The sequence below is a fragment of the Micromys minutus genome, assembly GCF_963924665.1.
Source record: "Micromys minutus genome assembly, chromosome: 1".
Classification (NCBI taxonomy): domain Eukaryota; kingdom Metazoa; phylum Chordata; class Mammalia; order Rodentia; family Muridae; genus Micromys; species Micromys minutus.
In genome coordinates, this window is record NC_137969.1 from 141843611 (window position 1) to 141915699 (window position 72089).

General features: G+C 38.9%; 2 protein-coding genes and 1 pseudogene across 4 annotated transcripts; 2 read left to right on the plus strand and 1 right to left on the minus strand.

Annotated features, from left to right (window-relative positions):
- Positions 1-2684: 2684 nt before the first annotated feature.
- Positions 2685-3752, minus strand: LOC308425989 (farnesyl pyrophosphate synthase-like; annotated as a pseudogene). The gene has a single exon. The product of its transcript is annotated as a farnesyl pyrophosphate synthase-like (transcript).
- Positions 3753-9271: 5519 nt separating this feature from the next.
- Positions 9272-20973, plus strand: AMBN (ameloblastin; the record flags this gene model as incomplete). Of its 2 annotated transcripts, none has more annotated exons than XM_080918405.1 (11): positions 9272-9286; positions 10022-10090; positions 12423-12488; positions 13858-13905; positions 14598-14708; positions 16219-16458; positions 17396-17434; positions 17682-17741; positions 17842-17886; positions 18265-18309; positions 20437-20973. In XM_080918405.1, the coding sequence occupies 11 exons, from the start codon at positions 9272-9274 to the stop codon at positions 20971-20973; spliced, it is 1275 nt and encodes a 424-aa protein (XP_080774531.1). The 2 variants fall into 2 exon arrangements, with proteins under 2 accessions (XP_080774531.1, XP_080774532.1); XM_080918406.1 differs by having other exon boundaries at positions 16264-16458.
- A 19300-nt stretch (positions 20974-40273) lies between these two features.
- On the plus strand, positions 40274-56648 carry ENAM (enamelin; the record flags this gene model as incomplete). The annotated part of the gene is made up of 8 exons (XM_080937730.1): positions 40274-40327; positions 41362-41427; positions 41534-41584; positions 43381-43422; positions 44937-45209; positions 46285-46347; positions 50590-50640; positions 53460-56648. 8 exons carry the CDS (start codon positions 40274-40276, stop codon positions 56646-56648), a joined length of 3789 nt encoding a protein of 1262 aa, XP_080793856.1.
- Positions 56649-72089: the final 15441 nt, after the last annotated feature.

A 72089-nucleotide genomic window follows, 5' to 3' on the forward strand; every position in this document is an offset into this window, starting at 1 on the left:
GATTATTTCTTGCTGTCTACTACTGTTTGGGTATGTTTTGTCTTCATTTTAGTTAAGTTCTAAAAAGTATTTAATTTGTTTCTTTATTTCTTCCTTGACCAAATTATCATTGAATAGAATATTGTTCAGCTTCCACATGTATGTGGGTGTTTTCTTGTTTTTGTTATTATTGAAGACCTGTCTTAGTCCATGGTGATCTGATAGGATACATGGGAGTATTTAGATATTCTTTTATCTGTTGAGGCCTGTGTTGTGACTGACTATATGGTCAATTTTAAAGAAGGTATCGTGAGGTGCTTAGAAGAAGGTATATTCTTTTGTTATAAGATGTAATGTTCTGTGGATGTCTGTTAAATCTATTTGGTTCATAACTTCTGTTAGTTTCATTGTGTCTCTGTTCAGTTTCTGCTTCCATAATCTGTCCATTGATGAGAGTGGGGTGTTGAAGTCTCCCACTATTATTGTGTGTGGTACAATATAGCTTTGAGCTTTAGTAGAATTTCTTTTATGAATGTAGGTGCCTTGTATATTTGGAGCATAGATGTCCAGGAGTGAGAGCTCATCTTGATAGATTTTTCCTTTGATTAGTATAAAGTGTCCTTCCTTATTGTTTTTGTTAACTTTTGGTTGAAAATTTACATTTTTGATAATAGAATGGCATCTCCAGCTTGTTTCTTGGGACCATTTGCTTGTAAAGTTTTTTACTAGCCTTTACTTTGAGGTAGTGTCTTGTCTTTGTTGCTGAGGTGAGTTTCCTGTATGCAAAAAATTGCTGGATCCTGTTTAAGTATCCAGTCTAATAGTCTATGTCTTTTTATTGGGGAATTGAGTCCATTGATGTTAAGAAATATTAAGAAATGGTTGTTTCTTGTTTATTTTGTTATTAGAGGTAGAATTATGGTTGTGTGCTTTTCTTCCTTTAATTTTTTTTGCAAGAAGATTATTTTCTTGCTTTTCCTAGGGTGTAGTTTCCCTCCTTGTCTTGGAGTTTTTCATCTATTGTCCTTTGTAGGGATGGATTTGTGGACAAATATTGTATAAATTTGGTTTTGTCCTGGAATGTCTCGGTTTCTCCATCTATAGTAATTGAGAGTTTTGCTAGAGATAGTAACCTGGGCTGGCATTTGTGTTTTCTAAGGGTCTGTAAGATGTTTGTATATCCAGGATCTTTTAGCTTTCATAGACTCTGTTGAGAAGCCTCGTGTGATTCTGGTCAGTCTGCCTTTATATGTTACTTGTTCTTTTTCCCTTACTGCTGTCATTATTCTTTCTTTGTTTTGAACATTTGGTGTTGTGACTGTTATATGTCAGGAGGAATTTCTTTTCTTTCAATCTATTTGGAGTTCTATAGGATTCTTGTATATTCATGGTCATCTTTTTCTTTAGGTTAGGGAAGTTTTCTTCTATGATCTATACCTAACATCCTTAGGTTTGGTCTTCTCATTGTGACCTGGATTTTCTGGATGTTTTGGGTTAGGATTTTTTTTTTTTTTTTTGCATTGTCTCTGATGTTGTGTCAATGTTTTCTATGGTATCTTCTGTTCCTGAGATCCTCTCTTCCATCTCTTGTGTTCTGTTAGTGATGCTTGTGTCAGTGACTCAGTATCTCTTTCCTAGGTTCTCTATCTTCAGAGTTGTTTCCTTTTGTGATTTCTTTATTGTTTCTATTTCTGTTTTCAGAACATGGATGATTTAGATCAATCCCTTCACCTTTTTGGTTTGATTTCCTGTAGCTCTTTAAATGATTTTTGTGTTTCCCCTTTAAGTGTTTCTACTTGTTTACCTGTGTTCTCCTGTTTCTCCTGTACTTCTTTAAGGGAGTTATTCAAATGCTTCTTGGGGCCCTCTATCATCAACATGAGGTATGATTTTAAATTGAAATCTTGTTTTTCTGGTGTGTTGAGATATCCACTACTTGCTGTGGTGGTAGAACTTGGTTCTGATGTTGCCAAATTTTCTTGGATTCTTTTACTTAGGTTCTTGCTCTTGCCTCTTGCCAACTTGTTATCTGTGATGCTAGTTGATCTTGTTGTCTCTGACTGGAGCTTGTCTCTCCCGTGGGTCTGTGGGCTTGTTGGCCTGTGGGCTCAGTAGGGAGATTGTTCCTGGGTGTTCAGCTCTCTGCAGTCAAGCTGTGAGTTTTGATGCTGATGGCTACAATTCTAGCTCTAAGTACAGATGGAGGCCACAACAGTCTGTTCCCTGTCAACACGGTGATTCCTGTGCCTCCCCAATAGTCTGTGGAGATAAAGTTGGGACTTACCCTTGGGCTCAGGTGAGAGCCCTCCTGAGGCTCCTCTGGGTGCTCAGCTCTCTGAGGGCAGGCCGTGAGTCCTGATGGCAGTGGGCTGGCTCTGGCTCTGGGCTGCATTTGTGATCTTTTAGAGTCTGCAGGGCATCTGTCTAGTCCCTTCTAGCTTTTAGAGACTCCATTGAGAATTCAGGTGTAATTCTAATGGAGCTTTACATTACTTGAACTTTTTTCCTTCAGCTTTAAGCATTCACTATTTGTTCCATATAGTTAGTATTTTGATAATGTGTCAAGGGAATTTCTTTTCGAGTACAGTTTACTTGGTGTTCTGTATGCTGCTTGTACCTCATTAGGTACCTCCTTTTTTTTTTTCCTGTTGTTGTTGAACAATAATTTATTGAGATCCCTCCCTCCCAGCCTCTACAATTCGAAGTCACTTTCTCCGCTTGTAGATCTTATTTGCTAGTTCCAGGAAGATGGATGGAGGCAGGGGCACAGAGCATTGCTCTATGAGATTCTTGAGGCGGTTGTAAACTGTCTTCCTTGTACTTGAAGAACACAGTCTGCAGATCCAGCGCCTCATACAGTGCTTTCACCTGTGCCACTTTTTCTGAGTCCTTCTGCCATAATTCTCGTCTAAGATCTGGCGCTGTTGAGGAGTAGCTCGTGGCAGACACTGAACCACCAGCCAGCTGCATTTGTTGCCCTGGATGTCAGTGCCAACCCTCCTGGTCATACTGAAGAGATCAAGGTCATCATCCTGGACCTGAAAGAACTCTCCCATCTCCCGTAGGATCTTCAGGGCATCGGCATGTTCCTTCTCCCCATCACTTCCTGCCACGTACCTGGCAGCCGTGATAGGCAGGTAGGAAGAGTAGGAAGCTGTCTTGTACGTGACAATAGATTTGTACCTCTTTTCAGTGACTCTACCAAGATCCACCTGGCCCTGGGGTGCTGTGATGAGGTCGAGCGTCTGCCCGATCTCCGTCCGATAGGAACTCTGTAGAAAGAGCTCCAGCAGGTTCAGGTAGTAGGGCTGATCCCTGCAGTAGAGCTTCAGCAGGCGGTAGACGCAGGCTTCCAGAAGCAGAGCATTGTTGATGGCGTCCAAGCCTATGCCTGGCTTCTGATACCAGCAGATCTGCCCCCGGCAAGTGACGGAAGAGTCCATGATGTCAACTGACGTGAGGAAGAAAGCCTGGAGCAGCTCTACACACCAGCCCATAGTTAGGACCAACTGAAGACTCTCAGCATCCTGTTTCCTCGGCTCCATTAGCTCCTGAAAGGCTTGTACCACCGTCAAACCCCGATTCTACTTGACGCCTACAACATTGTACTCCAGGACCTCCTTTAGCCTGGTAATAGCATCCCCTGTCTCTGGGTGTCCCAGCTCATCCTCAGTCAGCACCTTGACGATCTGGGGGAAGTGCTGGATAAAATTCTTCTTTTCTTGGTTATAAACATCCAATTTCTGGTTCCCATTCATTTTGATAGAGGAGCTAAATGCTTTGTGCTTCAGTGCGGATTCTCCCGGCAGGTACCTCCCTTCTTTAGCTAGAGAAATTGTGTCTTCTTTTATGACCAAATAAAACCTCCAGTTCCAGGCATGGGTTACATCTAATCTAGTTCTTGACCAAAAGGGCTTATGGAATTCCCAAACATTGTCATAGCTATTGATTGTTCTCTATAAACTGATAGTAAGGGCCTATCACTGAAAACAATGCCTACCTAATTCATTACACTTAGAGAAATCAAGCTGGTGAAAACATAAAACATTCATACTCTTGACTAATGTTGATGGTACTGGAAGGTACACTGCACTCTACCAGAGGGGAAGGGTAAATCCTAATAGAGCTACAAATTCTCTGATCTACAATGGTGTTTTGCCTGCAAGATATGCTAGTGCAACAGTGGCACAAGTCTCATGGAGTTAATTAACCAATATCTGAATTTGATTGAAGGCCCAATCCATCAGAGAGAATTCATATCCAACACTGCTCAGGCAGCCAAAAACTTGATAATAGTCAGCCAGAGAACTAGGAGAAAAGCAACTACTACTGTTCTGCTAAAAGAACATTGTCAGGAGCCATAATGGGGCAAGGTGATCATCCTGAGATGGCCGCCTCAGATTATTATATAATCTGCACCAGGTTCACCCATGTTCAGCAAGACTGTAAGGGATTCATTTTAGGGAAGATTCCTGCTAATAATATGCTTTTCCTGCTATTATTAAGCATGTATAACAATCATTAAGTAATAGCACACTCCTTTGGAGCAGATCTCTGCAGAGCTACAAAGAGGTACGGTCTTGTAGTGATGCTATATAGGCAAATAGATGACTTCTTAAATCTTAATGGTGATCCTATAAAAATTCCTAAAATTATAGCTGATTATTAAGCTCTTTTACAGTGGGACTGCTATTAGGTCATTTCTGATAGTCAAAACTGCAATGACAACTCTGCCAGTCTCCCAAGTGTCACCAGCTAATTGCTCTTAGATAATAACCAGACTTTCTCCTACTCAGAGCACATTCCAAGAGGTTGTATAACAATTAACATAAAAGGGGAACTAACGATTTATTATAGGTGCTAGGACAGAGGACAAAATATTGACTGGGTTTATCTATACAAAACTTCACTAATAACTTAGTTATGGTTTTAAACCTTCAGTGAACCTGTGGAGCTGAGACAGTTGATGGATGTTTAGTCAAATAATTACTCCTATAGAGAGACTGGGGGAGAGGGAACTTTTTTCCCCCCGAGAACTTTTCCCTTAGAAAAAATTTTCCGTTGCTAGAACTTTTTTTTCCTTTCCCCACTTAGGGTCTTTCCACTTTTCCCTTAGATAGCTTTCATGGAAAAAATTTTTACAGCTTAGTAATAAACATTATAATCACTTTTCTAAGAGTCTCTTTTGCTTCTGTCCAACTAGCAGACTGAAAGTTGGAGCCCAGCAGTTTCAGCTGAGATAGTACAAAGGCTAGTACTTAATCCTCTGCTGTTTTAGGATGAGGTGCTAAGTGCCAGAGCCTGCAGTTTCTGGCCTCAGAGGATCACAGAAGGCAGGTCAGCTGCAGCTGCATAGTAACTTAGACTTAGATAGTAAACTTTTTATTATACAGCAACCATAAATATCTCAGAAGACAAAGCCTTACCACCAGTCTCATAAGACCAAATCTTACCCTCTGCTGATGCTCTTCCTCCTGGGCTGACTCAAAAAGAACCAACAAGAAAGAAGAACCCCCATGCCGGGCCTAGCAGAACATAGCAATAAAATGACTCCTAACAACATTCTGCTATACTTATAAACCAGTTTCTTCTTCAGCCATCATCAGACAGGCTTCTTCCTGCAGTAGATGGGAACAAACACTGGGAGCCACAACTGTGTAGCGTGCAGAGGCAAAGGCCTTAAAACACTAGGTTATAAATGGTACGTCTCCATTCAATCCTTCCCCTCAGGGCTCAGGGAACTCTACAGAAAGACTGTTAGAGCTGGTGGGGATGAACGATACTAAGGAAACAAGGCCTTTGAACACCTAGACTTAGGGACATATGAACTCGCAGAGACTGTGGCAGCATGCCTAGGGCCTGCACAGGGCTAGTCCTGCTGGGGTTCCAGCACCAAGAAGGAAAGTGGACAGAAACCTCCATTCCTTACACAGAAGTTATCTCCAACTGATAACTGCTAGTAAAGGACAAATTGGATTTCTCAAGTGGAGTCTCATGGGATTTACAAGTCACTTAAAAGTAGGCCCCATGCCCAGTAGTAGGTGGCCAACATAAAACAAACTCAGTAATATTTGGAGAGGTGGACTCACAATATTTTGGGGACTTTTTAAAACATTTTTTACTTATATATTATGGTTTGCAATTTTGCTCTTCTGGGATTTTTGTGTTTGTGCATGTTTGTGTCTCTATTTCTTGTGCCTTTTCTATGGTTCTGTTTGTTTGTTTTGTCCTGGTTTGTTTTTATTTTATCTTATTTTTTACATGCTTGTTTGTTTTATAATGAGAGGGGCATGAATTTTCATTGATCAGGAAGTGGTGGGAATCTGGAAGAAGTTGGAGAAAGGGAAACTGGGGTCAGAGTATATTGTATGAAGAATCTATTTCCAATTTTAAAAAAATAAATCAAAGTTTTCCTATAACTAAATGTAATAAAACAACAAACAACGCCTCTGGAACACATTAAAAGCAATCCAAAAAGGTAAATTTATAGCTCTAAGTACCTTCAAAAAAAACAATCAGAAACAGCATAAATAAATGACGTAATGATTCAACTCAAGAAATGTGGAAAAAGAACTAAATCCAAATCCACTATACAGAAAGAAATAATTTAAAAACATGGCATAAATTAATTAAATAGAAACAAAAATATACAAAGATTCAGTAAATCTAAGAGCTAAATATTTGAAAAAACATACAAGATTGACAAACTCTTGGCTGAATTAACTAAGAGAAATAAAAAGTGAACACAAGTTATAACAATTAGGTTAACAAGGAAATAGAAGAACAGGCACCAACAAAATTCAGAAAATTACAGAAGGATCTGTTTAAAAAGCAATTCTCTACTTGAAAACATACACACAAGTAACATGTGAACTGAGCAGGTTATAGTTAAGAATATATGTATATGCATAGTAAAGAATATGTATGTTTGTATGTGCATGAACATGTATGCCTGCAATAACAATGAATAATCAGGCCCCCAAAAATGAGTTATAGATCTGAACAAAGAATTCTGTTTTAAAAAAGGAGAGAAAAAAAGAAAGTGATCTTTTAAAGTATTCAAAGGATAAATGTCTTCAAGTCCACCCCCTCAAAATACATAGGCAGGTGGATCTCCGAGTTCCAGGTTAACCTCATCTCCATAGTAAGACCCCATCTCAAAAGAAAAATGTGTTTAGCATCCTTTACAATTGGGAAAATTAAAATTAAAACTACTTTGAGATCAAAGCAATAACTGACAGCAGGTCCAGGCAGGAAACAGTGAGAGGGAAGTCTTGGTCACAGTTGGTGAGAGTGAAAACTGGACAGCCACTGTAGAAATCAGTGTGGAGAATCCTCAAAATTTTAAAATAGATCATAAGACCAGCTATACCTTGCTCTGAAATACACTCAATGACTGGATATCCTACTAAGAGATCATGGGGTTTTGCCACTTTATTCACAGTAGCTAGGAAATGGAAACAGCCTAGATATCCATCAATTGGTGAGTGATTTGTAAAAATTATATATTTATATAATGGAGTTCTATCCAGCTGTGAAGAAAAATTAAACCATAAGATTCACAGGTAAGTGGATGGGTCTGTAAAACACTATATTGAGTAAAGTAGCCTAGACCAAGAAAGTTGGGAACGTAGAAGGAAACCACTGGACACAGGTGCTATGAAGTCACTAGTTTACAGACCTAGGCATGACCTTCGACTGACAAGGCATCAAATGCAATCACAATCCAGTTTGCTATCCCAGTGCAGTCATGGCACTATTGTACCAATGAGTGCGACTTGCCTGGCAAGTCAGCATTGTAACACGCTGGAGTCCAATGCTGGGTAAGATCATTAGTGGATTGGTGATGGTGGTGTTTGTTTGTTTGTTTGTTTTTTATTCAGAGTCTTTTTAGCACTACAAAAGTTCAACAATAGAGAGGAAAGATTCCTGGTGAGCTTGAAATTAACCTCTCTATGTTCTACAAGCAAAGTATGTGGTGGTGTCTTCAGCAATTCAGTCCTAGTATCTATGTAGGATAACTAAGAATAATTGCAATAGGCTAAGACACTCAGCTCTCTGGAGTCTCATTAGGAGGTTCCTATGCAGAGCACTCAGGATTTCCCCTAACAACCTATGTCTTCAGGAAGCAGTATTAGGCTTCTTCAATAACATTATTTAAAGCTATTAGGCGTACAGTTGGGTATGAAGATGTCTTTCTCCCAAAATGCCAGCTTCCTCGAAGTTCCCTATAATTGGTGCAATCTCTACTTTTCAGAAGAGTCTACTGAGTCATCCCTTCTTCTGAAACTGGTTGTAAATGGTTATCCGTGTACAAAATCATACCCTAGGATAGACACAGAGGGCAGCTGGTGCTCTGTCTGTATCCATACCATTCTTATCTGCTCATGGAGCAAAGCCCAGCCATGTTGATGTGTACTTTTTAAGTGACCCCAAGATACCTTATTAATCTGGCTTGATACCCGATGCCTGGTAACTAAGTGTCGAAAGGTACGAATACGGGTAGAGCTGTGACCTTAGATTAGTAGAGTATTCTAAATTATTTTCTCTCTCCACAAAGAACATGCACTAAAGATTTTCTGTCATTCTTACAGAGGAGCCAACTTAAATTTCTTTCTTTTCAAATTAATTACCTCTAGGCAATTATCCTTAGATGAAAATACCTAGGAAATTCAGAAAAGAAAAAAAGTCACTAAATCTTCAGCATGTGATCTACATTTTCATATTCCCTTTCCGGTCCTGGAGGTAATTTGCTGTTTCAGTCAAGGTGATATACGTGTTGGTAGGGTAGGGTGGGGTGGGGCTGAAAGATTTATTTTACTACAATAAACATGAGGGTCAAAATCTTGAGAATGCTGGCACTGGGTCACTAGCTTTATCTGCAGATAAACATTTTCACAAAACAAATAATGGCTTGTTTTCTACCTTTTACATATGTTTCCCGAAGTTCACCAAAATGATTGTCTTCAAAGCCCTTGTCCATTCTCCCCGTACGGTCTTCCCTGCAATCAGCTCTCTGAATAAATGCAGGGCTGGGTTACAATTTAAACTAATGAGAGCCTGCAGGCCCAATGTCCTCACATGCAACACAAGGGTGTGGACTAATTGCAGAAGCAGTTTTTTTCCTGCATTTGCTTCACTTTGATTGGTGGATTGGCGCTTTAAATAAAGGTTTCTGATCTTTCCAGAATGAGAGATACAGAGAGAGCCCCAGGAACAGTCCAGAAAAAAAATTAATCTTCTTTTCTTAGAACTGTTTTGATTGGCATCATCAGGCCTGGGAGCACAGTGAATGTCAGCATCTAAGGTAAAATGTGACTTTATCATTTCCATGTGTCTGCTGTAAATTCTCTTTTCCTATCTCCAGATAACCTTTACAAAGAAGATGCTGAATAGCAGCTTATTTAAACCATTAGAATGTTCCAGAAAATATAATACCATTCAGCTAAGGAAATAAACTTGTGTGCAACTTTTTAGAACTGTTTGTGACTATTAGTGACGGTGCCTGATTTAGAGACGTACAGAGGACAAGCACTCCTGCTGATGAAATGAGCTTTCCTGCCAGAGTGAACTTACAAAGTGCATCTCACGATTATTCATTTGTAGGAAGGAAAATCACTATCCAAGCAGAAAAATGGATTCAATTAGCTTGAAGGTTAGAAGTTTTGACATAATTCTGCATTATGATCAACATAGGTTATACTTCAAATTTTATCAGAGTTTAAACAAAGAATACAATTCTGTGAATGGTGGTTGCAGGACATATTTTCTGAAGTGAAGCATAGCATTTAAGAAATATTCATGGAGGTTGTTCTTAAAACATTCATTCAAATTGCGGCTTCATAAAAATAAGTAGGCAGATACACAGTTTAGCTGCTCACCGCACCATCCAGGGAGCCACTTGTTTAGCAGCATTTTGTTTTTGCATCTTTGAGTGTTTAACCTGACTGTCTTTGGAAGAACAGACACTCTTAGGAAAGTGTTTTGGCCATTATGAATGCAGTTTTGCCTGACATAATTTTCCAACCCAACTGTGTTTTAGATTCCACTTTTCAAAATGAAGGGCCTGATCCTGTTCCTGTCCCTAGTGAAAATGAGCCTCGCTGTGCCGGTAAGTCCATCCCAGGGGATCTCTGGGGCTCCTGCATCTGACTAAAACAACCCTGGGGACACTCTATCTGACAGATCAGACACAGGCTCACTCCATGTGTAGCTCCTGGTGAATCAAAGTGGCCACAAATCAGCCTTATCATCTAAATATAATTTTTCTACTCCAAACCATATTTTAAAATATTTCAAAGACAAATTTCATGTCTCGTGCCACTATTTTAGCAGCTGAAAGACTACAGCATCCTTGTTCTCATTATGTTTATTATCACTCTTTGCTAGCACTATGGAATGGAAATGAAAAGGGAAAATGTCTCCTTGGGGAGAAAATTATACATCTCTTTATATTAGCAACATTATCACATGGTTATAAAACTAAAACATGTACTTCCAGTTAAAGCTAGTAATTAAATGGCTCATTTGGCTGTTCTACCATCCAACAGGAATTTTTAAATGAAAGGAAAATGGAGATTGGTTCCCTAACTTGCCTGTTGGTGAGCCCTGCAGGTACACTGCAGCTATCAACATCAATCTGAACCACTGGCACTCTGAGTGTACAGTGACCCAGACAGTAGTGCTTTAGAGTCCCCCTGAGCAATGAGGAAATCACAGGTTTCCTATGTGACTACCCCAGATCAGGGATTTCTGCATTTAATTCCCATAGGGAATGAATGTATCCTCTGTCTATTCACATCCATGTAAATAATGTTTCTCTTTGACTGGTGGCTTGGAGCAGGTAGAAAGCAGACTACTTTGCCCTATAGTTAGAGCTCTCCAAAATGTGGGATTGGGGCACTTATCAACAAAAGTTAAGAAGTCTCTGCTCTCATAGTACCCCAAAAATCTGAACACCCTCCTGTGAGACACACTGGCATGCAGACACGCACATAGGCACACATAATCACTCTCCTTCTCTACACAGCTCATTTTTTTCGCTACCAGAAGTTTTTGCTACACATTTTCAGTGCATTTCCTTCAACACATATCCAAAATAATGTAGAAAATTTTGCACCATAATTCAGAAAGTGCAGTTGTATTGCATAAAAATGAGGGTAAAAAAAGTACATGGTGGAATTCCTTATCCTCTTACTCCTGAAGGATAATGGCCCCAGTGTTCCATACTTACAGACAGACAGGCACTTGTAGTATAAATGAAAGAAAAAATTGCAATACTTACACTACATAGATGAGCATATCCATGAAATTAGAGAATTCTCAAGATCCAATTTTCTAGTAGGTAGAGTAGCTCATAATTGTTCCAGCACTTGGGAAGCTGAAAATATTGTGAATTAGAAGCCAGCCTTGGCTACATAACAAGTTCAAAGCTAGCCTGAGCTAATTACCAAACCCTTATTTAAAATAAATAAGTAAATATTTTTAATTTTAAATTTAAAAATTTAATTTCTCTAATTCCAGTCTTCACCCACCCTCTGACACTGGTATTTGTGATTATTAACATATTTAAAATTAAAAGTGTTTACAAAGAGAAGTATTTTATATTTTTTAAAAGCTGTTTGTAAATAGGTTTATGCTTCACAATAGCATCCTACTTAGTACAAAAATATTTTATTTAAGGAAATAGCCATTGTATGATCTATACAATTTAAATATATAACTATGTTCATTTTATTTTTGCATGAGTATGTGTACCTCTGGGTATGTGCATATCAGTGCAGGTCCCTAAAGACGTCAGAGGCACCCATGTCAGCTGGCATTACAGATGGTTAGAGCCACCTGACATGGCTGTTAGAGACCAAACCAGGTCCTCCTGAAGCACAACAGGTGCTCTTACCAGTGTGCCGTTCCAGCCCAGGATCTAAACAATTAAACAGAAATCAATAAGCTCAAACTTAAAATAACAGCACACAGGACTTGTTAAAAAACCTTTTGAATGAGAAGCAAGATACATTCTGGATATGATTTTTTCTCAGTGAATAACCTCATACCATATCCCATTTCCAAAAGCACATTCATTTATAAAAAGCACAAGTAAATTTAAATCATACTTGTCTCATTTACTTTTACATGTGATCATATTTATGACTATAAAAATCTTGTGTTTTCTTTCCTTACTTTGTTTCTCATTGTGAATCAGTTTCCATTTAAAGCAACATAATGTTAAAATAAACATACATAAGAAAGTGGATGTGAAAGGAAAATTACTAAGTATAACAATTCCTCCAGATAACTTTAATTCTTTATTCTACCTGAAAAAACAAGTCATCTGAGTAATAAACCAATATGGCAACCTCTCCACTAGACATTTCATTCTGCAGTGACTTCCTACTACAAACATATTTTGAGAAGAACTCAAGATGATTCCTATTTTTATTTAGGCATTTCCTCAACAACCTGGGGCTCAAGGCATGGCACCTCCTGGCATGGCTAGTTTGAGCCTTGAGGTATGTATCATCAGATCCTGTGTGTGTGTGTGTGTGTGTGTGTGTGTGTGTGTGTGTGTGTGTAACTTCTATACTAGCATGTCCCTGGCTGCATGTAAGTATGATGCTTTGTTTCTTAGTCTTCCTATTCCATAAATCTTTGACTATCATCCTGAGAAATTCTAAATATGTTAATGACATTCACTACAACTTTATCTCATGATTCTACTTCATTTTTAAACTCAGATATTTTAAGTTTTAAGTCATCCATATGTTAGTCAAAGCAAGTGTGACAATTAATAATATATATGTGCATTAATGAACTATTTGTCTGTGTTGAAACCCATTATTCTGTGGTTGGAAACAGCTTATATGTATCTCTGTTGCTTGTATCTTAGATGGTAAAGTTCTCAGGACACACTCACACTTGGACAAACTCTAGCTGATTAAAACAAGAGTCTTATCAGTAGCATTAACATTATTTTATAATTGCTCCTGTGCACGCTGAATTTGTTTTACTTCAGATCCTATAAATAATGTATTTTTATTTAGAAAATCACAGTAAATAGGAAGATTTTATAATGAAGAAGCTAATGAAAACACAGATGAATATCACAGTTTTTCACAAGGTCAGGCAAGATTTTATCTGCAATTAGTACATATGTGGGCCAGACAGTTATTTCACATGAGAGCTAACTTAACTTAGGGGCTTTTTTTTTTTTTTTTTTTTTTTTTTTTTTTTTTTTGCTCTCAGCTTTTAGCTCAAATTCAATACAAGCAGCATTCTTTTCCCATCCCAGAAGGAAGAAAAGAACAGATGGAGGAAGGAAAGAAGGAAGGGAGAGAGGAAGAAAAAAGAAATTTACTTTCCATAGAAACAGTGGCTTCCTGGCAACCTACCTAAATACCACTTCTCACAGTTTTTAATACCTAACATATTGAGGTCCTTTTTGGCTGGAGAAAAAGAAATGAGGATTTATTCATATTGACTGTTTTTTTTTTTCTGAATTCTTTTTCAGTCTGACTTTGTAAAATAACTTTTAAATTTTATTATAAGAAAAAGGGGGCTGATAAAGCAATATTCTCACAACTGTCCGTGTGCTATATCTGAATGCGCTGTTTTCCTATGTCTCACCTTGACACCAGATTAACTGGTGTCCCCATTAAATCCGTGGCGAAAGCAAGCACACTGTTTTCAGTCTTGCCATGTCGATGGCAACACTACATTTTACATCTCTTTCTTTCCGAGATAATTTGTGTCTACTGTAGCTCTATTCAAGCTGACTTACCCCAAGATTTGTATTGATGATATTAAATGTCAGTGGAATTCAGTTGTGTCAAACATACATCTAACATATGTTAGAACATTAACTGACTTTTTTTTTAATAGACAATGAGACAGTTGGGAAGCTTGCAGGGACTCAACGCACTTTCTCAGGTAATTATAGGAAATGAATGAGAGCTTCATAAAAATGTTTAAAATATTTACTATGGCATTTATAGTTTGTGGTTGTGACAGCAACAGTACTGTAGTTTCCAGCATTTGCTTATTAATAGGTAAATACCTAGACACTGAGAGAAGAACTTAGTGACTAAGAAAACCTTAAAGTAAGATGTGATAGTGACAGCCAAGCATGAGCCCTGCTCCTTGGGACACTGAGGCAGGAAGAATGGTGTCAGTTTAGAGCCAGCCTGGGCTACAAAGTCAGCTTCAAAAGACACATTTTAGTAATATTAACATGTGGTGGCAGATGAAAGCAGAAACAATATATCCAGTACTCAGAAGTACTCAAAGAATGCAAATTCAAGGCCACGCTAGGAACATGTTGTAGTATAACCCTGTCTCAAAACACCAACAAAATAAGCCATCAAAATATGTGCATTTAGTTTCTTTAAGAAAAACAAAACCTTTTATTACACTAATAATTTTGTTAAATGGCTGTGAACACAGATTCCAGAGTGCTAAATCACAAACAAGTTTATGGTATATTGTGGCATGCTCATAACCTAATTTAATTTTGTTGGAAGAGAGGGTTGGCTTACCCATTCTACATAAACCAGCATCACTTTTGCTTTTGGTTGCTGTCTTATGATCCTAAAGTGTATGTATGATTTCTTTCTCTCTGCCAGTATTCTAGACTTGGCTTTGGAAAAGCACTTAATAGTTTATGGTTGCATGGACTCCTCCCACCGCACAATTCTTTCCCATGGATAGGACCAAGGGAACATGAGACCCAACAGGTAAGCTAATTGAATCCGTGCGTTCATACTCAAGGCTCAAGATCTTTTCCTATTTGTTCTTAAAACACCAGCAAATACAAATTACTAACTGACCAAAAATTCCCCTAATACCAAATAAATCAACTCCTGTAACTCATGTTATTTAGGGAATGTTTTATTTTAAATTTGCATATTAATTTCAAATAGACTTCAAAATAAGATACCTACAGTAAAGATATCAGGAATAACAATGAAAAACCTCAAAAATCAAAACAGACTATACACTGGATAACTTTCATTTTAATCAAAATTTCCTAAATAATTACCTAAAGACTAATTTCAAATAACAATAATCATCCTGATTGAAAACACCATGAGCCAAACAGGAACCAATAAATATATTAATCTGTCAACTATTATTAGTTTCATACTAAACATATTATCCAAACTGTGCTATGGGGTGAAAATAAGGACATGCTAGAATGGCTCAAAGGCTCATGACATTTCCAGTCTGGCAGACATACTTCACAGTGTTGACTGTGGGGTAAGAAGTAATGGGCACTATAGGAGCCGACACATGGCAATGGCTGAACATGAAAAGCAGAGCCAAGTTAAAGGGAGACTTCCATACCAGCTCCAGGAGTATGCAATTAACTTACAGATAGTATGCAGCCAATCACAAGTGATTTATTTAAAAAAAAACACAATAGTTTAGCAGTTATTCCTAATTCTACATAGAATTTCTAATTCTAATTACCTTCAAGGCCTCACTGACCATATGACTTATGTGATTAGTGGTTATTCCTTCACTTGATTGCCTCCAAAATAGAGTTATAATGAAACATTTAGGTATTCTAATTATCCTTTTACTAAATCACAAAATATAGTGAGTACCCATCATACACCAGGTGCTAGTTAGTAGCAATATTAATCAGTGAGATGCCAGGGTATAAAGATAAAAGAAAGACGGTTCTCTGTCAGTTGACTTAGGACATTTTTTGACAAATTTTTGCTTGTAATTTATTTTCTTATCCACATTACATCTCAGTTGCCATGCCCCCTCCTCCTCTGTTCCCAGTCCTGCCTTACAAGTCCCTCCCACCATTACCCCTCCCCTTCTCAGAAAAGGGGAAGCCCCTCTTAGATACCACCCCACCCTGGAACACCTAGTCCCAGCAAGACTAAGCACCTCCTCTCCAATTGACAAACTCTTACAATGCAGCAAGAGAGTGGTGAAATAGAGACACGTACAGCTAGTGGTGGAAATAAGTCACTCCACCAGTGCGGAGTGCGGGTGTGGACATTTCCACACCCCAAGAAACAATGGTCCCAACAAAGGTAGAGGGGTAAGTATGTTTAAAACCTTCTCAAGTACTTCCTCTGAAGTATCACCTCTGCCTCCTGTGTAAGCTCTGCTTCAAGACTACTCCTTTCCGAACAGCAAGCCTCCCAGTACTCTGCTGTAGAAATTCTAGGCACCATGGTTCGAGGAACCCTCTCTTTCTGACATTCTTTTCAAATTTCTCTACAGTATGAATATTCTTTGCCTGTGCATCCCCCACCTCTCCCATCACAGCCATCCTTGCAGCCTCACCAGCCAGGACTGAAACCCTTCCTCCAGCCCACTGATGCAACCGGTGTCCAGGTCACACCCCAGAAGCCAGGGCCTCATCCTCCCATGCACCCTGGACAGCTGCCCTTGCAGGAAGGAGAGCTGATAGCACCAGATGAGCCACAGGTGGCACCATCAGAGAACCCACCAACACCTGAGGTAATTTTTTAAAGTCAGTTCAGGATCACCCACTAACACAATGAAAGAAAAAACAACTGGCAGGGCATATTTAAATAACCCCATCCCTTAGGCATAGCATACTAAAAGACGGACACTTTAATAACATTCTTTCGTGAGACATAAATAGCCATTTCTAATTTTTGCCATCAGAGATGGCAGACTACAAAATATCTGTATTTCTAAACTTGGTTTAATGAGACCATTCCTTGGGACTAGGACAGCTCAGATAAGTCCAGGCTCACTACGTGGAGGTGTTGGTAGTAGTATAGGACAGTGATTGTGTCCTCTGCAGATAAAATAGAGCTATGCAAAATTACTTTGAAATATGGTAGGGAAAAGAGCAATGGACAGAAAAGTAAGGTGCTATGTAACTCTCAATGCTATGATGGCAGGACAGGCATTTAATACTCCCTCAGATCATCCTGACTATACCCTATAAAGAAAATGTTAGGAACCTTTTTAAACCCAAGATGATGCCACGCCTTTAATTCCAGAACTCCAGAGGCAATGACAAGAGAATCTTTGAGATCAAAGTTAACCTTGTCCACAGATTGAGTTCCAGGATATCCAGGACTCCACAGAGAAACCCTGACTAAATAAACCTAAGCTGTGAGAGGCTACAAAATTTTCCAAAACTAATACTAATGGCAGAGCCAAAATTGAAATCACTCAAGTACGTGGCGAGTCCAAACCTCATTATCATTCCACTGTAATGTACAGCAAAGCCATGGTAGATGTTTCTCCTCTTCCTGTCAGTTTGCCTGAGCCATGCCACTACCAGACAACTGTAGAAGCATAGATTATCCAAGGCTTAGTGAGACAGAGAGACATCTTAAGCTGCTCTATTATCACAAGCAAGAGGTATGCTTAGTTTGTCTGTTTTGAGTAACTGTTTTATTATTTCCTCATGGCACAGGTACCAATAATGGATTTTGCTGATCCACAATTTCCAACAGTAAGTACAGATTTCAATAAGGTTCATTCTTGGGGGGAAAAAAAGTATGTCTATATTTCAAAGAGTTGGAATGAATTTTCTTTTCTTATTTACCTATAGGTGTAGAGTATTTATGAGTTTGTTTTCTAATTATTAAGTACTAAGTTTTTACACTGGCCAATCAAAAAATGTGTTCCTGGAGCTCTTAAAAGCCGCTGGGCGGAGGCTTGCCTGTGTTGACTGCCCCCTCTGCTTCCACCCCATAAAGGTGTTCCAGATCGCCCGCTCAATATCTCGGGGACCAATGGCACACAACAAAGCATCTGCTGTAAGTGTCTGCTTTCAACCTCCACGTCTGTGTTTGAAACTTTCTTAAAAGGTTGGTCTTGGGGAGATTCACGTTTTTATAACTATTTTGTTCTGCTCAGTTTTACCCAGGAATGTTTTACATGTCTTATGGAGCAAACCAATTGGTAAGTCCATACTCTGTAAAAAGCAGCAGTTAGAAATTAATATCATATTGAGGGCTACAAACTATAGACTCCATATCTAACATAAGGCATTTCAAGTACATATTCCCTAAATACCTATGGTCGTGACTGAGCAGTAAAGTGGTGCAGTTTCTATTTGCATAATTTAGACAGACATACGCACAACTGCATTAAAGAAAAGGCTCATTTCAAATCTGTTAAATTGGCTCTCTTTGCTCAGTAGTCAGTCAGCTCTGTTCTCTGAACACAGCACTATTGAGCCTTAAGGGAATACTGAGAGACTTTGACGTTGTCTTGAGTAGATAAAAAGTCACAGATGGCTTCGAGTTCATACAGTGATGCACTGTTTCTTTTGAACAGAATGCTCCTGCCAGAATTGGCTTCATGAGTTCAGAAGAAATGCCTGTGAGTACTACCTGCGAACTCTTCTTAAAACAGAGCTAGGGAGAACAGCTACATACTCCTGTCTACAGGAGGCAATGGCTAGAAAAGAACCTAAAGGATTGTTAGACTTCAATTGCTCTATTCCAAAACTGACAGCTCAGTTCTGAAGCAGTATCAAAAGATTCAAACATTTCAGAGCTAAGAATGGTACTGACGCATAGAATTCCAATCCTCAGGTCATGGAGGCAGAAAGATTAAGAAAAGTTCAAGGCCAGCCTTGACTTCATGAAAACCTGACTCAAAAAAATTGCTTTTTCATCACATTTTCTAGTCATTTGTTCCTGAGTGGTGACCATTTTTGACCCATAATTTTTGTTCCACTCCTGGGATGTAAGCAGAAGAGTCACCTGTCCTCAAAGAGGGGTCAGCACAGTCAACTGCAAATCCTTCAAAGTAAAAACGATGTGTGGTTCCTACAGATATCTCATACCTCTTAGGACTATTTAGCTTTCCCCTCCAGAAAAAGCTCAAAAGAAATCCAAAGAAATTCAGCCCTTAAAATTAAAAGAACAAATGGGAAATTTTGAATTTAAATTTTAATTATTATGGAACATTTTAGGCCAATAAGAATATTTTATTTTTAAGTCAATGATAACCTACTGTTTTGTTATTGTTCATGCATATTAAAACTTTCCAAGATCAATAAGCTCACATAACTTGACCTTTTCTCCCAGAAATGTCTACTAGCTACATCTGTTAGGGTGTAAAATGTGATTAGAACTATATCAAGTCAACAACTCATTGCCAATGGCATAGCTGACTCAATTAATACATGTACACACATGCTATCACAAAAAGAAGAGTGGCATGCCATGGGCCTTAATGACCTACTAAGTTGGAAAATGGGTTCACTGTGAATAATGTCCCACTCATAGGATAAGAGTAATGAGCATGTTATTAGAAGGAAAGAAGAAGAAAAATAGGATAACCCAGTTCAGGAGTTCACAGAGCTACTTCTAAAAATGGCATCAAACCTGAGGCCTAGAAAAGAGCCCAGAAAAGTGGAAGAAAAGAGTATTTTATATGTATAATACCAACACAACTTGCTAAAATTAAATATTCATGATAAATGCTCATTACCATATTATTAGTTCATCTTAGTATATTTTTTTCTCAATAGATTTTGTGATTTTTATGAAAAACACAATAAATATAATCCAAACATTAAAAGTGAGATTTAAAATAAGTCAAAACAATGAAAAAAAATCACACAGCTTTGTTCAAGTAGAAGCAGTCCTAGATTCTGGCTCCCAAGGTCATGCACCACAAGAAACACGTTCGTTCCACATATACATGCTGAAGAGAGGAAGGAAGAGGGAAGGGAGGAACTGGAAAGAAGAAAGGGGAGGGAGGGAAGGAGAGAGAAGACAGAAAGGAGAAGAGGAGGGAGAGGGGAGGGAGGAAGTGGAAAGAGGAAAGGGGAGCAGGGAAGGAGAGAGAAGACAAAGGAAAATAGGAGAAAAGGAGGGAAGGAGAGGAAGAGAGAGCAGGGGGAGGGAAAAGACACAGGTGGGAGTAAAGAAGAGAGGAGAGGAAATGGATAAGGGAAGGAAAGAAAGGAAAAAGCAAAGAAAAAAATGGAAGGAAAGAAAGAAAAGGAGAAAAAGAAGGGTGTAAGGAGAAGAGAAGGGGAAGGGAAATGAGGAAGAGGAAGAGACAGAGAGGGAGGCAGAAAAAAAGAGATAGGTGGAAGGGAAGAGTTAAAAGTCATACATAGAGCTATATTTGAGGGATACTGAAAATGTCATGGCAAGGTCCTCTAGAACACTTCTCCTCAAGCCAGGCATAATGGATCTCTTGTTTTGTTTTGTGATGGTAGAGCCCTTTTCAACTGCTTACTGTTCTCTTAACTGTGGCAGAGTAGTAACAGAGACCTGCCTTTCCTGGAAGAGACCTTCCTTACCCAGATAAGTGGAGAATCCTCTCCCTATATTTCAGAGCTGGTTCTATAAGAAGTGTGCTGCACAAAGCAGTCAGCCGACTCACAGTTGTGTTAATATTTATAGCTTCTCAGTGAATAGAATTGTGTACAAATGTATGAAATGAATAACACACAGTAACTGTCACTGGTGGATGTTTCTTTTCCAGGGAGGAAGAGCCAGTCCCATGGCCTATGGAACTCTGTTCCCAGGATATGGAGGCTTCAGGCAAACCCTTAGGGGACTGAATCAAAATTCACCCAAGGGAGGAGACTTTACTGTGGAAGTAGATTCTCCAGTGTCTGTAACCAAAGGCCCGGAGAAAGGAGAGGGTCCAGAAGGCTCTCCACTGCAAGAGGCCAACCCAGGCAAACGGGAAAACCCAGCTCTCCTTTCACAAATGGCACCTGGGGCCCATGCAGGACTTCTTGCTTTCCCCAATGACCACATCCCCAGCATGGCAAGGGGTCCTGCAGGGCAAAGACAGGAACTCCTTGGAGTCACTCCTGCAGCTGCAGACCCACTGATCACCCCTGACTTAGCAGAAGATTATGAAACCTATGGTGCTGATGCTACCACACCCCTGGGTGATGGAGAAGCAACCATGGATACCACCATGTCCCCAGACACTCAGCAGCCACTGCTGCCTGGAAACAAAGTGCACCAGCCCCAGGTGCACAATGCATGGCGTTTCCAAGAGCCCTGACAACCTTGATATAGCAGCTACTTTGTGTATGCACAAGCTTTCCAGCTTTGTCCCCATAGCGTACCTTGTTGCTAAAACACTTGCTACCCTTCCACAGCGAAGGTATTAAGAGCACTAAGCATGTATTAATAAATACAAGTGGCTAGAAATAGTGTAGGTCCCTTCTTGCTTCCATTCTTATTGAAATAAAACATATCAACTGTCTCTGTGACTTAGAGATACTATCAATGATATCAGAGCAAGTCTGAATGTCAGCACTTGGTGGTCTAGCATGTAGATGTCTTAGGCATTAGAAAACTTCTCTTACTACATGACATTATTATGCCCAGGAAATGTGACACTGCTTCTTTCTCTACGCAAAAGCACTTAGTTTCAGAATTCCAAAGTATTTCATTTAAGTCTTATTAAATGGTGATTGGTGGAGAATCCTGACTGCTATTACTGGGTTTCATATATTGGATTTAAAATTTTTTATTTATAGAATCTTTTATTTAATCTAGGAAAAGAAAAGGCAATTGGCCTATTTTAAATAAAGAATTTTTCTCACTGAAAATGTCAGGAATTGTATGCTTATTGTTTATATGTATCTAAATAGTAAAGAAAAGCATACTCATCCCTTGTTTGCTATTCATTAACTTATTTATGTATTCAAAGTTCTCTGAAGATCTACATAAGTTCTAAACACTGTTCAAGCCATCAGGTTTATGGTCCCATCCTTCAAAAATTAGATGGACACACTAACAGGTATCACAGTAATAACAAAACAGAGAGTCTAAGACAAGCTCAGTTACTGTAGTACATTATCTCACAATGCTGTAAAAACTAAAATATACTCAGACCTACTACACATTACCAAAGTTCCATGAAAAGACCAAGCCCTGGTACCATGAAGAAGATGCTTCTGAGGACCAGGCACATGGCTCAGCAAGCAAAGACACTCAACGCTAGGCCAATGACGAGTTTGATCCCCAGGGTCTCACATAATGGAAGAAGAGAACTTTCCCAGAACGGGAAAGTGGGATGTAGGAACCACGAATGCTTACTACCAAGGACTAGCTGTGTATACAACAGAGCAGTCCCAAAAGCATCCTCTAACTGCTAAGTGTGTGCTACAGCACATATACACACATGCACACAAAACAAATGTTAGTTTTTAAATTAGAGAGAGTAAGGCTAGTTATCCAAGAAGCCTTATTAAACAAGCAATGAAGGACCAGACCTGTTTCCTTAGTAACATAAAGGTTTGCAGAATGAGGCCTCCAAGAGGAAGAAACACGAGTCATGTCTAAAGCAGTAATACGGGAAAGTGTGATGTAGGAACCACGAATGCTTACTACCAGGGACTAGCTGTGTACACAGCAGAGCAATCTGCCTAAAATAAGATATTGTGAACACAGTTTTGGACATCATTAAAAATGAGCCTCTGCTCCTCTTTCTTCTTCTAAGTTTCCCAGCCCAGGTTTTGGGCTCTATAAAATTAAATTCTGCCTCATCCCCTGATCAGAATCTGATCAAAAAAAAAGAGCCTTATATGTTTCCCAACCTAGAACACTTAAGGAATGGTAAGGAGCATGTTGCAACAATTTACTGCCATTCCTTCTTCAGGCAGGGCTCTGTCTTGCCAAGCTTCATAGATTATGACAGGAAAAATACATGAGATAAAAATTATGTTTTCCTTCTCAGTGACTGGTAAAGGCAGAAAGGATGGAGAGTGACCAGCAGACACTCAGATTGAGACTTACCATCGCTTCTTTTAGAGCCAGACAATGGCTCTAAAAGAAGCAATAAAAGACACGTAATTACAACGAATTCTATTCTTGACATCATCCCTTAACATTTGTAAGACACTAGATATGAAATGTAATTTCTATGTTTGTTCTTGATTCCTGTGATGGTTCTGCTACCTACACCCCAGGGTTAGTGTCAGGAAGGAACTAAACACTCACATAATTGCTGAGTCACATCCTTTGCTTCTTTTCCAACTGATCCCATCTGACAGAAAGATATCAGCCCAACAGTAGCAGTAGCATCTAGAGGATGGAATTATTCCCATTATCTGATGCAGTTTTGCTTTTTCATCCACACTGGACACTGAGTCCTCTGCTCCCTCCTTGGAAGTCATAGCACTTGAGAGGCCACCAACGCTATAAATATCTGATCATGGGTTCAAAGTTGGCCTCTGCTATTAGTATGCTGGGTACGTAAGAGTGATAATATCTAAATCAATTTTGATGAGAAAAAAAATATGTTGTTGATAAAAATAATCTTGACTCTCAGATCATCTCCCTTGCCACATAAAACAGACAACCAGGCACATCATTTAAATGAGTACAGTTCCCTGACTGCTTCTAGCTGACACCAAAACACCACACAAACATCCATCAACAGTGTCCTCCACATAAGCTGCTCACAGGCAGAGTAGCCACACAGTCAGTTGCTCTGAGGTAGGATACATTTCACAGTGAAGGGGAGTCTCACTGGTGCTTACATGAGACAGCAGGTATAAACTAGTACTGCCTAAAGTGAGCCTGATCGTACAGCTACTCTGGCATGGCACTCCTTGTGGTGACAGATTGATAAATGGATGGAAAGCTCTCAGAGTTAAAAGAAAAGAAGGGGGAGCAAGAACGTGGAAACCTGAGTCTGTTGCTTCTGCATTTGTGTCCTCTAGACCTACTGCCGCATTTCTCTTTCCCTGTTGTTGTTTGTGTCCTGCTTTACTTATAGTTCAATGGATGAATACACCACATAGTATGCATCCAGGAGCTCAAATGACACAGCCCACCACCCACAGAGAAGCACTTTGTCCCTGGCAGACCAGGAATTACTTTTCACAAGGAAGCACCTAATGTTACATGCTGTTATCTTGCAGCCAGCACTGGCCATATCCTTATACAAATAGAAATTACTTTATAGAGACCCCTTAGTTCTCCATATTCTACTCCAAATGTTCAGCCTTCTCAGACACATGATATGTGGTTATGCTGTCTTCAACACAGAGTCCAAGTGCTACTGGACTTCAATTTTTCCTGTAGGTAGAATTAGCATAAGAAACAGCAGCTTGCTGACACCCCCAGCTATCCCAACATGCCTGAGAACACTAGATCTTTAGAAATGCAATTGTCCCATAAACTTCTATAGGGTGGGGTGCACCCTCATAGAGGCAGGGGAGAATGGAATAGAGGAGTTCCACAGGAACGGGGATAACATTTGAAATGTAAATTTTTAAAATTAAATTAAATTAAAAACCCATGATACATTGTGTCAACCTAAACCAGAGATGTGGGACACCCTGTCTTCAGCAACTCTAATCTAGATAAAATCCTCTACAAGACATCATGCTTTTGTTGGGAATGATGAAAAAATGCAGTTCCAGAAACTTCTTTCCAGATGACAGTTCATACTTTTAGGTTTCATAGCTGGTGTAGGAAGTATGGAAGAACACTGCTCATGAGCAAGTGTATCTATTAATATTATATACTGTGAAATTAAAGAAGTAATTTCATGATAGATCTATTGAACCTGCTGTTAGATAGATGTGGAACAAAATCTCACCTCTCATCTGATTTCTAGAAGCATTGATTAATAATAAATGACCAGTGATTTTTGGATCCTAAACCACTATATCATAGTCCCTCAGAAGCCTGAAATCTAGATATCTCTCTTCATTCACAACACCCAATATGGTCTCCCAGTAAAATACCTCAGTACTTTCCCTGAAAGCTTAAGGAACTATAAATAGTATACACCATGTAGCCATAATACAAGGTCATGCTCCACAGGGGCTCTAAGTTTAGGAACTAAAATAAGAAACCATGAATCCCACAACAAATTCAATTAGGCTTAAGGATCCTAGAATTATCTAAAACTTTTTAAATTTTTGAGATTATAATATAACTACATCATTCCCTTCATCCCTTTCCTTCCTTTAATTCCTCCCATGTTTCCATATGCCCTCTTGTTTTCTTTAGAACACAGAGCCTCTTTTTCTTTAATTGTTGTTGTTCTGTTTGTGTGCACACATATATGTGGATATGTGTTGTATGTCGGCGTGCATGTACATGCATGTGTGTGTGTGTGTGTGTCCATGTGTGTGCATGAGTGTTCCTAAGTGCATAAATATAAGTTGCTAGATCCACATGTTACTTGCATGTCTAGATTTTCTGACTGACCAGCTCAGTCTCCCTGGGGAAGACTATCTCTCCCCCTCCAGCATTCCTTAGTTGCCTATAGTTCTTTGTCTTCACTAATACTTTGGCTCTTGAAGCTTCATGAGCTTTCTTCCTCTATCTACTTTAGATGTCTATTGATGTCATCAATATTCTGATCATGTCTAAGCAGCTGTACTGATGAGACTTCATGGGTATAGCTCCTGACATTACTATGACATGCATTCTCATACAAATTCCCTGTTACCACAGATCTTACCATCTTTCTGCCCTCTTCTGCAATATGCCCTGAGCCTTCAGTGCAGAGGCTGTTCTGTGGATATATCAGTTGGAACTAGGCTCTACAACACTGCATTTTGGCCAACTGTAATTTCCCATAGTAGTCCCAGTCTATGGCAAAGAGAAGTTTCTTTGATGAGGGGTGAAAACTACACTTATCCTGCTAAACACTAGAAAGAGATGTTGATCCTAGAATTCTTATGTGGAGCAGCAACTTAACAAAATATCCTTCTACTTTTTTGCTAGAGTCCTATGTTCATCTAGTATCAGCATAAAACATCTAGTATCAGCATAAACATCCTGATTAGCATTACATCATATAGTTTATTGTGGTCAGAGCATCTTCTGTGTCTCTGGGAGATAACCTTTACTATCTATCTGCTGTTCCTAATACTTATTTTTTCCACTGACAAATAAAAGCAGCTGCTTTAGTTACATGGTCTATGGAGACTAGAACCACAGAGCTCATTTCTAACACTTTCAAGAAAGAGTGTTTATTGGCCTCTTCTGGGGGAAAGTGAATCAGACTGGTAGATACAGTATCTCATTATACAAGTGCCTGCGGTAGCATAAGACAATTTTATAACGTTTGAATAGCACTGTTTAACTTACATCAGATGACATCCATTTTTTCCATTTACAGATGCAAAAAAGAGGCATCTTTTAAGATTTTTTTTTTGTTAAGTGTTTAGATAAAAGTAAACTACATTGAGTGAGTGGGCGAAGTGATTGCAAACATGAATCATCTTGAGAAAAATAAAGATTTAAGTCCACATAGCCTTTTATGGATGGTGAAACTAATGCTCAGAAAAAAAAAGTCTTCTTTTATGTCCTAGTTGCTTTGAGAGGTAGAAGTCCAATGCTAACCCATGCCTGTTCCATACAGAATTAAAGCATGTATTTTCTAGAGATGCTAATGAAATTCGTGAATGGCCTTCTTCAAAAACTACATAGAAAGAAGTCATGAGATCTTGTCTACAATTTCACTGGTTGCTCTTATGGTCCAACCTTGGTTTAAGATTAAGAAAATTTAATACAAATGTTTAAAAACACCTACCAGTGTATAGAGTACATGAGATGAAATATTCAAATTAAATGCTTAAATTTTAGTAGACTTTCTCTTCACAAAAACAAGTCTGAAAACACAAAAGCTGTGAGCTTCATATAAGTTTCTTTTTGGTTCAAAACTGCTCAGCACTAAGCCCTCCTGGTAGTTGACATGTGTAACCCAGCACTCTGAAGGCGAAGGAGGGAGGGCTTCTGTGGGTACAAACCCACCCTGGGACACAGTAAGGCCTTGCCTCAAAAAACCAAAACCATTCTGCACTAAAAGATTGAATCCTACAGACAGCATGGCACCCAGTCAAATGACATCAACAGACAGACAACGTCCCATCTGGTAAAGGGAGAGCAAACCAGAAGTATAAATGGTTGCTTTCTTCTATAAACATAAGAGGCAGAGAAGACAGAAGAAGCAACAGCAGCCATAGTCCATGGAAGGCAGACATTAGAAACAAAGATCTCTAGTCTGAAAAATGATCATTATGATGCTGTCTGCCATAACATCTTTGCTGATGCCTTCAGCTCACTCTCTGAGCTTTCATCTTTCCCCAGGCTCAGCAGCTTTCTACCAGAGACTCATCTAACAACCAGTTTGAAAATAACTTAAAGATAAGCTGTAGTGAGCACTGTGAAGGAAATAACTGTGGGCTTTCCATGGTGGATGGGCATTTACATTCTAATTTATTCACGAGCCAGACATGGATGAGTGTTAAAGATATCCTTTGGGAAAACTAACATTAAAAAGGTCAACCCTGGAGTTACATGTCTAGCACAATTTAGACATCATTTAATGGCTTCTCCAAACATGAAACAGATTCCCAAAAGACAGAAACAGGAGAATGTCTATGGATGGAGAGGTACTGTTACTGCTCCTAGTAGAGAAAATGTAACAGAGAAAGAAAGACAAGAGAAAGAAAAGAATAGAGAATAGGGGAGGGGGTCAGAGAAAGGGAAGGGATGATGGAAAGAAGAGGAGACTAACAGATTACCTGGACTCACTAAGACTTTTCCTACCAATACCTAAGTAATGCTGTTAGTTACTTTCAAGCCAACATAAGAAAATATAGTTCTCCCTTTCACCACAGATTTAGAAAGATTTTTGTCTCCTTTCTTTGGTTTGGTATTGTCTGAATCAAGCATGGCTTTTGTGGAGATATCATGCTTTTCTAAAAATTGATGTCTATCTTCTATTTTACTGTTCAGGAAAATATTTGTTTAGTAAGGATTTGAGTGGCTTTCATGTGCCATGCACTATGCTAAACACTAGGGAGTAGTAATAAACAGAGTCCCGTGTCTGTAGTTCAACCTCAGACATCTTAAGTGTTACTGAAAACTAAAGTGGAATGAGAGGAGACTGGACATCGCATGATTGAGGAAAACTCTCTGAGGAATCGATATTTGAATATGATGACTTTGAAACAGAAATTCCTGAAATCACTAGCAAAATGTCAAATATACACATTTTTTAAAGAATGCCAAATAAAGATATCCTTACAATTGCATCCATAACAATTAAATGCCATAGTGCTGTCTCCAGCCTAAAGATGTCTAGTCTGGCATCTGTCCTTACTCCTGGCACATTCTGAAGCACCTTCTTGGTCATGGTGTGGTACTGGTGGGAGCAAAAAAACTGAGCAACTTCACCTTGACTCCAACTTGATTTCATTTCAGCTTGAAAATGATGTAAACAGTAAACAGGAATCATCATACTAGTTCCGAATTCTGCCCAGGTTGGCTGATGCCAAACTTTCTGTTCCACATCTTCCATGTTTAAAAGCAAGATAATATTACAACTCAGTGAAGATTGGTTTAATGGTAGAACTAAGTCCCAGAATGGAGGAGCTAGAGACAGGAGAATCAGGAATTTAAGGTTAGCCTTGGATAGATGCTGAAATTAATCCAGCTATATGAGACTTTGTCTCAAACAACAATAACAAAAACAGGAAGAAGAAAAAGGAAGAGGAGGAAAAAGAGGAGGAGAATTCACCATTCAAAATTAAATAATAAAACTCAACATTTAAGGGACTTACAATAGTGACTTATACATATCAAGAACTCGTCAAGTGTGGCATGGTGCCACAGGCCCATAATTCCAGCCCTCAGGAGGCAGAAACAGGCAGACCTCTGTGAGTTCAAGGCTAGCCTGGTCTACAAAGCAAGGACAGCCAAGAATACACAGAAAAATCATGTCTTGTAAAACAAACAAAACAATAACAAGGAACTCATCAGACAACAGATATTGTTGTGGGTGTTTTGTTTTGTTTTGTCTTGTCTTGTTTGAGTTGGAATTTCATTCTGCAGCCCTAGGTAACCTGGAACTTACAGTGTAGATTAGCCTTAAACATAAAGAAATCCACCTGCTTCTGCCTTTTAAATGCTTGGATTAAAGGTGTGAACCAAAACACCTGGGTATGACTCTAGTTTTTAAAGTTATATATATATAATCTTTTGTTACACTTATAAAATTATTCTGTATGCAAAAGATGAGTTTAAAATTCATCCTCATAGTGTGCAAGCTCTTTGATGGCAAAGACAGCATTTATTATATTCAATTCATTCTTCCCAGCCCTAGAACAACTCAACAAATTTTAATTAAGCATGAATTGTGCATAGTTATTGAGGGAAAAAAGCTAATAAAACTTTCCTCAGTAAGACTTGCCAATAGACACTGACTTAAGGCCGTATCTTAGAACTCACAAAGAGAAGCTTATGGCATGACTAACAGCTTATGGCTGTGTTTTGTAGAACTGTCTTTGATATGCATATAATCCCTACTTCATGCTTCCACAACCACCTACCATAGCAAGAAAACTCTGTCACACTGATGCGGGGGAGCTCTATTTGTTCAGCTAAGACATTTTGACACCTACCAAGCCTACACACTCTGCATCCACTAGAGAAAATAGACACTATAATCAATATAACCACCAAGATTAAGGCATAAGGTTTGTGGTCACACAGAGGACAGAAAGACTGGCTCTGACAAGAAATAAGAGGAAAGTTTTATAGTGAATTGAATGTTTAGGCTGCCCCTTAAAATAGGGAAGAATTTTTCCAAGCAGAAAAATTAAGAGTGAGGTTATATATTCATAAGCCATTAATACAGACAAACACAATGTAGAAAGATCTGAAAAACCCTGAAGAGTAGAACACTATGGCATATATGCCAGGATGTCAGGGAAGACTGCATGATGGTGTGTTGATGAAGAGAAGGTGATGGTGAGCGTGTGTATAAGGCTGATACTTTGGGATTAAAATAATTAATCCCAAAATTAATTAGGGGCTCATTCCTGAAGGAAACAAATTTTCCCTGAGAGAGCCAGAAGTCATTTTGTCACCTAGCGGTAAGGTCTTGGGAAATATCCCTCTCCACATCAGTATGTCAACTAGCTATTATGTAGGTTTTGTCTGAAGCAGCCATATTGCTGAGATTTCATGGATACATTCAACCTGCTGTGCCTAGAAGATCTAACCTACAATATATATCCCAATCTTCTGGCTCTTACAATCTTTCCAACCCCTATTCCATGATATATATATAACAACCAGCCAGAGCTCCCCAGTACTAAACCACCAACCAAAGAGTACACATGGAGCAACCCATGGCTCCAGCTGCATATGTAGCAGATGATGGCCTTGTGGAACACCATCAACATGAGAAAAGGTCCTTGGTCCTGTGAAGGCATGATGCCCCAGTGTAGGGGGCAGGGAGGTAGGAGGGGTGGAAGGGTAAGTGGGTGGGGCACCCTCATAGAAGCAGGGGGAGGGGGATGAAATAAGAGGGTTCTGGAGAGGAAACTGGGAAAGGGGATAACATTTGAAATGTAAATAAAGAAAATATCCACTAAAAAGGGGGGGAAAAAAGAGTTAGAATGTAGTCAGGAATTTTACTAGTTTTGGAAAATGGCAGTAGCTGGTGCTCCTCTGTAATCTATGACCTATTTAGCCATGGGTAGTTGGCTAGGACTACAGTACTAAGTATGAATTTTTCCATATTGAATGAGCCTTAAGTCCAATTAGACATCTGTTTATTGTCCCCAAGATATAAATGCCACCATTGCACTACAGAAGATATCTTGTGGTGCTAGTCACTGTGTTCTTTGGACTCCACACATAACTGGGTAGGACTATTGATTGTTCTACCTTGGTATATCACATAACACCTTCAGATACTTTGAGTTAGTCTTTGTAGAAGAACTTTCAGGTCAATTCCAATCCCGTTCCTCCAAGTACTGTGTCCAAAGGTAGAAGGTCTTCATCAATAGGACTCATTATCCATGACTCCTATGTGTGGGGGTGGGAGTGGGAGAGAGAGAGAGAGAGAGAGAGAGAGAGAGAGAGAGAGAGAGAGATCTATCTCTATCTCTTGTTCTCTTTTTTCTCCCACTATTATTATTTATTATTATGAGACTCCAATGTGAACTATAAAATCAATTGTTAAGATTAGCTCAAAACAAAATACTTCATGTGATAAATGACCAATGCACTAATAATCAGTGCCTTTAAATCTAACTTTAACCAATTGTAGATACCATGGAATATAAACTCATCCAGAATGTAATGGTACATAACCTTTAAACCAGCATTCAGAAAAACAAGCTGACTTCTATGAGTTTGAATGCCAGCCTGATCTACATCATGATATATAAATATATCATGCTTTAGCTCCCAGATCTATTCAGTAAGAAACTTTGATTGCCATGTACTTAATAGCACACATATTTGTTGACCATCTACTATGGTCCAGGTACAGCAATGAGTGTGACAAGCAAAATTACCTGCCTTTAAAGGGTTTACATTGTGGTAAAAAGACAACAACGTTTAAATTAGGAAATATCTGTGAGCTGGTGGTGAGTGAGATGAAGAAGCACAATGCAGGAAGGAAAGATGGGAAGGGTGCGTGACAAGGGAGCACTCCACGAAGGACTGGAATTCCTAGAACAGAAGCAAGTCTGGTGTACTCTGTAGAAAGCAGTGAGGCCTATGTAGCTGGAGAACAAAAGGGTTCTAGTTTAGAGGCTGGATAGCAGAGGGATGGGATTCGATCGTGCAAGGCCCTGTGGGAACTATGAGGACTGCCTTCAAGTCCAGCTGTGAGGGAAGCCACTGGAAGAGAGCTACAGTCCAACATATATTTAAAGCATAACTATCTACTAACTTGAAAAGATAAAGAGTGACAAGAAACAGGCAAGAGTAATGTGATGCTATGGGCCATAGGGGATGGATGAGTGTAAAGTGCTCTCGGTTTTTCTCTTCTCTACACAGTAGACCTGACCAGACTCCCTGAGTTAAGGACGATTCCAAGACTTTAGGCATGTAGAACCAGAGAAATCAGGATACCGCTCTATAACTCCAAGTGTCTATGTTTTTTCCATTTTTTCCTTGCTTTGTGGTTCAGACTTCTATTTAAGTAGAAACGAGTTTAATAAAAAATAAAAGTATTTACTGTCTTCTAAATCATTTTCTGTCTTCAGAAAACCTTAGAGTAAAGGAAAGATTACGGTAAAAATCCTTTCCTAAAAATCCTACTAAAAAATGCAGCTAAGGATACAAAATTAACTCAAACAAATCAGTAGCCTTCCTGTACTCAAAGGACAAACATGTGGAGAAAGAAATTAGGGAAAACGTACCCTTCACAATCGTTACAAAAACTATGAAATACCTTGGTGTGACTCTAACTAAGCAAGTGAAGGACCTGTATGACAAGAACTTCAAACCTCTAAAGAAAGAAATTGAGGAGGATCTCAGAAAATGGAAAGATCTCCCATGCTCATGGATTGGAAAAATCAACATCTTAAAAATGGTCATCCTACCAAAAGCAATCTACAGATTCAATGCAATCCCCATCAAAATTCCAACCCAGTTCTTCATTGAGTTGGAAAGATCAATGTGCAATTTCATATGGAATAACAAAAGACCTAGAATAGCGAAATCCATCCTCAACAACAAGAAAAAATCTGCGGGAATCACTATCCCTGACCTCAAGCTATATTACAAGGCAATTGTGCTGAAAACTGCATGGTACTGGTACAGAAATAGGCATGTGGATCAATGGAATAGAATAGAAGATCCAGAAATGAGCCCTCATGTATATGGTAACCTGATCTTTGACAAAGGAGCAGTAAACATTCAATGGAAAAAGGACAGCCTATTCAACAAATGGTGCTGGTCCAACTGGCACTCAGCATGCAAAAGCATTAAAATAGACCCGTTCTTATCTCCTTGTACAAAGCTCATGTGTAAGTGGATCAAAGATCTCCACATTAAACCAGATACACTGAAACTATTAGATGAGAAAGTAGGGAAAACCTTAGAACACATAGGTACAGGAGAAAATTTTCTGAACAAAACACCAATGGCTCAAGCTCTAAGATCAAAGATTAACAAATGGGACTTAATGAGATTGCAAAGTTTCTGTAAGGCTAAAGACATCGTCAAGAAAACAAAACGGCAACCAACAGAATGGGAAAAGATCTTTACCAACACCACATCAGATAGAGGCCTAATATCCAATGTGTACAAGGAACTCAAAAAGCTAGACACCAGAGAATCAAATAACCCTATTAAAAATGGGGTACAGAGCTAAACAAAACGTTTTCAGTTGAGGAACACCGAATGGCCGAGAAACACCTGAGGAAGTGCTCGACATCCTTAGCCATCAGGGAAATGCAAATCAAAACAACCCTGAGATACCACCTCACACCAGTCAGATTGGCCAAGATCCAAAACTCAGATGACAGCAGATGCTGGCGAGGCTGCGGAGAAAGAGGAACACTTCTCCACTGTTGGTGGGGTTGCAAGCTAATACAACCACTCTGGAAGTCTGTCTGGCGATACCTCAGAAAATTGGATATAATACTACCTGAAGACCCAGCTATTCCACTTCTGGGCATATACCCCAGAGACACTTCAATACACAACAAAGATATATGCACCACAATGTTCATAGTGGCTCTATTTATAATAGCCAGAAGCTGGAAGGAACCCAGATGTCCTTCAGAAGATGAATGGATACAAAAATTGTGGTACATATACACAATGGAATACTACTCAGCCACCAGAAACAATGACTTAACCAAATTCTTAAGAAAATGGCTGCATCTAGAGAATATCATCCTGAGTGAGATAACCCAGTCACAAAAGAACAGACATAATATGCAGTCACTGATAGTGGGATGCTAACCCCAGAGGCTTGCACTCCCCCAGAAACAACTCACAGACTGTATGAAGTCCAAGAAATAACGAAAACAAATATATATATATATATATATACATATATTTACAAAACAAGAAGACTTTGACTATTTCCATGTTGTGTTTTGTTTTGCATGTACTTTACGCTTATTGTAACTATTAGGTTTTCAATGCATACTGTCAAGCCCTTGAAAAAAAATCAAGTTCTGACGAAAAAAATATATTCACATGGTTTTATGTAAAAATCATTTCAATGTCTGAAAAAACATTACTGACAAAAATGTATAATTTTAAGCAAAAAATGTTTAAAATCTGTACATTTATCTTTGCTTTGTAAAATAAAGTCGTTTATAAAAAAAACAAAAGATGCAGCTAAAGAGATGGCTCAGAAGCTAAGAGAGCTGGCTGCTTCCAGATGACCCCAGTTTGTCTCCAGCATTCATGCCAGTGCCACAGGACAGCATACCACTCATACCCCTTCTGACTTCCTCGAGCACTTGCCACATGCACGCACGCGCACACAAACACACACTCACACGCACATGGTATACACTTATACAGACAAATAAATAACTTTTTAAAAACACACCCAAAAAAATTCTCACTTATTTCGAAGTCTAAATCTTTTTCCAGCTACTTGTCTTTTAATCTTTCAGTTGTATTGTGTTCCTATGTCTTGTAGATGAGCAGATGTTGAATCGCCAGTGCAATTCTGATCTCAAAACAATCTTGTCATCAGAGGCAGGAAGAGCCAAGATATGTCCAGAGCTGGGAAAGCCTTGCTGGTAGCACTTAGAGTTCCTAACTCTACTGCTGTTCTCTGTGTTGTCTGTGTTTGTACAGGCCTAGGATGAAGGTTTCAGAGGAATAAAGAAATGCGGACAGTTCTCAGAGCAAATCCATTTGCAGTGTATCCCAACCTCCGTGAATCTGACACATATGGAACTCCAGCTTCTACTTCTCAATTGTGAGGAAGATCCAGTATGTCTGGTCTGTAAAATCTTACAATCAACAGACTTAGTAAAGGTGATTTGTGAGCTTCATTCTCTGAATGGATGGTTGGACTTTGGTGAATACTAGTGCAGAACAAAATCCATAAACAGGTTTGTGCATGGAATGGAGCCTGGGCCGGATGTGTCTTTTCAATACAGACAGTCTGTGGAATGCTAACATTTCTGGAAAAAAGTGATTAGGTGTTGTCTGGGAAGAGATGACGTAAAAGACTAAATGAGCTTCAGCCTATTCAATCATCTAGTCTGATCTAACAGTTCATTTAGAAGATGACTCGTCTTCCTTGGCACACAGCATACCCCCAATACTGAATGTTGCTTTCTGTAGCAAGAAAAGTAAAGCTTTTCTCTTTTTCACTTGCCAATTGGTTGTTAAACATCTTTAATTCATGTCAGTATTTGGAACTGAAATTAAGCAAATACATGTCATGAAAGTTCACATCCTACTTTATCTTCATCTAGGAAATCTCTATACAACCCTGGGACTTGTGTCCTGATGCCACTCATAAAAACATACATGCTGTGTATGTATATTTGGGATGTATGTGTGTGTGTGTGTGTGTGTGTGTGTACACACACATATATATATGAGTGGGAGACATACATACATACATACATACATAAACACACACACACACACAGGATGACATGACTAAGAACAGGCAGATCTGACCCAAATCACTATTCTAGTACTTACCCTTCCACAAGCTGTTTCATTTCATTAAGATTGCATTTTTTTCAACAGTGACATGTTGCCAGTAAATCACAGTGCATATTTGGCAGTGTTTTATGAATACTACACAAGTTGTTAACAGCACTAAGCAGTGCCTAACACACAGTACATAAAGGCAGCATTTTTATACATCCCAAGCTATTTGTACTGTTAGAGAAGAGCACCTAGGGACATATATTGTCACTACTTTCTGTTTTCATTTTATTTCTGTTTTATATTTCTACTCTCAAAAACATTTATTAGTTCATGGCTAGCAATGGACATGAGCCTAATAGAATTAGAAGGCAGCATAAGAATCTCATGAAATTTCCCTACATTTAGTTACAAAAGGTATTTTTCCACTTCCATGTGCCTCATGATTCTTCCAGAGTCAAATAGCACTGCAATGGCCCTGGGCATTTCGAGGAAGCTGATCCCAGGACCTGTGGTTTGGGTTTGAAAAAAAACAGATTTTTGTGATTTCCAGCCACCTTCAGTACACAGTTCAAACACTGCCAGCCATCCTCACTCGGGAAAGGCTTCCAGGCATGGTCCTTCTTCTACCCAACTCTCAATGCCTCTTCTCTAGGCCTGTGACCCAAAGATGCAGTGAGCCAACACTGGAAACATAAACACCTAAGAAGAAATGAGGTGGAAGTGTCCAGATCACATGCCATTACATTATGTGCCTCCAGACATTAGAAACATGACTTTCCGCATTTTATGGTATTTGTGGCACTTGCCATGTCCTTCAAATTTGCTACAGTTTTTTTCTTATCAAAGCATATATTCAAAATAAAAATATATTACTAAAGACATATATTGGTTTCTTACACGGTTTTCTGTTCATTTTATTAAAGAAATATCTTAAGCTTTGACTAGTTTAGAGCTCACATGTTCGATATGCACTGTTCATCCAAGCATCAAATCCAGTTTCTGAATAACTGGAGTGAATGGGAAACACAATGGCAGACTTTTATACCAAATAATAAAACCACTACAACAAACGTATGGAAAAGTGATCAAGTATATTGCTCCCATAATGCGGTGGCATCATAACTACACATATGAACTGTACCAAGTGAAGAAACACCGAATCCATGTGGGATGCCTACTGAGTCAAGTGCTTCTTTTGACAGTACATCCAATCCCATGTCCTGTGACCTTAGGCACTGAGTTACATTGTCTCCTCATAATGGAGAGAGAATATGGCAAACACACTGAGCTTCTTAAGCTGATCGTGAATATATATACATAACACAGTTGATTGCTCAGAGCTCCACAAAGTAACTACTACCTTTGAGGGCGGTCCAAATAAATAACTACCCTCCAGCACTTAGTCCTGGCTGCCCTGGGCCATGTCCTCCTTGTGAACCAAATCCTGAATTTAAATAAGACAAAATCTGAAATGTTGTACAGATCCTTAACTGATTGTTTAAAGGTTTCTTGTTGTGATGGTGATAGCAGTGGTTTATGTTTGTTTGTTGAGATAGAATCTGGCTGTAAACTCATGGTATTCCTCCTATATCACCCTCATTAGTGCTGGTATAGCAGACATGCACTGCTGTGGCACGTTACCAAACATGTTCACAGACAGTAGTAATTGTTTGAAAAGAAAAAATAATTATAAAATAAAAAATGGAGTAAGTGGAGAAAAATCACAGCCTGGTTCCAAAATATTTTATAGAGTTATACATATTTTTAAGTTTCTGGAGGGGGGAGGTTGAAACAAAAAAGAATTTAATTTAATTTTTATAATCTAATCCTATCCTACCAAGTGCCACTCACCCAATGGATTTTCATGATCAACACCCAACACTGTAGCACAGACAACGAATATAAACAAGCAAACAGTAGCAATTTTGTGACAACACCTAGTAACCAAAGCATATATAAAAATCAAGACTTCTCACCCTGGGTTCAAAACCCATGCATTTATGTGTACATAGGCTTTTCCTTTCTGAAATAGAACACATCTTCACAGGCTCAGGGGAAGAAAGGTAAACTGAGAAAGCAATTAAGAATGGAGTTTGGCTGCAGCTCCCAGTAGCCTATCTACTAAGGCCAAAATAAAGTGTCCAGATTCTGTGAAAAGCACATGCATAGCTCAGAGCTGTAGATACCATGAATAATACTCCATCCCCACTGCCCCTAAGTGACCCACTTCTTGCAAATTCATGTCAATGTAAACAGTGTTATACTTGCTACTTGATTACTATAGAATCAGACAAGGGCAACCTGACACTGCTGGCTGCCTTTATAATCAGATACACCTTTGCATACATACAGATTGAGAAATATTTCTAATTTATTCAAAGACTGTCTCTAAGTTCTTTCAAATGCTATCTTATTCTTTGTATCTCTAAACTTTGGAACTAGGGTTCCTAAAACTGCAATGCTGTGTATGGCCCAAGATAAGACACTGCACTTCCCATACCTCAGAAGAATAGTAAATGCACAACCACTTGGTAGACAGAAAGATAAGAAGTAGGAGACAATGGCAGAAGGAGGACATCAACCCACTCACAAAACCTTCAACCGAAAATGTGTCTGCCTGCAAGGTGCTCAGGGATAGAGATGGAGCAGAGAGTGACAGAACAGCCAACTAATGACTGGCCCAACTTGAGACCCATCCCATGGGAAAGAGGTAACACCTATCACTATTAATGATACTCTGCTATGCTTGCAGACAGGAGCCTAGCATAACTGATTCCTAAGATGCTTCGTTGAGCAGTGGACGGAAACAGATACAGAGACCCACAACCAAACATCAGGCAGAGCTCCAGAGTCGTGTGGAAGAGTAGGGGATAGGATTGAGCAAGCTGGAGGGGTCAAGGACACCACAAGAAAACCTACAGAGTCCACTAACCTGGACTCATGGGGGCTCACAGAGAACCACCAAAGAGCATGAAGTTTCTGGACCTAGGCCCCCTACACATTTGTAGCAGATGTGCACCTTAATCTTCATGCGGGTTGCTCAACAATTGGAGCAGAGACTGTCTCTGACTGTTGCCTGCCATTGGATCCCTTTCCCCTGGCTGGACTGCCTGGTCGGGCCTCAGTGGGGGAGGGTGTGCTTAGTCCTGCTGAGACTTATCCCAGGGCAGGGTGTTATCCAGGAAAGGTTTCCTCTTCCCTGAGGACAAGGGGGTAATGGGAGAAGGAATTTGTGAGGGTAAAACTGGAGAAGAGGAGGGAGGGGCTACAATCTGAATGTAAATTGAATACAGAAATAAATTAATTTTTAAAAAAAGAACTAGGAGACAGCTTTTGGAAGCAAACTTGGTTCTCCATTTTTTTAACGACAGCATTAAACTAAGAAAACACACCATGACAAATATGTTCTATTAGGAAAATATAGAAAAACCAGCATAACCCAGGTCAGTCAAAAATGCAAAGCTTGACCTTGTCAGTAAAAATGGAAATTAAAGTTTATTTAGAAGTGAAGTCTTTGATAATGAGAAATAAAGAAGGAAACTAAAAGCAAAAACAGAAAGTAAAGTCTTTTTATAAAAACTCGTGTTGCAGAAAAAATAATAATAATCACAACTCCAAGTGAATTCCTCAACTACAGTGTTTCCCAAGTTGTCATCATAAGCATCTGAGAATTACTTGTCATTTTGGCCAGCTCCTCTAGAATTCTAAGTCCCCAGTGACAAAGCTACATCTGATTTTTTAAAGGGAACTATACCCTAGGCTTTTATATAATACACAGTAAATAACTATGTTTGTTATAGATATATCATTCCAGTTTAATTACATATTAACTATATATCAACTAGATCTATATTATTCCACAACCTTTTGATGGTGGCCAGGGATTTATGTCAGCAGCATATACTTAATAGTCACTTTTGTTCCCAAAATATATTTCTATAAATGAAGTTTTTATACTTCAAAGCCCAAATTCACAAGGAAAGCACCTTCTAAATCTTACTGCTGTAAGCGTGTTTTCCTAAGCTGTTATTATAGATAATAAGAGACTTCATTCCACAGCTTCTATAATAACACATTATAAATTTTGCACTGTTTTTTTCCACTAACTCTTGTGATGGCAAAACCATTTTTCTCAAAGCTGATTGGTTGTGCATGTCTACAACAGTGCTTAAATGTGATCCTGCTATCAAGCCTCCTGACAAGGAGGGATCTTTTTATGTTAAGTCTTTTGGGTACTGAACATGACACCTTCTTGAAGAATTTTTGTTTATTATTAAGAAATAAATGTGTCTTGCTCCTTGGCTCTCTCTGGCTTCAGCAGTTTGTAGTCATTTCTACTGTAGACTATTAAGAACATATTTCAAAGACAGGTTAACAAGGTTCAAGTTTCCTTTTAAATAGTACAGCTTCTAAGTGGCGTTGGGTGAGTATCAAGATTATCAACATATATTGTATAGTATCAAATAATACCCTTGATTATAGATGTTTGTTAACTTTCCTATTTTATTTGTGATGTTTCTAAATCACTTTTATAGACTAATTTTTTTATAAAAGTTTCAACTCTTAGTTTATTTGGTGTCTGTTTCTCTTATAGGCTTTCTTCCAAACTGCTCTGACCTCCTTTACACTGTACCTTTGCACATTTCCCATAAGGAGAAATTGTCAACAATGCACTAGTAGTGTTTCAAAATACGATGCCTGTCTCATTTTCTCTCTGATTTAGCTCTCACCTAATCTTAAACCACCGAAGACTAAGCTCGATTTTGAGGACCCTCTCACAAGGGTATGGTTGAATAAAATGATTGACATGATCTGGGCTACCCTAGAGGTGATCCTTTGGTATTTGTTTCACGTATTTGCTCTTTCCAAATCTGACTTTCCTCTCATGCAAATGTCTTTACTTTTCCCAGAAGGCTTATGAAAGTTTTGGTGAAATCATGTTGCTGCTTCAGTGCAGAAATGCGACTTCTCTTCCAAAGCCATGTGACTTGGTGAGTCCCTTCATTTGTTTATTCTGCTCAATGAGATTATAAAGGTAATTCAGTGCACTTGAAAGGACACACCTCACTCAAGTATGGAAGACGTAATACTTCAGAGTAGCCACTGAGTATCATTTTAAACCAAAAATAATCAAAAATTATCAAAAAATCAACTGTTCTTCAGTTACATTCTTTTACAGCTAAAAAGAACATCATCTAACATAATTTGATAGTTTAGCAAAAGGAAAGACATTCTATACACAAACAAAAGTGAGATGTCTCCTTTCATGTGTACAGAATCTAGACTCACTGCGACTGTACTATAAAGATGAGATGTGGACCTGAACGAGGTGAACACCCAGAGCTTCCCAACAGCTTTGATCCAGGACCTGAGAGACATGTAGAAAGGAGATCAACTACCCACTCTCTTTTCCGTTCCTGTGGCTTTGTAACCTACACTAAATATACCAGCTTCAGCAGTTTTATTTTCTAAGGAAGAGAAAAAATATACATTTCTGTCTCTTCATTCGTAATTTGCCTTGACAAGACTTTGAGCAGTAGTACATTTTTAAAGGTCAGGCCATAATAATATTAAAAAACAAAAAAAAAGGAAAATATAACACTGTGAAATTCTATAGTTTATTTCATTATAACGTTAGCTAATTTTTATGGAATGCAGTGTTAGATACCGTATCTTAGAAAACTTAAGTCCTAATTTTTGAAGTGTGCATTCATTGAACCTGAAGGGATGTGCAATGAATGTGTTTGGACCTTACTATGCCTTTCTAAACCAACTTGGCAGAGAAAACTCAGAATGGTAAGTACTAAGGTTTTGCAAGTTATAAACTATCTCCCTGCATCTCCCACGCTCTATTTCCCATCATCTTTTCCTCTTAGTCTGACTTTGGTAATTATGTCTCCAAATTAACATAAGGTCACAGTAGAATCCCTTTATATTTCTGAACTCTGATAGAAAACCTAACTGTTGAGTACCCAAAGCACAATCATTTTCATGTCCCAAGATAATATCCAGTTTTATATCCTAGGTACCAAATGTAAAGATGAGTCTCCTTGTTTTCCTGGGTCTGCTTGGTGTCACAGCTGCCATGCCAGTGAGTATTTACGTTCATGTTGGGAATTTTCTTTGTATTCTCTTGTTGCATGGCTTAGGGACAGTTGACAGATTATTTCAGCTAAGGTTCTGCATTTCTCCCTCAGTTCCAGATGCCAATGCCCCGAATGCCTGGATTTAGCAGTAAAAGTGAAGAGGTATGTATGTATTACACTCTGTACCAGAGGACATGTGTGCCAGGTCCTTACTTAAAAGGTCAGGAAAAGGAGAGTATTGGTACTTTTCTTAGAAAATAAAATTTCTAATAAATAGACCAAGGGAGGTAAAGTTGAAAATCTTGCATTCATATCAAAGAAAATATTTTCTCCCCCCTGAGCCTACTTATGTGTTTCAGTGTTGATTTGGGTTAAAATGTAGTTGTTAGTTCTGGAGCCAGTTTTGTTCACTAATAAAGAGCCATTTGTACTTAGGAGTGTTATAAAGTATATACTTGTTTATATATTTAGCATAATTCAAACTAGTTATTATTAGTCAAACTTCATGTTTGTTTGCTTGGGTGTTTTGTTTTTGAGAAAAGGTCTCGATTATGTGGCCCGGGGTGTCCTGGAACTCTCAACTTTCCTTCCTAAGTTGGCTTTGGTAAATAATGTATGCTAGTTAATACAAAATCACAATAGAATCCCTTTAGAATTCTTCCTCAACAAAACAAAGAAGGCAGTGCCTAACTAGCCTTAGAGTTCTACAGACCAGGCTGGCCTTGAACTCACATAGACCCGCCTGCCTTTGAACGTGCTGGGATTAGAAATGTATCAGAGAAGCAGATAGCTTTTTACCACGGAATTATCTTCAAAAATCCTGAATTCTAAATAAATAGAACATTCTAAATCTCCAAAGTAAATTATGTTTATTTTCTATCATTCTGCATTGATTCAATATTAAGTCTGACATCAAATTCAGAAAATCGGGAGCTGCAAAATTGGCTCAGTTGGTAAAAAGCTTGTGTTACAAATATGAAAACTAGAGTCTGATCCCTGGATCCTCCAAGTCTGATGATACAAACTTGAAACCCCAGCAGTAGGAGTGGAGGCTAGAGGATTCATGGAGATTCCTGGCAAGCCAGTTAGGAAAAAAAAAATCCAAAATCAGGAAGCCCCAGATACTAAGGAAAATTTGTCTCATAACAGAAGGTAGATACCTCCTAAGGAACAATATCTAAGATGCCAGCTTTCATATACACATATATGAACACATATACAACCCTGCATACATGAGGCTGAAGAGATGGTTCAGCAGTTATGAGCACGGGATATTTCCCATAGAATAAGGATTTGTTTTTGTTTTTGTTTTTCCTTTATTTATGTAATCCACATCTGGGAGGTTCAGACAAATAGTTAAAATGCATAATTTGTTTCTCTATGTCTGTGTTCTTAGCTGTTCTTTATCAGAAACCCCTTTGGAAAAAAAACAGGTGTGAAATTAGGGGAGTTTGATGAAAATAAAAGCTAATCATAGTACAGGGCCTTTAAAATATGAAAACACTGTTAAAAGCTGAAACAATATGAAAAGCATAGTTGTTGTCTTGAAAGTAAGATCTTGGTCCACAAACATGAAATAAAGACACCATAGAATAAGGATTTGATTCCCAACACCCACATAATTATTTGTAACTCCGGTTCCAGGGAGTCTAACATCCTCTTGTGTCTTCTTTGGACAGCAGACATACACTGTAATGCATAGACATATGTGCAGGCAAACACCTATACACACTAAATAAATGTTTACAATTTTATAAAACTATACATGTATAAAAACTATATACTCCAAAATTTTTTAATGAATGCAAATTTTAACCTTGTATGTAATTAGGAAATTATGACTACTGTCATATCATTCATGTCAGACCATGAACTCGACTTATTTCTAATGTTTTGTGGGTTAATTTGAATAAAAGCTCTTTATTTTATGCCACATTAATGGATTCCTTTCATTTCAGATGATGCGATATAATCAATTCAACTTTATGAATGCCCCGCCTGTAAGTTCTTTATACTACTTTCAACACTTTTTATATCCAGAAGCTGTGCTATGTTTGTCTTAGCCGATAGCAATGCTAATCACCATCCACAAGTCTTAGTTAAAAGATAAGCATTAAAATATTTTCAAAGAGAAAAACCACTTCACTTGTTCCTCGTGACATTCTCCTTATTCATTTCTGGGATTTTTTTTTCTACAAATGAACATCATCTACAAATATTCTTTGTGTCTCAGAAAACTTTGTTCTAACTAAACTTTCTAGGAGCTCTTTCCATGAGTAATGGCAACAAATGTAGGATAGTGGATACTATTCAAGGAGAGAACTCCATTCATGTTATCTTACACAATTCTAAAACTGGGGATCTTTTTATATTTTGCTGGAGTGAACATAGGATACTCTTGTGGTCATATGCTAATTCTAGAGCAAACACCATAACCATCAGCTAATCTTCTGACAAAACCATGTGACAGCCAGAGTGTACACATCTCCTGCTACTGTTGTGACATGATTCCTGCATCATTGTGTCTGCCCTAACCTTTCCGTTCAGCAACTGTCTCTTAAAGTCCTTACCTAAGTCATCATTTTCAGTGCCCCCTCCTAGTTTCTGGTTGGCCCAAATTTCCTTGCTGTTTTTGTGTCTGTGAACTAAAATTTCCACCAACGAAAAATCATGCCTCTGTTTCTGGGCTTTGTTTGTTGGTTGGTTGGTTTTAGATAAGATTATTTTGGTTTTGGTTGTTTTATTTGATTTTTCTCTCATTTTACCTGGCCTTATATATAGCAAGCCACATGAGTTTTGAATTTGTCATAATTTTCCATAAAGATCAGTATACACAGAAAATCATAAGATTCTTATGCAAGGTGTGGTACTACCCCCCAAAGTCTCTACACTCAGGATTTTAGTGACATGAAGATTGCTCTGTGTGTATGCATGTGTATACACAAAGTGTGTACATGTATGTGTACATATGTTTGTGCATGTGTGTGTGTGCGTGTGCATGTGTGTAGTTCAGAAAACAACTTAGAGCATCAGTACTTGCCTTCCACCTTTCTTGAGACGGTGTCTCTCTGTTGCTGACACTGCACATACCAGGCTACCTGGACCATGAGCCTCCAGGGTTTCTCTTGTCTCTCTTTCCCATCTAACCATAGGAACATTGGGATTATCACACTATTGTGTCCAACTTTACATGAATGGTTTCTGGTAAACCAGAATCAGGGTCTCACATTTGTGCAGCAAGCAATTTGCCCACTAAGCAATTCTCCAGCCAACCAAGTTCTTGAACTGACATCTCTTATTAAAGTCTGCCTTTGATGAGTTTGACAGGCTTTCTAGAAAACTGAGGTCTCATTCAGTAAGACAAAATGTGATGAGGTCTTAATTAAAGATCTTAGAATCAAATTCTACTGGATTTTTAAACTTTTTGACTTGGTTTTGGAAGCTTAACTTTAGAAGGTGAAAATAAACTGGAATTCAAACTCATTCACTGTAAATGCTTTTGCTGCTCCTTCAGATGATGCATATGGGCCCATATGGAAATGGCATGCCAATGCCTCCACACATGCCTCCACAGTATCCTCCATTCCAGATGCCCATGTGGCCTCCACCAGTACCCAATGGATGGCAGCAACCCCCAGTGCCCAATTTCCCAAACAAACCTGATCAAACCCAGGAGACCGCCAAACCCAACCAGACCAATCCACAAGAGCCACAGCCACAAAAGCAGCCTTTAAAGGAACCACCAAATGAAGCAGCACGGGCCAAAGATGAAGCCCAGCCACCTCAGGTGAGGCTTGTGTAAAAAACTTCCATATTAAATGTATAGGCATACCTTAAGAGAGAAGTCCATGCTTTTCCAGCACACATGCTTCCTCCAAAATTCAGCACAGGTATCGCTACGTAAAAATATGATATTTAATTTTGACATTCATCAAAAGTTGCATGGAAAGTCAATTCCAACTCTATTGAGTTCAATATTACACAAATATTGTAACTGCCTTAAAGATCCTTTTAAAACACAGAATCAAGCTGTGGATATGTCAATAATACCAGCAATAGGAAGGCTGAGGAAGAAACATAACTAGAAGGCCACCATGGTAAAATATTCTTTGAAAATAAATAAAAATATAATACAGTCTTATAATACAGTCTCATGACTCTTGTAGAGAATCAGGAAAGAAAGATCAAGTTCTACCCCAGCGTTCATTGGTCAGTCGATGTTGAGGAAGACAGCACACCTTTCTAAACTTGTTTCCCCACGAGTAAATTAAATGGCTTTTAAATTATTTTGAGACCTATGCTTTGATGCTACATAATATTTTCCTGAAACTGCCACTACTTTTGGTACTTCTAGAGGACTCAAATGCAGTCGTTCACAAGGCAAGAAGACGTGCAGATGGTTTCTCAAGATCTCACACTGTACAGAGCTTCATAGACAGTGGCTTTTGTTTACTATCACATACAATCATACATATGGGAACACAAAGCTGAATAAAGGGCACTCCTAGACTTGTGTCCTGATTTCAGTCATTCCTCTATCATTGGGGTGACTCACTTCCTTGAACTTCAGCTTCTCAAGCAAAATGAGAGTAACAGTAATACATGGTTGTCTGAGATCCAAAAGGGTTCCATAACTGACTACTGTTTGAATACATGTATTTAATATTATTAACTATTACTATCATTTTTACCGAAAATACACAGAAAGGAAGGGAAGAAAGGGGGGTAGAAAAGAAAGTGAGAAAGACAGTTGATGCAAACAGAAATATAAGCAGCCTTCAGTTTTCAAATAATCATCAATTTCTGTCATTTCTCATTTACAATCTTACTACCACATAACTCTAACGTGTCTTTCTTTCTAGCCATTCCCACCATTTGGCAATGGGCTTTACCCCTATCAACAACCACCATGGCCAATTCCACAGGTAAAAATTTTCTATATGCACTAAATTAAAAACAATGTCAGTGTGTAAGACAATGTGAACTCACATACTATCAGCAGAGAGTATGAAACAAAATCAAGTTAGTAATTATTCAGAAAAAAAAGATTAAAAATTGAATATATTTTTTACTCAGACCAGTTTGCAACATGAGCAGAGCCACTAACAACATAAATATTAGATTTAAAATGGTTGTGCTAAATGCCCTCACATAAGAGATTAAAATATTTTCAGTGAATATCATAATTTACTATAATGCAAAAATAGCACTAGGCAAGACAGTTTAAAACTAAGAAGCAAACCATGACTACATTGTATTCTCTCTATCATATATTTTTCTAACAACAGATACATCATGATAAAAAATTTTGCAAAATAATGCATGAATTCTCAAAGAGAATTTAAGGTTTAAAATTGACAAAATAAAGTATAATATTTAATTTATTTGAATAAAAACAATAGTAAAGGCACTGGTTCTCAACCTTCCTAACACAAACCCTTTCATGCAGTTCCTCATGCTGTGTGACCCCCACTCCTATTATTTTCATTGCTATTTTATAACTGTGATTTGCTATTGTTTTTAGTTGTAATGTAAATAGCGGTGTTTTCCAGTGGTCTCAGGGTTACCTCTGTGAATGGGTCATTCAACTCCCAGAGGAATCGCAACCCACAGGTTGAGAAGCACTGAGTAAGACAAGCTGTTGAAAACAGCTACAAGCCAAGAGGTACTCAGTGACTGTTTATCTGGCTAGGAAACAAGGTTTTCTTGCTTATTATTTACTGACCAAGAGAGTTTTAGTGAGGAAAAAATTCACTCCTTACTTTTTTTCCTTAAAAGGGTGACTTTTGCCACATTAAAGTAAAGGAAACAGGCCATTCAAGGTAGTCTAAAAGCAACATGATTTTCATGTTGAAATGACTATTAATCTCCTCTACATCAATCTCTTGATGAGAAATGAAAACTGCTTCTCAACCCCTTGCTACTTTTTAACTATACCAAAGCTTTTATTTCTTTAACTTTAATATGCTCTCATTTAACTTTTGACATTAGTATACAAAATAATGCTTTCGTTATACCATCTTCTGTGTTCATGTGTTTGTATTATTTATGTGTGTCTGTGTAGGTGTATGAACATGTGAGTGTGGATGTGGATGTTCATGTACATATGTGGAGCCAGAGGATGAAGTTCGCTGTCTTCTTCAATCACTCTCTACCTGAGTTCTGAGGCAGGGTCTCCTACTGAATCTGGAGTTGGCATCCTTGGCTAGGCTGGCTGGCACCCAGCTGTAGGGATCGAGCCATCTCAGCTTTTCTATAGGAGGTCTGAGAATCTGAACTCCCGGGTCCTTTGCTTGCATGGAAAGCATTGATCCAACTGCTGTCTCTTCAGCATCACATCATAGCACTTTCACATACGTTTGCCTTTTCACTTCTTTCTTATTCATCCTCCTCACCAACTGCATTGGCTCCTTTTTGGCTTCTCCTTTACTGGTTGCTTACCTTGCTTCTAAGCGTTCCTACTTTGGCTTTCATGACACTACTCTCTTTTACCCCCTCCCACTCTCTTCCTTTTAGTTCTTTTCATCCCCTTTCATGGCCTCCCTTCAATTTAAATGATCTGTACACACACACACACACACACACACTCACACACTCACACACACACATATACTCACACACACACATACACACACACTCACACTCACACACACACACATACACACACACACATCATCTAGAATCCACATGTAAGCAAAACCATGACATTTTTCTTTTAAGTTGAACTTATTATATTTAACATAATGATCTCCAGTTAGACCCATTTTCCAGGAAATGCCATTATTTCATATTTTACGGCTGAATAAAATTCATCGGGTAGCCTGATAGTGGTGGAACATGCCTTTAATCTTAGCACATAGACGGCAAAGTCAAGAAAATCTATGTGAGCTCAAGCCCATTCTTGTCTACAATCTGGCTATGCAGAGAAATCCTGTCTTAAAAAAAAAAAAAAAAAAAAAAAAAAAAAAAAAAAAAAACCCTTATGCACACTATTTTTACCCATTTAGCTCATAGTAGATATTTACACAGATTTCACTTGCTAATAACTGTAAGTAAATTTAAGAATCTTTGTGATATGTTGACTTAAGAGTCCTGCAGATACAGCCTCAGAAATGGTCGTCTAGATCAAACGACAGCTCTATTTTGAGATTTGTAAGTTTTTACCTTCCACACTCACATCCACGGCTGTACCACTCCACATTACCACCTGCAGCATCTGACAGTCCTCTTCCCTCACCCTTAACAACAGTTCTGAACATCTGTGTGCTGAAATAAAAACCAAACCTTTCTGATTATGTTTAAATAGAATCTTAAATCAACTTAAATTCATTCTAATAGTTAAGAATGTTTAATGCTTCCATAACTATTGGCCATTTGCATTTCTTCTTTTAACAGCTGTTTCTGCATTCCATCAGACCATTTACTATTTCTCTTAATGTTCCATTTTTGCAGTTCTTTCTATATTCTACACATTTATCTCTTAAGTATAGATGGCAATCATTGATGCCTTCCCACTGTAGACTGTGCCTTCATTCTGGTGATTGTATACTTTGGTGTGAAAGAAAAAAAAAACCTTTAATGTCATATAATCCTGCCATTTGTCAATACTTGGGAGTCTGCTGTGCTACTGGACACTTTGTCAGAAAATTCCTAACATATGCTGAATCTTAAAGTATTTTATCTCTGTTTTCTTTATTAGATTCAAAGCTATAGGTCTTATATGTAAGTTTTCAGTCCCTTTTGAGTTGGTTTTGGTGTAAGGTGAGAGATATGGGCTTAGTTTAATTCTTCAACAAGTGGATACAATTTTCCCAGCACCATTTGTTTAAGAAGTTGTCTTTTTTCCCAAGTATGTTCTTGACACCTTTGTTGAAAATTAGATGTTTGTAGCTATGTGGATTTAATTCCGAATTTAATTTTCTATTTTTTCTGATTTTTCTATTTTTTGTTTGTACAAATGTCTTACTAGCTTTGTTACTATAGTTCTGTACTGTATAGAGCTGTCAGGTATAGTGAGGTTTCCAGATTTCTTTCTGTTTAGAATTTTTCTAATTATTTAATTTTTTGTGTTTTCACATAAATTTTATAATTTTTTTCTTATTTCTGCAAAGGATATAACTGAAACTTTGGTGAAGATTGAATTAAGTATATGATAAACTTTAGCAATATGATCACTTTTATAATCTTATGCAAGCATTCATATTTTAGGAAATTTAACTTTAAATGTACACAAAGAATGTTGTTAAATATAACATTACAATTTAATCTCATATATTGTGTGTTCTAATATAGATGCTTGAAGCCCCCCCCCTCTCCCCTCTCTCTCTCCCCTCTCTCTCTTTCTCTCTCTCCTCCCTCTCTTACTCTCCCCTCCCCTAAGATAGTGGGGTAAGATGATTGTTAAGATGTGGAAACTTTTAGTAAGATAGCCTAGAATCATCTTACAACTTTATAAAAATAGAACTCACAAATGGATCATAAGTATCAATAGGTTGAAAGTGAGTCTAATGACTCAGGAGTACAAAGTTCACAAAATTACCAATGACCTACTGAGCATACCTCCTCCTGTCTTACAAAAACTGGCAACATAGAAAGTGCCTTCCAGGGCTGAGGAGTGACCTCCGTGGGTAAAGTGCCTGCTGTATAGCATGAAGACTTGAGTTCAGATCCCCAGCACTGCCTCTCACCCCTCATGCTGGGGAGAGGAGACAGAAGAATCTCAAGTCTTGCTGGATCAGCTAGTCTAGCCAACCAGTGAGCTCCATGTTCAATGAGTGACCCTATCTCAAAAAATAAAGTGAAGGAGGAAAGAAGACATCCAACATCAACCTCTGCCCTCCATACACAAACACACATGGACATGTTCACAAACACATATGTACACATACACAAACACACATGCACAAGCACCATAACATACACATGCAAACACACATACACATACATACACAGACAAATATACACACACAATCACATACACATTTCTAGTCCAGTCTAATGGTGCACAACTGTAATCCCAACACTTAGAAGGCTGAGGCAGGAAGATTACCATGAACTCAAATAGCCCAGATACATAGTGATCCTAATATAAATCAAGATCCTGTCTTAAAAATGAAAAGAAAGAAAAGTGGTTGGTTTCTGTGCTCACTGCGCTGTTCATCTTTCAGAGGGGACCACCAACAGCGTTTGGACGGCCTAAGTTCAGCAATGAAGAAGGAGTGAGTATGGGTGTCTCTGTTACTCTGGTTAAGAATTTAGTCTCTCAGCTGCTATCACTGAACCCAATGTCACAAGAACTTAAAACCATCACTAAAACTTCTTTAACTCAAACTCCTATTAAGTGAAGTAAAATCAAGCCAGTAATGTGAGCAAGTCAGATACAGACAGCTGCATGGGCTTTGTTTCTAAACCCAGCACCATTTAAATGGTGCATAATTCCTTTACATGTATTGAAAGATTGAGCACATATTTGCTGTGAAAACTATTAGGCTCTTTGCAAAGTTGATAGTGAACTCTAGACAGTAAAACACACAGAAGAAATAAAGATCATCTTAAAATATTCTCTTCACAAGAAATTATATCATCCTCTGAATATCTCATTGCATAAATACTGAAATCTAGAGAAGATAAGTTAATGTCCAGTTTTTCCTCTTGGGTTACAGGATAAACTTTTCACTACACTCCAGTAATGTAATCTGACACTCAGCCAACTCTTAGTGTGTCATCAAACAAATGGGTGTACGGTTGTGAGTCCACCCTGGACTTTACTCACTCTTTACCTCTAACTATGGGCAATGCACTCAGTGGGCACAGAAATGTATACCTTTGCTGGGGACAAAGGAACAAGAGGTCACTGAAGAGACGGTGGTGAAGGTTTTCTTTCAGAAATATCACAGGACACTGTAATAAGATCTCTATAAGATACCACATAAGAGTGTCTCAGATCATTGTACACAATGACCTCTCTCAGAAATTAGAACTGCAGATTTTCGTAAAAATTAGCAAGTAAAACAGAATAACTCAGGCATAAACATAGGCTTAAATCTGTATTCTACCTCTTAGGGATATTGTTGAATTTCCTGTATGATACTAAGAATATTTTCTCACCTGCCTATTCCATCATCTCTATCCCCAAATGAAAATAAAACTATTTTCCCTTCTATTTGTTTTCAAATAAAAACTAGGACTGGGGTTATAGCTCAGTGGTAACTACCATGCCTAAGACCACGAGTTTAATCACCAGCACAGGGGAAAAAATAAATAACCAAACAATGCACACAGGTCGTTAAAAAATTCACATAGGCTGTTCATTTAATACAAAATTATTACATATTTTCCACTGGTCTAGAAAACTAGAATATCAAATACTCAAAAACTTCACGTTTTCAAGAGGAGTCAAGTGGAAGGAGCCCAGTGAAACAAGAAAGTCAAACCTGCTGTTCTGGTAACCACAGCAGCTGGCTGCAGACGTCAGCAGCACAGCCTATGCCTAGCTCTGCTACAGGAGACAGGTGCCACTGGCTGTGGCATTCAAGATGCATCTTGAAGGATAAGTCATGTGTGCTGGGAGGGGTGAGGAAGTGGGTGGGAAACAGTTAGATAGGAAGAAGACTCAGAAAAATAACTGCAGATGCAGTTTGAAACCACATCAAGTTTAAGAACGAGGAAATAAGGTTAAATGTCATGGCAATGACTCAGATGATGGTAAAAGATTTAACAATTTTAATACAATATGTAGCATTTACTAGAAACAAAGTTCCAAGTATGAAGAGATGGATAGATAGATAGATAGATAGATAGATAGATAGATAGATAGATAGATAGATAGATATTCATTCTCATTTGACTCTCATGACAAATTATGTAGTTTATACTCTCCTGTTATTATCTCCGGATACAACTGAACAAAGTGAATTTAGCCAATGGAAATAGCCCTAGAAGTTGTAGAAAGATACTGCATTCCACATTTATCTGGCACCAAGAAATACTGCTTTCCAAGTTACGCTAAAGAATTTAGAGTTTTCCTTTAAGGGAAAGGCAATTCTAAACACATATTTAAAGAAAAAAATGTTGTAACTCTCAGAAACCTATCTCTAGTATCTCCCACTCTTATGAAAATAATAGAAAAAATCAGAAAATAAAGTAAGATTACACATACAGTAGTCACTAAGAAAACAATGTCAATAGTTTGGGAGTGGTAGGCATAAAAGACGGGACAAGAATGCAAGTTTAGATAGAATGTTTGGACTCCGTACTCTACTGTCTGGGGAAATGAGAGAGCAGAGCAGGAGCTGCAGCAAATTGGTTTGAAAATAGGAAATGACCCTTAAAAATACAATACTGAAGGAGGACGGTTGTGGGGAGATGAACCCAGTCTGGGCACAGTCAGTTGGAGTCTGGAGCCTTACTGACTGGAGTCCAGAGAACTGAGGGACAGGTTTTTGCCTTGATAAAATAAAAGCATGTATCCATATTTGAAGTTCAGGCTCAACAACATAGGAGGGTAAAATGAGAACACAGAGATGAGGAGGAAAAGGGATGGAATGAAAAACAAAAACTAAATCCTGATGTTGCCCTGCCTATAATCCCAGAACTAAAGGCAAAGGCAAGAGGATCACTGTGAGTTTAGAGCTATACTGATCTACACAGCAAGTTACAGGCCAGCCAGGGTTATATGTCAGAACTCTATCTCAAAAACAAACAACTACAATATTAATTATAAAAGTTAACCTGGACACTGCAGCTCACGTGTGTTAGTAACCTCAGGACTCAGGGAGCTCAAGCATGGGGTGTTTCACACGTTCAAAGCCTAAGCAACAGTGTCACACTGTGGAATCCTAGAGCAAAAAGCATTTTAACCCTAAGGTTTGGGATCTGGGCCTAAATGTTAAAGAGAATACTCAGCACGCAGAGAGTAGAATAAATGCCTCAAACTTCTAAGCCTGTGAGGGAGATTTTCCCTGTTACACTAAGCAATTCCAAGCAACACTGTGGAAGGAAAAAGAGTAATTCTCCTTTCCTGTCTTCTTTCCTACAGAATCCTTACTATGCATATTTTGGATATCACGGCTTTGGGGGTCGTCCTTATTACTCAGAAGAGATGTTTGAAGATTATGAAAAACCCAAAGAAAAAGATCCTCCTAAACCAGAAGACCCACCCCCAGATGACCCACCCCCAGAGGCCTCTACAAATTCAACGGTGCCTGATGCTAACGCCACACAGTCAATTCCTGGAGGAAGTCAAGGTGGAAATGATACTAGCCCAATAGGAAACACGGGCCCTGGGCCTAATGCTGGGAATAATCCTACAGTTCAAAATGGTGTCTTCTCTCTCCCTAAAGTTAATGTTTCAGGCCAGGGAGTACCGAAAAACCAAATTCCATGGAGACCAAGTCAGCCAAATATTTATGAGAATTATCCTTATCCAAATTATCCTTCAGAAAGACAATGGCAAACCCCTGGTACCCAGGGGCCTAAACAGAATGGACCTGGTTACCGAAATCCACAAGTCCAAAGAGAGCCTCAGTGGAATTCCTTTGCTTGGGAAGACAAACAAGCTACTCGTCCAGGAAACCCAACTTATCACAAACCTTCCCCTCCTACCACAAGAGTTAATTATCCAAACTATGCAGAAAATCCAGTCAATTTCGGAAGAAAACTGCCAGAGCCAAAGAAACCCTTTATGGGAGCCAATCCAGCCTCAAACAAACCCTTTATGGGAACCAATCCAGCTGCAAATAAACCATCTATAGGAACCAATCCAGCCTCAAATAAACCATTTGTGGGAACCAATCCAGCTGCAAATAAACCATCTATAGGTACCAATACTGCACCAAATAAACCATTTGTGAGAAACAACGCATTTGCAAATAAACCCTTTGTGGGAACCAATGCTGCCTCAAATAAACCCTTTGTGGGAACCAATCCTGCCTCAAATAAACCCTTTATGGGAGTCAATGCTGCCTCTAATAAACCATTTGTGAGAAGTAATCAGGCCTCAAATAAACCATTTGTGGGAGCCAATGCTGCTTCAAAGAAACCATTTATGGGAACCAATGTGGCCTCCGTGGGTCCTAAACAGGTTACCATTAGCCACAATATGAAAACCCAAAATCCAAAGGAAAAGTCATTAGGTCAAAAAGAAAGAACAGTCACTCCTACCAAAGATACAGGCAACCCCTGGAGAAGCTCTAAACAATATGGAATCAACAACCAAAACTATAATTTGCCTCGTTCTGAAGGTAGCATGGTAGGCCCGAATTTTAATTCCTTTGATCAGCAAGAAAACTCCTACTTCTCAAGAGGAGAATCCAGAAGAGTGCCAAGTCCTAAAATACAAATCCAAAGCCAGAATTTGCCCAAAGGAATTGCTTTAGAGCCAAGAAGAACCCCATTTGAATCAGAAATGAAAAAAACTGAATTAAAGCATAGTACACACCAGCCTGTATACCCTAAGAAAATCCCTTCTCCTACAAGAGAACATTTCCCTGCTGAAAGAAATATCTGGAATCACCAAAAGATTATTCCACCCTTAAAAGAAGACCACAGGAGGAAGGAAAAAGATTTACTTCATCCCTCCTATGGCTCTAGAGGAAATGGTTTTTACCATGAATACAACAATCCTTATCCTAATGAAAAATCACCATACATCAGCAATGCATGGGATAAGAGGGTCAGCTCTCCCAGCACTATGATGCAACCAGAAAGTCCACAGTACACCATGACGTCTCTAGACCAGAAGGAGACAGAGCAGTACAATGAAGAGGACCCAATTGATCCAAATGAAGATGAAGCTTTTCCAGGACAAAGTAGATGGGGTGATGAAGAGCTGACCTTCAAAGGAAACCCAACACTTAGGCAGTATGAAGGTGAGCAATATGCCTCAACCCTAGCAAAGGAATACCTTCCCTATTCCTTAAATAATCCACCAAAACCCACTGAAGATTTTCTTTACAGTGAATTCTATCCCTGGAGTCCACATGAAACTTTTCCAATATATAACCCAGGTCCTACTATAGCACCACCTGTGGACCCCAGAAGTTATTATAGTAATAATGCCATAGGACAAGAAGAAAGCACTCTCTTTCCTTCATGGACCTCCTGGGACCACAGGAATCAAGCCGAGAAGAAGGAAAAAAGTGAGCCATATTTCAACAGAAATGTCTGGGATCGGTCAATGGATTTACACAAACCTAATACACCAAACCATCCTTATTCCACTACCTCCCCTGCTGGATTCCCAAAAGATCCAACATGGCTTGAAGGTGAGAATATGAATTATGATTTGCAAATTACTAGTTTAAGTCCACCAGAGAGAGAACAGTTGGCCTTCCCAGACTTCATGTCTCAAAGTTACCCAACAGGTCAAAATGAAGCACACTTATTTCACCACAGTCAGAGAGGGTCTTGCTGTATTGGTGGCTCCACAGGACATAAAGACAATGTGCTGGCTCTACATGATTACAGTTCATCCTATGGTCTTCCACCAAGGAGGAACCAAGAGAACAGTCCTGTGTATTCAGAAAGCAGTTATACCAAGTATGCAAGACCTAATGTTTCCCCAGCAAGCATCCTACCTAGTCAAAGAAATATCTCAGAGAACAAACTAACTGCAGAAAGCCCAAACCCAAGTCCACTTGGAGATGGTGTGCCTACTGTGAGGAAAAACACTCCAAATTCTGGAAAGAATCAACTGGAGACAGGAATTACAGCCTTTTCTGAAGCCAGCTCTTCTCAGCCAAAAAACACACCCTGCCTTAAAAGTGACCTTGGAGGAGATCGGAGGGATGTTCTGAAACAATTTTTCGAAGGCAGCCAGCTCAGTGAAAGAACTGCAGGCCTTACTCCTGAGCAGTTGGTTATTGGTGGTCCTGATAAAGGCTCTGGCACAGATAGCATACAAAGTGAAGGCCAAGGAAAAGAGGGTGAGGTGCAGCAGCAAAGGCCACCTACCATCCTGAAGTTGCCATGCTTTGGTTCCAAATTAGCAAAATTTCACTCTTCTAGCACTGGACCTCCAACTAACAATGGAAGACCAAGCCTGCTTAACAGTGCTCTCTCCACACCCACTCAAAGTCCTAACACATTGGTTGGGTCAGCTACTAGGGAACAATTTAAAAGTATAAATGTAGATCAACTTAATGCAGAGGAACACAGTACACTTGAATCTTTTCAAGAAACCAGTCCGCAGGACCAAGCACATGGCTGCTTACTGGTTCAGGCTTAGGGATCACTTCAACTGAACATTCTTGGGGGTGAGAAAACTAACAATCTTAATGTCAATGGTTCCGTGACTTTGTACCCTGAGACTTGATTACCTTCTTATGATCCCTAAGCCTTTTACTCTCCCAATAGTAGAAATAGTGGCCCAGGTAGAGCAAATATGATGGGGCCTCTGGGGCTGGCTGGATCCAGCACTGTAACAAGTTAGCGCTCGCTTAAGAAAAAGCATGAAGGCCATAACCACTCCTGCCTTGAAACTTGGAAGCTATTTGTTTGTCCGAGTTAGTTCCCTCTTTCTTGTTAACTCCTTCCTATTTTCTCCGATTACAATGCTCTCTGGTTTTGCACATCTAGCAGGCTGTTGAGTTTTCCATTTTGCATACAGAGGTCTGCACACCAGTATAGTCCCAATGCACTGTATACTTCTTCCTCTAAGTTGTCTCTGTGTGTACTATTGCTAGTTAAGAACCTTTGGCATGTTTTCTCCACTGTCTCCTCTCCCCTTCCTTTCCCACGCAGTTCTCAACATCCTCAGCATTCTCTGTCCATCACATTTCACATGCTGAGGTTCTGACCATCACCACTGGCGGTTCCCTATGTTTCACGCCTCCTTCGTGGTTTTTTCCCCTTCAGTTTTCTCTTCTGTCTCCAAATATGTAACTTCAATCTTTTACCAAAATTAGCCTTTCTTCTCTGACATTTTCTCCTTAAATTTCTCTTTTCCTCACTTTGTATACTGTTTTTGTGCTTTAAGACTATACATCACCCTCACTCTAATAATCCACTCTGCAAATTCTTCTGTCTTTCTCTTGGCCAAACCATCGCTGTAGGTAACACATGTGAAGTAGCTGCTTTAGTTGTTAATTTTCTCATCAATTCTCCACATAGAAATCCTGGGTAAAGGCACATTCTGGAGAATGAAAGGCAGCCTAGTAAGCAGATCGATAGCAGGGCATGGGAAGGAGGGAATGGAGAGAAGGAACTGTCCCTCTTGAACTGGGGACGCAGGAGAAAGATGAAAGTTTACTATACCTGTCACCAGTTCACAGTCTCCAGGACCTGCAGAGGAAAGTCTTGAACTACTACCTTATGCAGATGAAGCACTCGACGTTTAGTTCCTCACTACTTCAGTATAAATTATTGCACCATTATATGTTAGGACTATTATGTTTATGCTTCATATTCTTGTAGGTTTTCCCAGACACAACTTCCAGGTATCATGATTAAATAGTGTAAATTATTTTGTAAAGTAGATGTTTCTATATTGTCTTGCTTAGAATATATTTGAGTTTTATTGATATTATTTTTACTGTTATTAAAGGAAGTTTGGCCTGTTATCTGAATATTACCTGTTTTGAGTCGGGGTATAAATCTTTTCTAAATTTTCTACAATGTTACTTTCAATTCCTAAAGACTTTCTTGTAGAAATCTTGTGATAGACTTTATATGGCCCCAGAAATTTGGAGAAACCTTCCTGAGAAAATTAACTTTGCCCTTGACTCTAATACAGTGCCTTACAAACAGGAGATTTTTGTAATGTTTACTGGTTGGCTGGCTCTTGAAGCCTATAAGCACTCACACTTACCCTTCCATTGGAAGGTGTCGGACACAGGGTAAAGCACCATGTCTGCTAGTCTTGTGTCAGAAGCATCTGCACTGGCCCACTGCAGACTGTGCTGTCCACTGATGGCCTAAGCCCCTTCCCACCCCACCAGTTTTATACTTTGATCATATTTTTAAAAAACACTAGTTTATTGTTTTCTCCAAAATTTCACTGTCAATACATATATTGCCAAATGTTCACTTTGCGTTTCACCATAATGAATGGTGGTACAGAAAATAGTATCATGCCAAGAGTGATGAGCCCAAGGTACAGGGATAGAAGTATTTATCAAACCAGAACTGATATAAAAATTTTGATGAACAGACACTAGACAAAAACACAGTGGGCAAGGTCTCATGCTCAAAGTTCCACCCATGGAAAGGAGTGATGTGGTTCTTTCATAACAGTTAAGAGAGCTTGCCCTGTGAGCCATTCATTTTGGGTCACATCTGAACCAAGTTGGAGTGTCAGGTCCTTATCTTGAGGTAGTCAATTGTATATAACATCTTTTATCTCCATGGGGTGAGGCACCAGGAACCATTAGGAATGAGGCCCTGGTAAAAGGTGTTCTGGTGCAAAGCAGTAATGAGCCAACTACTACCAAGTGAGTAAGTTTCTTCTTTAGGGGACTTTGGTTTTTTTGCTTTATGTGGTTTTTTTATTTAATTTTTATTGTTTTGTGGTGGGGTTGATGTATTAAATTTTTTCCCTTTGGTTTTGGCTTTTTGTCTCTATAAAAAATGTTGACACATTCACATCTGTGAGGTGATAATACTGTCATCTGTAATACAAAGTGTAAAAAGAAGAATGTGACCAAAAGCAGGTTTATTAAACTTGAGAACATAATAAAAAAAGAATGAAAACTGTTCCTGTAGAAGATGATGCGTCTTCCTATCAGCACAGAGATGCTTCTCCAAGCCTGATAATAGGCATGAGTTCCTTTCATTAAATATATCATTTACTCTGTGTCCTGCTTAAGATATCCTTAAAGCTTTTGAAAAAGCTAAGGGGCATGTACTAAAGGTTCTGATAAGAGCACATACCTTAGGTCTCGCACCTCTGCCCTTCCAGTGCTGTCCACTTCTATAGTGGATGACTTTATCTAACAGTCACCCCCTGCTGATTCTAACTTAGCTAGGTATAACCTCCATGTCCCTAGAAGACAACTTATACAGAATAGAATCATATCTGAAGGTACCAGAACAGGAGACAGCCAAGAGGCCTATACATACCATCTGTCACAGAATCTCTGGAGGTACAAGCCAGTTGTCTGGAAAAAGCTTGGGCTTCTTGATCTATGCATGGTGAAGTAGAATGATGACATGCAATGTCTAGGTGACTCTCTGAGAATTAGATGTGGCAGGCATTATCATGGAGACTCTTCCTCCAGGTTTCTGGAGCATCTAAAGATGTAGACAACACATATAAATTTGGCCATTTAAACCAGAGTAATAAATTTAATACTTTTTGGTGGTGGTGGTAGGTTTTATTTGGTTGGTTGGTTTTGTTGGTTTTGTTTTGTTTGTTCTGTTTCCAAGACAGAGATTCTCTGTGTAAAACCCCTGAATGTCCTAGACCTCACTTCATAGAACAACAGGCTGGCCTCAGATGCACAGAGGTTCACATGCCCCCCTCCCGAGCTAGAGTTAAGGTGTGGTCATCATCCCCAGCCGTTTGATCCATCCTTAAAGGGAATGTTGAGCTGCTTTTATTGCTTGTTTAGGTATACCTATCTGTTCCTCTCTCTTGTCTCATTTAATCCAGTTTCAACTACCACCTTCAAATTATAATTTATCATGTACTCCTGAAACCAAAAGTCGTTGCTAAGAGCCAAAAAGGGAACCAAAAATGTTAGACTTAAAACAGGCAGGTCTGTTTCTACTTCATTAAACCTTAAAGGTTTCACTGTGACTCAGGCCAACAGTTAACCCCCAAAGGAAAATGTAATTGACAAAAAATGAATAATCACCATTATACCACAGGATATAATATTTGGTTTTATTCACCTGTACCTCCTTGCCCCTCTGCCTCTCCTTACTCAATAACAACCTTTTGCTCTCTCTTTGAATGTAGAGTCAATTCAACTCAAAAACACCAATCAGCTGATTACAAGAGGGAAAATGCTAGCAGAGAAGCCCTCCAAAAACAAGAAAAAGAAAAAGATAGTAACAAGCTGAAGAACTGCTTAGTGAATAAAAGCTGTGCCCCATAACCCAGCCCCAGCAGCACCCTGGGCAAAACCCTGCGCTTTCACAGTGACTCATTACATACACACTCCTGACAGCAGCATGCATAAGGAGAGGCAGGATTCCTAGACTGCCCTAATGATTCTGGTTCTTTGTCTAGCTTGCATAATTCTAGAAGAATCTAACTCTGCAAGTGTGAAAACCCTATTTGGATAATCTTTCTCAAGGCTCTCCCCTAAGGACTCTGCTTCCCTCGTGGCTCGCAGTGCAACTCATCTCAACCTTCAACCTTATTTGTAATATATTGTGTGCAAAGTTTCTCCTGTTAGTTTTTGCTATAGGTGAAATAGGAAATTTTCTAGAGAGAAAATGAGTTGTTTTTCCTTTCTAGATCTCTCAGAGCAATTGTACTAGCAAAGGAAATGAATGTTCCAGACATCACTTTCTCTTTCAATACTTGTGTGAGCACACAGAAATGCATAATTTCAAAACAAAATAATTATTTCTCAGATAAAAATAAGAACTTTCTAAAATGAAATGGTGTGTAGAAAACGTATACTAGTTACAGAATATTTGAAAAATATTTAAAAATTGAAACAAAAAAATCATATTTTGACCTATTTCCACCAAATCTTTTGTCATGTGTGGATGTATGGCATAAGGGCTGTGCTAACAGTCATTATTTTCTATAATATAGTCCATTTTTCTCTGATTGTATCATCAATTTCTATAAAATATTAAAAATTTCATTTTTATGTCCATCAAGAATTCTGACGTATAGCGTTGTCTTGGTTCTTTCATTGAATGATCAAACATCCAACAAGCACAACGTATGGAGCAGCAAGATTGCTCAGTGAGTAAGGACCACTTGCTGCCATGCCTGAAAACCTCAGTACAGTGCCCAAGGCCCACATCTTGGAAGGAAAGAAATGACTCCTGTCAGTTGTATCTGACATCCATATGTGTAATATGGCACACATGTACACACACACACAAAATAAAAAATATAATTTAACTTCTAAGTAGAATTAGTCAAGCAGAAAATAGACAATCAGAACTTGAAGAGCAAAATATTTGAAAATGTGTAAAGCAAAGGAAAAAAATGTGCAGGAAAGTGGGATATCATCTTCGAGTTACAGGAAAATCGGGGAGAAGCAGCCCAGATCAGTGGTGTAGATCAGATCAAAAGCATAGAAGAAAACTTTCCCAGACTCAAGAATGACACATTCATGCAGATATAAGGACACAAAGGACCAACTAAGCAAAACCAGGAAAAAATCACCCCATTGCGCAACATAGTTAAAACATTAAATATACACTACAAAGAAAAAATACCTAAAGCTCAAGAGACAGAAACACAGAGGGCATATAAAGAGAAGCCTGTCTGATAACAGCTGGTTTCTCAATGGAAACTGTGAAATCAAGAAAAGCATGGAGCTGGGCATTCCAAGTTCTAAAAGATCACAATTGCTGCACCCAGTAACACTACCGGCCTTAGTTAAAGAAAATTAAATATTTTTCATGTTCAAACATCCTAAAACATTCATACTTAGTGAGGGTGGGAGAGCTGTTCCCATCCCTCATCTGCCATGGGGTGGTGGCATGGGCAAAGGAGAGATGCCCCCTCACCTGCCTGTGGAGGCTGGAGAACTGACCCTAAGGTCATGAGGGCTGGAGAGCCGATCCTGACCCTCACTGACAGCAGCACCTGGGAGAGCAGGCCCTGAACCCTGCCTGGGGAGCAAAGTAGAAGTGACCCTAATGGTAGGGGGAAGGGGAAGGAAGCCAACTCCCCAGCTGGGAGCTGGCCCTGCCACTTGTCAGGGGCAGTGCTGGAGAGCTTGTTCTGGTGGTTCAGGTGCAGGTGAGCTGCCAGACCCACTAACTGAGCTACTTCCCATAATAATGACTGCAATTGTCTTAGTTAGAGTTACTACCGCTGTGATGAAATGCCATGATCAAAACAACTTGGGGAAGAAAGAATTTATTCCACTTATACTTCCATATCACTGTTAATTATCAAAGAAAGTCAGGACAAGAATTCAAAGAGGAAAGGAACATGGAGGCTAGAGCTGAAGCCATGGAGGGATGCTTCTTAATGGCTTGCTCCCTGTGGCTGGCTCATTTTGTTATTCTAATATCTGACATAACAGACTTAAAACTAAAACTAATGAGAAGAGACAGATAAGGGCATTCTAATCCATGGATCAATTAATTAAGAATATATAATGAAACTATACATAAATGCACCAAGCCTTTATTCACCCAACTCATGAGGAGCACATTAATGGAATTTAAGGTACAGCTTAGGGCTGGAGAGATGGCTCAGTGGTTAAGAGCTCTGACTGTTCTTCCAGAGGTCCTGAGTTCAAATCCCAGCAACCATATGGTGGCTCATAACCATCTGTAATGGAATCCAATGCATCTGGTGCATCTGAAGAAAGCTACAGTGTACTCATATATAATAAATAAATACATTAATAAAATTTTTTAAAAAAAGGTACAGCTTAACACCAACCTGATGAGAGGTGATTTCAACACCTCACTTTCTCCAATAGATAGTTCATCTAGACAAAAAAAAGTGAGAAATTTCAAGAATAAATAGCATCTTACATAAAATAAACCTAGAAGGTGTCTACACAATATTCTACCCAAACACAAAAGAATATACATTCGACTCAACAGCACATAGAAGTTTATCAAAAACAGATCATATGCTGGGATACTAATACAAATAAATAAATAATCCCACTTACCTGGCCATTATGCAATAAAAGTTAAAATTGAAGAAGAAGAAGAAGACTCAGATTCATAGTAGAACTCTACCAGAATTTCACCGATCTATATCCAATACTTCTTACCAAAAAATAAAAATAGAAGGATCACTCCCAACCTCATCCTATGAAGCAAATATTTTTCTAATTTCCAAACCAGATAAAGACACAACAATAATAACAAACTATAGGCAAATATATCTGATGAACTTAGATTCAGAATTCTCAATAAATTACTAGCAAACACAAGTATAGATAAATAGATAGATAGATAGATAGATAGATAGATAGATAGATAGATAGATAGATAGATATGATCAAGAAGATCATCCACCATGATCAAACTGAATTTATTCTGGACATACAATATGAAAAGGTCAATAAATACAATAAATCATATAGGTGGACTTAAAGACAAAAAGCAAATGACCCTCTCAATAGATCCAAAAGAGACCTTTGACAAAATCCAGCATATTTTCATGATAAAGGTCCTACAGAGAGTCTGGTTAGAGGGAGCATACCTCTAAGAAAGACTGTTATGAGAAAACCACAGACAACATTTTATCCTAAGTAGGAAAAGCTCATAGCAATCCCATTAAAGTCAATAAAACAGGGGTCTCAACTAGTCCCACAAAAACATACACTGGAGAAAGGACAGCATCTTCAACAAATGGTGGGAAAGATGGGTATTTATATGCAGAAAAATGAAATTAGACCCATATCTAAGAACCTGAACAAAAATTAACTTCATGTGGATGGAAAACCTCCATTTGAAACCTGAAATGCTAATACAACTAGAAGAAAGCATGAGCAATACTCTACAGTGTATAGATGTAGGAACGGATTTTCTAAACTAGACTCCATTTGCCCAGGAATTAAGGCCAACAAATGACAAGTGGGACTTCATGAAACTAAAATCCTTTTGTACAGCTAAGAAATCAAGTTAAAACAAAAAAAAAAAAAAATCCCCAGAATGGGAGTTTTTGCTGGGTCTCTGCCACGTATAAATCTAATAGAAGCCTAATATCCAGAATATACAAAGTGCCTTAGGGTTACCGTTGCTGTGATAAAACACTATGACCAAGGAAACTTGGGGAGGAAACAGTTTATTTATGTTGCACTTCCATCACTGAAGGAAGTCAGGACAGGAAACGAAAATGGGCAGGAACCTGGAGACAGAAGCTGATGCAGAGGGGCACTGCTTACTAGTTTGCTCCTCATGGCTTACTTAACTTTTTTTTTTATATAGAACCCAGAACCACCAAGGATGGCACCACCTACAATAGGACGTCCCCTCCCCTATCAATCACTAATAAACAAAATGCCCTACAGATGGGTCTTATGGAGAGCATATTCTCAATTGAGGGTCCCTCATTTCAGGTAACTGTACCTTGTGTCACGTTGATATAAAACTAGGCAGTACTCCCAACCAAAAAAAGTCCAGGTCCAGATGGGTTTAGTGCAGAATTTTATCAGACATTTATTGATGACATAAAACCAATACTCTCCAAACTATTCCACAAAAGAGAATCAGATGGAAAACTACCCAACTCATTTTTTGAGGCTACAATAACCCTCATTCCTAAACCACACAGAGACCCTACAAGGAAAGAGACCCTCAGACCAATCTCTCTTATGAACACTGATGCAAAAATACTCAACAAAATCCTTGCAAGCCGAATCCAAGAACACATCAAAATGATCATTCACCATGATCAAGTAGGCTTCATCCTTGGCATGCAGGGATAATTTAACATACAGAAATCCATCAATGTAATCCACCATATAAACAAACTCAATGAAAAAAAACCACATGGTCATCTCACTAGATGCTGAGAAAGCATTTGACAAAATTCAACAGCCCTTCATGTTAAAAGTCTTAAAAAGAACAGGAATCCAAGGCCCATACCTAAACATAATAAAAGCAATATACAGCAAACCAACAGCCAACATCAAACTTAATGGTGGAAAACTTGAAGCAATCCCACTAAAATCAGGGACTCGACAACGCTGCCCACTCTCCCCCTACCTATTCAACATAGTACTGGAAGTCCTGGCTGGAGCAAGTAGACAGCCAAAGAAAATCAAAGGGATACAAATTGGAAAGGAAGAAGAAAAACATCACTATTTGCAGATGACATGATAGTGCACTTAAGTGACCCCACAAATTCCACCAGAGAACTCCTACAGCTGATAAACAAGATCAGCAAAGTGACTGGATATAAAATTAACTCACACAAATCAGTAGCCTTCCTATATTCAAAGGACAAACATGTGGAGAAAGAAAGTAGGGAAAAGATACCCATCACAATAGTCACAAAAACTATGAAATACCTTGGTGTGACTCTAACTAAGCAAGTGAAGGACCTGTATGACAAGAACTTCAAACCTCTAAAGAAGGAAATCGAGGAAAATCTCAGAAAATGGAAAGATCTCCCATGCTCATGGATTGGAAGGATCAACATTTTTAAAATGGCCATCTTACCAAAAGCAATCTACAGATTCAATACAATCCCCATCAAAATTCCAACCCAATTCTTCATTGAGTTGGAAAGAGCAATGTGCAATTTCATTTGGAATAACAAAAGACCTATCCCCAACAAAAATAGCAAAATAGCAAAATCCATCCCCAACAACAAGAAAACATCTGAGGGAATCACCATCCCTGACCTCAAGCAATATTACAAGGCAATTGTGCTGAAAACTGCATGGTAGTGGTACAGAAATAGGCACATGGATCAATGGAATAGAATAGAAGATCCAGAAATGAGCCCTCACATATATGGTCACCTGATTTTTGACAAAGGAGCTGTAAACATTCAATGGAAAAATAACAGTCTATTCAACAAATGGTGCTGGTTCAACTGGCACTCAGCATGCAGAAGAATGAAAATAGACCCTTTCTTATCTCCTTGTACAAAGCTCAAGTGCAAGTGGATCAAAGATCTCCACATTAAACCAGGTACACTGAAACTATTAGATGAGAAAGTAGGGAAAACCTTAGAACGCATAGGCACAGGAGAAAATTTCCTGAACAAAACACCAATGGCTCAATCTCTAAGGTCAAAGATTAACAAATGGGACTTAATGAGATTGTAAAGTTTCTGTAAGGCTAAAGACACTATCATGAAAACAAAACGGCAGCCAACAGAGTGGGAAAAGATATTTACCAACCCCACATCTGATAGAGGCCTAATATCCAAGGTATACAAAGAACTCAAAAAGCAAGATACCAGAAAATCAAACAACCCTATTAAAAAATGGGGTACAGACTTAAACAAAAATTTCTCAGTTGAGGAATATCGAATGGCTGAGAAATATCTAAGAAAGTGCTCAACATTCTTAGCCATCAGGGAAATGCAAATCAAAACAACCCTGAGATTCCACCTCACACCAGTCAGATTGGCCAAGATCCAAACCTCAGATGACAATAGATGCTGGAGAAGATGTGAAGAAATAGGAACACTTCTCCACTGCTGGTGGGGCTGTAAACTAATACAACCACTCTGGAAATCAGTCTGGCGGTTCCTCAGAAAAATGGACATAGTACTACCTGAAGACCCAGCTATTCCACTTCTGGCCATTTACCCCTGAGATACTCCAACATACAACAAAGATGCATGCACCACAATATTCATTGCAGCTCTATTTATAATAGCCAGAAGCTGTAAAGAGCCCAGATGTCCCTCAGAATATGAATGGATACAAAAATTGTGGTACATTTACACACTGGAGTACTACTCAGCTATCAGAAATAATGGCCTAACAAAATTCTTAAGAAAATGGTTGCATCTAGAGAATATCATCCTGAGTGAGATAACCCAGTCACAAAAGAACAGACATAACATGCAGTCACTGATAATTGGATACTAACCCCAGAAAGCCCTGAACACCCCAGAAACGACCCACAGACTATGTGAAGATCAAGAAAAAAGGAAAAAAAGGAATATATTTTAATTAAAATAGAACTGTATCACATCCCCCTTTTTTCCCTACAGCCCCTCCCAGTTTCTCTCCTATCTCCTCAAATAACCTCTTTTCCTATATTATTGTTACATATATACATATGTGTATGTATAGGTACCCACAAATACTTAATTACGACCTTATTAAAAATGTGTTTGTATACTTTTATGCAAAAATGCTTAAAAATCTGTACATTTATCTTTGTTTTTTAAAATAAAATTTAAAAAAACTAGGCAGCACAACTGACACACAGACATTAATTTTAAGTAATGACCTCTCTTTTTTATTCTTCCCTCAAATCTCACATTAATATCAACAGTACAATATAAACATAAACCTTCCAAATTGTAAAAGTCCTATAATCCTTAAAAATTCAAACACTTAAAATTTAGTATCTTTAAAATAACCAGTCTTTTTTAAAATTCGAAGTCTTTTAAAATTAAAAGCCTCTCAAGTGTGGATTCCTGTAAAATAAAAAACAAATAAAGTATCTTCTCACTTTAAAAGTGAAGAACCAGGGCATAGTCACAATCCGAACAAAGTAAAACACAACACCAACAGTATCAATAATTAACGTCCAGTATGTGGGATTCACTCATGATCTGGGCTCCTCCAACAGGCTTGGGTCACCCTCTGCAGTATACACAGCTTGTCTTCTAGACTCCTGTTGGCTCCAACCCTTCACTGCTCTTGTTTTGGTTGTTATCCCCAAGTACTGTCATCTCAAAAATTCGGGAGTCTTCTGCGTCAACGGTGCTACTCTTTTATCAGTAGTCTACCCTGGACACTCTTCAGGGACTTCAACACTGCCACACAGAACTAAGTCTCAACTGTCCTCTATGATCCCTTAACACCTTCAAAACAAGCACCATCTCGGTGACTCTTACACAGTACCAAGTTCAGCTGCCAGCACAATATACATACAACCTTGGCCACCACTGTAATACAACTTCTGTGTGCTTACTCTCAGGAAACGTTTCCTAGATCTCTCCTTAATGATGGTAGTCTCTTCTTAATCATAGTTGATTCCTCAGCCCCAGCTAAACAGCAAAGCAAAAGTTTTACTTTACTTTAGTGATTCAGACCTCTTCTTCAACACAGATCCAGCTGACCAGACACCATAAATTCTTCATACAAATGGCCTGGTAGGGCCTTTGCTTCCCTCTGAAACTTCACACACAGGCCTCCATTGTCTGCACTGCTCTCAACATTCTTAGCTTCCAAGTCCCGTAGAACATCTGACTGAGCTCTCAACACTCAATGACTTTACTATCCAAAGTTCCAATCCTTCCACAATCCTCCTAAAAATCAACATGGTCAGGGTCTGTCAAATCAATAGCCAACTTCGGGTACCATTTGTCTTCCTTATAGTTACCGTTGCTTTAGTACACCATGACCAATAGCAACTGAAAGAGGAGTTTATTTCATTCACATATAACACTTCATCATCAAAAGCAGTGAGGGCAGAAACTCAAGAAGGACAGAAACCTGTAGGCAGGAGATGATGCAGAGGATGTGGGGGGTTGTATTTATTGTCTTGCTCCTCGTGGTTTGCTCAGCCCTTTTTAAAGAACCCAGGACCACCCACAAATGGCACCACCCAAAATGGTTTGGATCCTCCTCCATCAGTCACTAATTATGAAGATATCCTACAGCCTGACCTTTTTAAAATTTATTTAACTTTGTTGTATATAAATTATTGTGAGGGTGTCAGATCTCCTGGAACTGAAGTTACAGACAGCTATGAGCTTCCATGAATGGGTGCTGGAAATTGAACTTGGGACCTCTGGAAGAGTAATCAGTCTTAACCACTAAGCCATCTCTGCAGTCTGATTTTATAGAGGCATTTTTCTCAATCTGAAAGGTTCTTTCCTTTCAGCTAACTCTAGCTTGTGTCAAGTTGACATAGAACTAGCCAACACACAAAGTACTCAACAACAACAACAACCCAAAAAAACAGTTTTTCTAAAAAATGACCCAGTTGTGGTAGTTATTACCCATGCCAATAAAATAAGCCAAGTGCTTTCAACGTGCCATGGCACAGAATAAACATTCCTGTTCCAAAAGTAAGGGACAGAGGCACAGCAAAGAAAAGGTTAAACCAAAAAAAAAAAACGAACAAATCCCAGAAGGGTAAACCCCAAGTCCTGCAGCTGCACATCTAACATCTGGTGTTTGGTGGCACTGCTATTCAGTAGCACCTGCAGCTCTACTGCCCAGAGGACAATGCAATAGCTCTCAGGCTGACCCCACTTTGCCCATCGAACTTCCCTTAGTGGACATCCCAAGATTCTGGCATCTTCAACATCCTGAGGTCTCTGCTGCTACTTAAGTGTCACCCTCACAGCCTCTAAGTAAGACTCAAGGAAATGGATTCTTGGACCCTGACTGCAGGGAACACCACTGTGCTACACATCAGCTTTCCAAAGCCTTGGTGTACGCCTCCATCACCGTGGAGTTTATGCATTTTGGTTTGCCTACAAATCCAGATCCACATGGACAACGCCCACATTCTGATGCCAGCTCCAGATGTAGTTTGGCTCCCTTCTCTTATAGCTGTGGTGGATTCTATGTACCTTGGAGACTGAACCTAGGGAGTTATTTTCAAGAGAGCCCTTCAACTGCATTCTTGGCCTAAGTTGTCTCCTTTCAAATTAATTTATATTTCACAAGATGGAGTCTTTGATGTACAGGATTATGCTCCAAAGATACTTTTCCTATTGTCCCACTGTGACGTGTAAGGTCTCCCCTTCGTTGTGCTAACTCTAACTATTATAGCTGCTTTCTTTACTCTTCATCACCAGCTTTATATAAGCTGCTCAACCTCCTCTTCTTGCCAAAGGGCACATTTCATCTTTCTGCTCCACAAGATATTCTTGCTCACTGTGTACTTCCCCCTCTGCCTCACCGCCCTAACATTCCCCTACACTGGGGCATCTATCCTTGGCAGGACCAAGGGCTTCTATTTTTTAACTCAGCCTCACTCTAATTTTTAGGGCACTGGCAGAATGCAGCCACATTCTATTCTAGAATGTACCAAAAATAGACTCTTTGCCAGTTATCAACAGAGGTTTCTCCCCACCCCCTGAAATCTCATGAAAGGGGAATACACTGTTCACATTTCTCCTGACAGTCTGATCTTCTCAATGCTGCCCTTCCTAGATTTGGTGGTCTGAATACACTTGGCCCATGGGAGGGACGTGTGTTCTTACTGGAGGAAGTGTGTCACTGTGGGGGTGGATTTGAAGCTCTGTCCAGTGCAGAAAAGTCAGTTTTTCTCCTGGCTGCAGTCAGATCAAGGTGCAGAGCTCTGTTTGTCCTGCCTGGAAGCTGCCTAACTCCCATACTGATGATCTGTAGATTGTCCTGAAGCTGTTTGTATTTTAATATTAATTCCTCTTCCCCAAAAAGGGCTGCCCAGTCAGGTACAAGAGGTGATGTCATTTGAAGCTGCCCATTTTAATTAATAAAACAAAGGAGAGCCAGTGACTGGGCAGGATGAGGGAGGTGGAGAGAGGCTAGGTCTCAGAGGACAGAGGACAGAGGGTAGACACCTTGGCAACATGGAGTTACCCAAGGACCAGCTAGACCCAGGTGGGATTGATTCATGTTAAAAAGCTATGAACATTAAGGATTTTATAGGTCTAATATCTCATATAGAATGGCAGTTTGTATCTTTGTCTATTTGATGGAATCTTGTGGTGTAGAGGGTTTGTGGATTGAGAGTTGAATATATAAACCTAAATGAAAAGATATCAGCTGTAGAGTTGTATTTCTGTTGAGTTTTTGGGGTAAACAAACACCTGGGTCTGAGGTGAAAGACAGGAGAAGGAAGACCGCCAAGAAAAGGGAGTTGTGAGGTCGGTGTTGGGCCACGGGGGATCCAGAGGTGCATGTGGCTCCATATCAGGGTCGGGCCAGAGGAGTGAAACCTCAGGGCCAGTAGGGAGATAAACCATTTATATTTTTTTAATATTTACTGCAACAATAATGGACTAAACCTATGAATCTATAAACCATTCCAAATTAAATGTTGTCCTATAGGAGTTGTCTTTGTCATGGTGTCTCTTCACAGCAATGGAAGCCCTAAGGCGTAATTAATAATATAAAAGTATGGTTAAAAGATTGATAAATGCTTAGCCAGACTAACTAGAGGGCAAAGAGAGAGTATACAAATTAACAAAATCAGAAAGAAAAGTGGAGACATAACAACTGAAACTGAGGAAATTCAAGAAATCATCAGCTCCTACTACAAAAACCTATACTCAACAAAGCTAGAAAATCTGGAGGAAATGGATTAATTCCTAGACAGATACCAGATACTAAAGTTAAACCAGAACCAGGTAAACCATCTAAATAACCCCATAACACCTAAGGAATAGAAGCAGTCATCAAAAGCCTCCAAACCAAAAAAAGCCCAGGTCCAGATGGGTTCAGTGCAGAATTCTATCAGACATTTATTGACAACCTAATACCAATACTCTCCAAACTATTCCACAAAATAGAGTCAGATGGAACACTACCTAACTCATTTTTCAAGGCCACAATAACCCTCATTCCTAAACCACACAAAGACCCTACAAGGAAAGAGAACTTCAGACCAATGTCACTTATGAACATTGATGCAAAAAATACTCAACAAAATCCTTGCAAAGAGAATCCAAGAACCCATCAGAATGATCATTCACCCTGATCAAGTAGGCTTCATCTCTGGGATGCAGGAATGGTTTAATATAAGAAAATCCATCAATGTAATCCACCATATAAACAAACTCAATAAAAAAACTCATATGGTCACCTCACTAGATGCTGAGAAAGCATTTGACAAATTCAACACCCCTTCATGTTAAAAGTCTTAAAAAGAACAGGAATCCAAGGCCCATACCTAAGCATAATAAAAGCAATTATACAGCACA